Source organism: Triticum urartu, chromosome 4A (genome assembly GCF_056163025.1).
Source record: "Triticum urartu cultivar PI428250 chromosome 4A, HENAU_Tu73, whole genome shotgun sequence".
In the NCBI taxonomy this organism is placed as follows: domain Eukaryota; kingdom Viridiplantae; phylum Streptophyta; class Magnoliopsida; order Poales; family Poaceae; genus Triticum; species Triticum urartu.
Genome location: NC_141876.1, coordinates 382359851 through 382431939, shown reverse-complemented (window position 1 = coordinate 382431939; position 72089 = coordinate 382359851). Strand labels below are relative to the sequence as shown.

Below are 72089 nucleotides of genomic sequence, written 5' to 3'. Positions count from 1 at the left end.
TCTCATCGTTCTGAGCAACTTTCATGTACAAAGTTTTTCCATCCGAGTTACGGATTATTTTGTATTAAATTTTAAAGTTTTAATTCAATTTTAGAATTAGCATATTTTAATTAATTAGAAAAGGTAATTATTGGGTCAGCGTGACATCAGCATGATGTCAGCAGGTCTACAGGTTGACATCAGCACGTGGGGCCCGTTCGTCATAGTCTCAGGTTAATGAAACATGGTTAAATAGTTAACTAAATGATTAGGTTAATTCATTTCGGTTAGATTAGTGAAATAGGGTTAATTAACTTAATTAACTAATTAAGTTAGTTAAGTTAATTAATTACTAATTTATTTATTTTAATTCTATTTTTTTAAATTCGTTCTGGGGTGGGGCCTCCTAGTCAGTGGCTCTGGGGGAGGCTCACGGGCGCTGGGCATGCGGGTTTCGGGCATCGCCCGAACGAAGCAGGCGCACGGTGCTGGCCCCAGGCTCGAGCGCGCGGCCAGGCGGCAGCAGGGAGGCGGCGGCATGCAACGGTTGAGGTAGGGCGGCGCGGCAGTAGCGGCCAGAGGGAGCGGCGGGCACTGGCGGCAAGCTGCGCGGGGCCGACGAGGTAGGCGAGCAGCGGGGACGCGCTGGGCACAGTGCGCAGCTGCGGAAGGGCGAGGTCCGGCTGGCGAGCAGGGCAGCGGGCGCGGGGTCATGCGCGCACGGGCAGTGAACGATGCCGACAACAGAGATCGAGGGGGAAAGGCCGATGGCCTCACCAGCGTGGAAGAGAACCGGGGCGGCGAGGCTCGGGGGGCGACACGTGGGGAGGAGATGAGGAGGCCACGGCGAGGGCGATCCGGCGCAGGGCGGCGGTGGTGGGGCAGCGCAGGCGAGGCGGCGCCTGGCGCCGGCGATGACGACGGGCGGCGTCGGGCTTGGCGAGGCGTCGACGGGGGAGGGTTCTGGCGCGGGAGTGGTGACGGAGGTGGGTGCAGGGGAGGGAGAGGCGAGCTCAGGGGAGGAGCAGGCCGTGGCCGGCGGGAGGAGCCGCGGGGTCGAGCGGGAGTGCTCTCGCTCGTCGCTGGCGGCGCGAGGTGGGAAAGAGGGAGAGGTGGGGATCGTGGGGAGGGGGGAATGGGTGAGTGGGGGTGGGCTAGGGTTTTTGTGTGGACCGGTGGGGTGTAAGTAGGGGTGGCCTGGGCCGGCCTGGCGGTCCAGAGACCAGCTGGGCCGAGGCCCGGCCGTGGGGGGGGGAGTTGGTCTTTTGTTTTCTATTTTTATCATTTTATTTTTTGTTTTCTTTTCATATTATTTTAGTTTTATAAATATAATTGTAGCACCTAAATTAGTGATAGCAATTATATCACTGCCACAATTATTCTTTTAGTTATTAAAAGCAGTTTTCAATAATTTAACCATTTAAGTGACGTTTAAATAAATATTTCAGCTATTGTTTCTATTATTTAGTGCATATAAGCATTTTATAAAAATTTGGATTCACCACCATAATCATATATGATTTATTTGCTACACTTTGAACATTTTAGATTTGACTTTAGAAAACTTTTATCGTTTAACTTTATTTTAAATTAGAATTCGAAAGGGACGTGATTCACCGCAAGATTAACAACAGTAACCATGGTGACGTGGCATCATTAACGTGAGATTACTGTAGCCTAATTATCATTAACGTGAGATTACTGTAGCCCAATTACCAGGGCATCACACTTCCTCAGTTCAATTTCTTCAGTCTGTTTGTCTTTATTCTGTTTATCCTGTGTTTACGCTTTCTGTACTTTGTGCTTGTTTTCATTTCATCATGAAGACCATGCTCATGCTCTGTTACGTTTACTTCTGAGTACTTATTCCGCTGCAAGTTGTTCTTCTCTTAGGAATTTCCTCACCCTGAAATTCCTCAGTGAAGAATTCATAAAAATCGCCTATTCACCCCCTCTAGTCGACTTAACGCACTTTCACCGCCCCTGCTCTACGTTGCCCTCACCGCAGTCAACGCCCGGCTTCTTCGTCTCTCTCCCCCCCCCCCCTCCTCCACACCACCTCCGTCCCTTCCCCAACCACCGCACCACCTCCGTCCCCCCGGCCGTTTGCCGGATCCAGCCCCCTCCCCCACGATGTCTACTAGCTGTTGGATACGCCCGGTCGCCGTCCTCCCACACCTACCCTTCGTTTCGGATCCGCGCGACCCCGTCCCCACCAACCACCTCGTCTGCTCTACTTACCGCCGGAATCGGGCTGCCCTCTGCCACCCGCGGCCGGAGCTGAGAGCAAGGGGACGGAGCAGTGGGCGTACGCGCATGCGATGGCTGGGCGGAGATGCAGTGCACACCAGTCCAACCGCCCCAGGCCGGATCCGGGGTTCTCCTGCTTCCTCCGATGCCACCAGCCGGGGCCACCAGCCTCCCCATCTTGCAACTCTCTTTCTCTGCTCTGTGGCAGTCCCCCGTCGAGCAGCAGCTAGAAAACGGTGCCGGCATGCTGTTCGGTACCAAACGCCACTCAGTTTGGCCTCAAAACGTTGTGATTTGTGAAGATTGCACCGCCCGTGATGGTTCCTGCATCAGCTTGCAGTGCACATTGTGTAGGTGGCTTTTTTGGCGAACTAGCGTGTGCACGGGTAGTTCCCCTGTACTCTGCACACGCCGATGGTTTTTTATGAGGGGTTCGTTGTGTATGTTGCAGAGGTCCGGCGTCCACATATGCGCGTACAGTTGAGCACAGTGCCAGGTGAAGTTGAGCTCGTCCTGAGGCAAGCGTTAGTACAAGCGGCAGGCAGAGGCAGTACAGGGGTGGCCTGCTTGCTGATGGATGCGCATCCTCAACTACAAGTAGTTTCCAGATTCGCTATGACACGTTGTGGATTTTTGTTTTGTTTTCAGGCAGCCCATGATTACCACAGGCGCATATCTTCGGAATTTTATTTGCACCATTTGCAGTTCTCTCAATGTGTAGAAGAAAAAATGTTTCACATTTTTGAAGTTCGCTTTGTTCTTGGTTGTGGCACAAAAAGAAATAGATGATGCAGTTTGCCCAAAACACATGAGAAAAAAGTGAAAAGAAACAAAACTTAAAAAAATAGCTAAGAAAATTTTGTGCGATTTTGTTCATATCGTGTGGTGTTGTGGTTCATTATTTTCGACCATGCAGTGCACTTTGGTCTAAAAAAGGTCCACTGTGAAGGACTCTTCAGTACACTTCATTTTGAACAAAATGCATTAAAAACATGCAAATACAGTGCACTTTGGTCTTACAAAAAGTCCACTACTTTGATGCTAGTGCTGATTTTGTGTGTATGCACGTGTGTGTGGCTGTGTAAAACAATTGATGGATGTATGGTGCCCATGAACATCATCGGCAACCATAGACAGTGGCGCAAAACAGAAAATGTGCATGCAGTTTGGTTGGCTCGATCGTGCAATACTTCGTGTTTTTGTGCGGTTCACTTGTTCTTTAAAAAAAATCAAAACAATGTTGGTGGGAGGTAACATTATTTTGATGCAATGTAATTTGTAATGTAGCCCATTTGTCCCTTTCATGCAGCTCACTAAACATTGACCATGTAGTCCAGATGAGACTAAAAAAAATTCAACAGAAACCAAAACAACTCGAAGAAGTTCGCTTCTTATCAGATGTAGTTCACTCGCTCAGTCTCTGCGGTCCAGTAGTTAGAAAAAAGTCAATAGAAAACTAATTATTTTTTATAAAATGACGAAAGAAATCATGAAGCTCGCTTGACTGTCTGATGCAGTGCAGTTTCTGGTCTGAAGCAGTGCGTTCTTCTGTCTGATGAAGTGCACACGCCGATTTTAGTGCTTGTTTGGGAAAAAATCGTCTAAGAAAAGAAACCATGAAGTTCACTTGACCGTCTGATGCAGTGCGGTTTTCAATCTAAAAAGCAGTGCGGTTTCTGTCTGATGCGGTACATACGACGATTTGGTGTCGCGAAAAAACAGAATCTCCGCATTTCGTTAAAATGAAAATTGCTCTTAAACCACAAGGAATGGGAGAGAATGTTCTACATGAAAAAGTTGTGTCTCATCAATATCTTCCCAACGGCGTATAATTTGAATTATTTCGACAAGTGGTTTGTAAATAAATTGCGAAAAACGGCTGCTGCCTCTCGCCATCAGCCGCACAATTTTGAAAATTAACTAAAAACCGTAAGAAATCTCAAAACCATTTCAACATATGGAAGTTGCGCCTCGTCCGTAGCTTTCCAACGGTGTATCACACATCTCATTTCGACAAACAGTTCAAAAACTGAAGCGAAAACAATAAAAAAATTGTAAAATATTCAAAAAAAACAGAATTCCGTGATTTACTAAATTTAAAACTGCTCTTAAACCGTAACGAATTAGAGAAAATAAAAGATATGAAAAAGATGCGCCTCAACGATATCTTTCCAATGGTGTATCATTTGCTTCATTCCGACAGGGGGTTTAGAAAAAATCGTGAAAACACGCTCGCTGCCACTCGTCGTCCGCCACATCGTTTTTAAAACTGCTCTTAAACCGCGGGAAATCTAGAAAAGTGTTCAACATGGCGAAGTTGCGCCTAATCCATAGCTTTCCGAAGGTATATTATACGCCTTGTTTCGATAAACGGATAAAAAACTAGAGTGAAAACAGTACTGAAAAAACACTATGTGTAGTTTTTTCGACACGAAGTTCATTAATCTGTATTGCAGTACCCTTGCTAGAGAAAGTCCAATGCTCTCACGTTGAGCGTGCAGTGCGGAAGTGTTATCAGAATAACTATTCTGCTAATATTAGCAGAATAGACCGGCTGTATATATATATATATATATATATATATATAACACTATTCTGATCAAGGGGTTAGAATATTATTCTGATCACAACCTGAACTTCCCGAGTTACACGACTGAACTTCTCTCTGTACAAACCCGACCTTCGGGCTATCTTCGCAACCGAGTCTCCCCGCGCAAATTATTCTGGTTAGTCGTGTTCTATATGATGTAAATGTAATCTAGAAACAGTTTTTAGCAACTAAATGCCCGTTTTAAATAGGAACCTCGCTCGTTGGCGGAATTTGCTCTCGGGTCATGATGAACTTGCTTTTTATGCAATTTTACTGCCTGAGTTGTTCGACCTGAATTTCCCCATGTGCTAGGTTGAACTTCTGCCAACATTGCCCAAATGGGGCTTGCGATATACCATTGAAAAGCTATGGACACCATTATCATGACCCAAATTAAATTTTTGGCAAAATGTGAATGGTTTAAGAGCAGTTTTGAAAACCGTTTTTTCTTCATACAAAAAATGTGAATCGTATTTTCGATCGCATTTTTAAATCATTTATCGGAACGAGGCAAATAATATGGCATTGGAAAGCTGCTGGAAAACCACTCCTTCCACATGTTGAAAGTTTTCTCTAATTCCCTATGGTTAAAAAGTAATTTAGAAAATCGTAAAATTTCACAAACCAAACAGTCGAGTTCGTATTTTTGATGTCATTTCTAAAGGGCTAATCCAATTGAGGCAAGTGATATGGCGTTGGAAAGCTTATGAAAATGCGCTACTTTTTCATGTTAAATGTTTTTTTTTCTAATTTTGAACGGTTTAAGAGTAATTTACAAAATGGTACAAATTCCACCGAGTTCGTATTTTCAATCTATTTTTAACCGTATATCTGAATTGAGCAAATGATATGATATTAGAAAGCTTGAACAAATGCGGAACTTTTTGGTATATATTGGTTCTCCCAATTCATTATGGTTTTATTTCAATTTTGAAAATGGCTAAAAACATATTTTCGCCGTAATTTTTACAAACTTTATCGGAACGGGGCAAATAATATACCGTTGAAAAGCTACGGAAAATGCACTTTTTCATGTTGATGGTTTTTTCTGATTCCTGGCCGTTTTCAAGTAATTTCGAAAATGGTAGGATCATACGTTCTGACTTTATCGTGAAACAGATTCTTCAAAAATGCACCGTGTGAAGAACTTGAACTTCTTGGCGTGTGTACTTGAACTTCACTCTGTTTTTCACGGGCTTTCTTTGCTCGCAGCTCTCCATCCACTCACTAGAACACTGACCGGAGTTGAGTAAATTGTATACCGATGGAAAGCTGCTGTAAACACGCAACTTTCCTATGTTGATCATTTTTTTCATACTTGCGACGGTTTTAAAAGTTTTTCATCTGAAATTCATTTAGTGTAGTAGTTGAACTTCTGTGACATATTTTCATTTCTAATTTCTCATCCGTTCGTCAGTGTTACACAAATGATATTCCTTTTGGACAAACTTCTCTCACAATAATTTTTTTAACTTTCTCCGACCGAGGACTTGAACTTATGAAAACAAAAAAATTGGACCTTGTCTTTTAATTCATTTTTCTCATATTAAACACACACCATGTAGTACATAAACTTTTTCCATTTTTACAATTTGAATTTTTTATGTTCTTTTTGAAATCAAATTGCTCCCAAATAATAACTGAACTTCTTTGTGGATTGAGAGAATTATTTTAAAACACAAAAAATAATTTATTTTTTGTGTTTTTGAACAGGGAAATACAAGGTGAACCTCTCTCGCAAGAATTTTTGAACTTCCCCGGACAGAGCACTTGAACTTCTGTCAACAAACCTTTTAAGCTTTTATTTTTTTATATTTTTATTCTCACCTGAAATGCATTCCTTGCAGTACTTGAACTTCTCGTTGTTTTCACTATGAACTTCTGTCGCATTTTTGTGTATACATCGAATTACACACAATTGAAGGTCAGACGTTATGTTTTGCCATTCTAAAACATGTAATTGGAGGTCGGATGTCCTGCAATATAAATTCTGAACCGTGCAGGGTGGAGCACATGAACTTCTTGCAACAAACCTTTTAGGATTTTAGTTTTGTATTTTTTATTATCATCTGAAACACATTCCATTTAGTAGTCAAACTGCTCGTTGTTTTCATATTGAACTTGAGCCACATATTTTTTGTTTGTAATTCCTCACCCGTTCCTCAGAGTTCCATAAATGATAAATTATTAGAAAGTTTGTTGAAAAGACGCAACTTTTTTAATAGGGTTAAACTTTTCTTTTCAAACAACATATACCAATTTATTTTAACCATTTACTTTTCAAATAGAGCATACAATATACCCCTTGGAAAGTTGTTGAATAGAAAAGAACTTTTTTTATGTAGAGTATTTTTGTTCCAAACTTGTAATGGATTGAGAGAATTATTTTAAAACATGAGACACAACATCTTTTTTGTGTTTTTGAACATGTAAACGCACGCCGAACCTCTCTAACAAGAATTTTTGAACTTTCGGGGGAAGAGCACTTGAACTTCTAGGAAAAAAATTAGACTTCGCTTTTTTACTCTTTTTTCTCGTATGAAACACACACCATGCAGTACATGAACTTCTGGCTGTTATCACTTTGAACTTCTCACTGTTTCAATTTAGTAACGGAAAAAATCTGAGTTTTTTTATAAACATCGAGCCGCTCTAACTTTTTTATTTGAACTTCTTTTTGTGTTGTTTTAGAAATGTGAAAATTGGAGTTTTGTTATAAACATCGAACTTCTTTGTTATTTCCAATAGAACTTATTGGTCCTATTCTTTAGTAACCAGAAAAAACCGAGACCTCAAATAAATTTCAAACTGCTATGCTTTTTAAAATAGAATTCTTGGTTTTATTCTTCAGTAACGAGAAAAAAACTGAGTTTTTAATATGCATTGCACCGCTCCATTTTTTAAAATTGAACTCCTTGGTTCATCTTTAGTATGAGGAAAATCGAGGATTTTTTATAAACATAAGAATGAGTTAATTTTTTTAATTAGGACTTCTTGGTGTTTTTCATTAGTAAAGGGAAAATTCCTACTTATGTAATAAACATCAAACCGCTCACTTATTTTAATTTGAACTTCCAGACCTTAAAAAAACTGGGGCAAATCTATGTTTACAAAAATTTTAAACTGCTTGTTTTTTAATTTGACCTTCTTGGTTTTGGAATAAACATTTTGAAATTATATGTTATTTAAATTTTAACTTCTCCAATTTTTTATTAAAATGTAGAGACACCATTTTTTATAAACTTTTCGAAAATGCACAAAATGACATTGGTTTTTTTCACATGTAAATCCTAGGTTTTAATAAACTTCGAACTTATGTGCTATTTTAATTTTAACTTCATATTAAAAAAATTGATTATAGAGTTCTTTTTGATTTTTAAATAAACATCAAATTTGACTGGTTTTGTAATTTGAACTTCATGATTGATTCTTTAATAACAAGGGATATCTGAGTTTTCTAATAACGGTCAAATCATTGTTTTTTAATAAAAATCAAACCACTTCATTATTTTAGTTTGAACTTCTAGCTTTTCTAAAAGCATGGAAAATCTATTTTAAACGTTTTTAGTTGCTTCTTTATAATTTGATCTTTTTGTTTTATTCTTTAGTAACGAGCAAAAAATGTAAGTTTTTATATATTTCGAACACTCGTGAATATATTTTAGCATCAATATATTTTGAATAGAACCACACACGAATGAAAAAACGCACACATGAGCTCGCAACGCACACGACAACACACGAACAACCACACTATGAGCATGCACAAACATGAGACATCACAATCATCACGCACGCACCAAACACACTAATCTTTTTAGTAATATAAAATACTATGCTGTAACGCTCTTTCTTGAATTTGAATTTCATAGAGCTCTTCTTTTTGAACTTCTCAATATCTTCATATAACCTTCAGTTATCCACACTCTGAAGCCTGATGCCAGCAAGCACTTCATGTAGCAGTAGCAGGGAGGCAAAGCTTCATGGCCTGTTACAGGATTTGGCACACGATCGACATGGGGCTAAGTTGGAACAAAAACGGAGCGGGTACACAAACTAGACGGGGAGGGGGGGGACAGTACAGCCGAACTTCACACATCCAAATCAGTTATAGAACACAAAATATTAAATCAGTTAGTAGAACTTCCAGGTACTGCACACACTCGCACTAAGATTTTTTGACTGAACACAAAATATAAACTTGACGTAGACCCATGGTAGAACTTCTTGGTACTGCACACACTTGCACTGAGACATTTTCCATTTAGGCTCAGGAGGTGGTAGGTTTAGGATGAATGTTTGAAGGTCCACGCAAGTTAATTGAGAAACAAACTCCATAAGATTTCCTGCAGGACAAGAAAAGATCTTAGCATCATCTGATTATAGTTACTCAAGAAGTTCTGTTTGAGAGTTTAAATAAGAAAAAAATGCAGATGCTAGAGAAAGGTTGAAATGTATACTCCTTAATGATGATGGAATTCTGTTAGTGATAGTTCAGGATATTCTTGCTTGTCTGAATAATAACATTATTCCTGAATGCAGGTTTACCCGGGGCTCTGGCTATACAATTCACAAGAGGGTTACTTGGTTGCTTTATGTAAGTCATTCTCATTGAAGCTCTATTTTATTCACTAGGAAGTGGTGAATCATCATTGCTGGACATTGTGGCATATGTTGGGTATGATTTTGCTGGTACCTCACTTGCGATGTTTGTGTGCATCTTCTGGAGCTACTCATATAGTACTATTTTTAATTACATACATAGCCATGATTATGTGGTAAATTATTTGTCAGGATATGGCTGTACTTGATTAAGCCTATATTGTAGACAGAGTGTCCGCATTTACCAAGGTGTTAACTTTGTTATTCAAGAAGAGGTTGTCTAGAAGACAAAATCAGTTGGGAAACTCAAACAAGAAAGCTGAGATTTGCCTACAATAGAGTGAAAGATTTAACAACGAGAAGGCTGAGTTTGAGCAAGCTTCCTTCACAAAAGGTACAGTTCCTTGTCTCGACCTCTTTCTTTTGTGCCTGTCGCTAGCTAGCGATATATTTGGTTATGCAATTTTGTGTGAAGTTCACCCTTGCCATGGACAACATGTCATGGACCCTCTGTTCCTGGCCTCCACTACGTCGAGGAATGGATCGCCGTCACTTGCTGCTTATAGTTCAATTAATTTGTTGTTCCGTTGCAGTTTGTTGGTCTGCTGTGTATGCGGTTGCATTCCGTAGCTCGTTGTGGATGCCTTCTCATTGCTTTTTCTTCGATTCAATTTAAGTTGTTTGTTATTCAGTTTATTTGTTGTTTATAGGTTCTACAAGTTGTTTGCAGTTTAGTTCAGCCGAGACAGAGCTCCGCGTCGTGCAGTCCACCTCACACTACTGGCGCAATCTCCTTTTCCTTCTCTCCGTGATCTGCTATGCAGTCTGCATGGCCACGCTCCCTTGCATTTCACTAGTGTGGCTGTGGTGGAATGAGAGAAATAAAGCTAGTAAAGGTGACAAAATTAGATCCATATGGGAAGTTTCATCTTTAGCTGATTATCATCTTTTTAACTGTATGAAGGCCAAGACTCAAGGGAAAGAGAAGAGCACCAGGAAAAATGCAGAAATGGAAACCACCTCCAGTGGGGAACCTGAAGATTAATATTGATGGCGCTTTCATCGAGGCATCAAATATAGGCGGCTGGGGTTTCACGCTTAGAAATGATCAAGGAGTTTTGTGGGCTGTTGGTGCGGGTAAGCTGAAGCATGTGTCTGATCCAGTACACGCTGAAATGCTTGCCCTGCAACAGGCTACGAATATTTGCGATTGAAATGGGCTGCCAGCAGGTAATTTTTGAAATGGATTCCATGATGTTGAAACAAGCAATCACTAGTCCTGAGTATGATTTATCAAAGTTGGGATCCTTATTCCAAGATGTAAAATTTCAGATGCGCGTAGGCCTAATCGTTGTAAGCTTTCAACATTGTAATAGAGAGTGTAATAAAGTAGCACATGTTTTAGCTGTGCATGGTCTCTGTATGGAAAATGCTTGCTTTGAGACTTGGCTTGGAAACTTCCCAGATTTTGTACTAGATGTTGTTTTTGGCGATATGCCAAATGCTCTAATGTAATGGAATACAATGTGTTCCTTTCAAAAAAAGAGGTTTCATTTTTTTATCAGGGGCTGGTTGTATTTGTACACGGGGCTGATTGTACTTTTATGAGGGGGGTCAATTGCAAGGACATGACCATAAAATCATAGGGGGATGATTGTATTTTTACAAGAGGATATTATTAATTTTAGTAGTTCATCACGCCATCGTGTTACTATTGTTGAACTGATAAATTCGAGCGGTTGTACTAATGCTATCATTTCGTTGAGCTGATTGTTTTTATTAAAAGAGTAAATATGAGCTCCCTCCCGTCCTCTCCCCGTTCCGCCAGCCACTCTCCGTCGACCGAGCTGCTTGCGGTAGATCCCTCCACCCGCCCGCCTCCCTCCCAACAACCTAGGCCCCACCCTAGGCGCAACGTTAGGTGCCGGGGCACAGGCGATGACGGCGGCGCTCGCAGTGGCACTCGTACTGATCTCTGTGTGTTTTTGTACATAGGAGGTATTTTTCATAAGAGTAATTTTGAATGGTTCCGAAAAAAGTACTTGAACCGATGTCCATATGGCTTTTGTACCGAGCATGTTTTCGCAGACTAGATTTTACTCCCTTTTTTGGTACGGCTTTTCCTCGTAACTTTTCAATGGTTTACGGTTTTCATAGTCCTCAAACTTGCATGGTTTATATCATTGAATTGAATGATATTTTTTTGAAAAGAAAATGTTTTGTGTGTTTCTTTTTTTAAACCCAATTTTTTTGCAACGATGTTTTGGACTTCTCGCGTTTTATGACTTGAACTTTTACCATTTGAATTTTCATGGTTTTTCTTTTGTATGAGCTTTTTCCCAAACTTATCTGAGACGTCATGTTTGAACATACAACTTTTGTAGTTGTGAACTTGTGATTTTTTTTCATTTATTAAATTGCTTTTCCTTCGAACTTTTACTGCTACAATTCTTTTTTGCAAATTTATTGTCCCTTGAGTTAGAATTGATGCAATTTTTAATTTTTAATTTATGGTATTTAAGGTACTAGAGAGTTTGTACTTCTCAAAAAATAATCACTCGATGTTCTTTTGGTTTTAGTTTTTAATCTTCTTTCCCATCCTTATCCGTACTGACGGTGTCATCACCATCGTACCTTTATGGTTTATATAGTTGAATGGACTTACATTTTTACCATTTTCTTCTTTTAAAAACTTTTGTTTTTTTCTCCAAACTTCCTACCTGACAAGAATCAGAACTTATTTATTTTCTACATTTGTACTTCCAAGTGTCTTTAATGACATTTTCACTATTTTACTTTGTTTTACCTCATCAAACAGGCGCACACCACATTTGAAGAAACAAAATACGAATCTTTGAAGCACTAGGGGGATAACCATTGCGCATGACTTTCATGTGTGCCTTCATCGTAGAAAAATAGACCGAATATCACCAAGTTCAAAGACTGAATAAATGAATCATACAGAATATTGTCAAAACCCCGTATTTTTCTCACTAAAACAAAGTTATGTACTTGCATACAATCCTCTTTGAACTTGGACGGCACCTAGTGCTCAACTTGGACGATGACCAATGCTCAACTCGAACGGAGGAGCTTCCATTGCAGTGGAGAAGACATTGACATGCACTGGAGCTTGGCGTGCTGGAGTGATACACTTCACGCCTACTCAATGTCACGGTACCCTGCACACACACCAGCCAACAATTAACCATGTGGACTAAATTGGAGCTACAATATGAATTGAACTGGATGAAATTTAGAAATTGAACTAACAGAAGAAACTAGACACCACATGTACATCAAATAAAAAAGTGGAGTAGTTAGTACCAACTACTAAACTAATGTACTGGATATTGAACTTATAGATTGTATATTGGCGAACTTTTACACTTGCCGGGAGTAATCAACATGAACTTTTACACTTGACGGAAAGTTGTAAAATATCTGCAGAACTGAAGGATATGCTTTTTGTATTATCTCTGATCACAATGAACAAAGTATTTAGAACTGACGCATATATGATACTAGATCAATACTAAAATGGATAATATTTGTTTAAGTTTCTATGTATGAACCTACCAAATTTCTAAACATGAACTTCTCGCTAGGGTTATTCTTCGGTATTGAAAACTGTTTTCTGCATTAACAACAAGCACCTAAAGAGCATCATGTTTTCTACAAGTATATATGAACTTTTGAGAGGACACTTTATTTATTTCACTGCATTTTCTCCACAATTGGAGCGACAAATGCCATCTGTTTTTTTTTTGTAAAATGGAAGTACAAAAACATTTGTAACATGAATTTTTGCTAATGGACATGTACTGATAAAATACCGCAGTTATTTGTTGTCAAACTGTACTTAGTTTGGACAGGCAGCTCAGCCACTTTTGGCACATGTATTAACATATCTAGTTGACAAGTGGTACCAAATGTCTGAAACTAGAAAAAGTACAGAAGCTGAATCAACACAGTACAACTCTTTGCCCCATGCAGCAAAGTGTGAGAAGAGATGTAAACTAATGAATTCTCACCCAGCTGCGGTTGTTTCTTTTTGGAATCCATTGAACTGAAAAAACCCGACAATGTGTACTGAAAAACTAACTACAGTGTGAAATGAAAACAACATACAAGTGTAGATGGGGGCATTGATCTGGAGCTCGATCCGGCACGGGGAGATGGCGGAGTTGCCGGCTGGGTTGTGGGGTGACTGAAACTAATGAAGATCCAAACTAGTATATTTATCTATCATAAGAAGATAGAATTATGAACTGATGAAAACTTATATCATGAACTGATACACAAGTATAGATATATCTTTCTCTGGACAAGAAAAAAGAATTCTCCAGACAACCATCATATTGCAGAGACTAATTAAGCTCTATTTTTTGTGGCCATCCAGCAACAACATTCTTACAAACATGGTGCACACAAACTGTCATTGCGCAATAAGAAACTACAATTAATTAGCCTACGATGCTCTAGTTCAGCTACACTGCAACAATTCATTATTTTTATGTATACCACCATCAACCATGGCAGTGGCACTTATCATCTAAAAACACATAGTGGAATATTCAACAAACAACTAGTAAAACTGCGGGTAGAAGCAGGCATGTATGCATCAGCACTGCAGCATGGGCCTACGGATTACCGCTTTCCTAGATTTTTGAACGTATGCTTTTTATCTTCATGAAGTTACCCATGTTTTCTAAGCAAGATGTGCACTCCCCAAAACAGAGTGTACTTACTAGGCATCAGTAATCGAACTTCAAGCATTGTGTGTGTGTAAAATATACTTTTTTTTAACCCAAGTGAACCCTAGTTTGTAGGCGAACCTTTTCATGTTAGATGTACAGACATGAAAAGGCTATGATGACAGAAGTGTTGTATAAAGCTCCACAAAGAAGAAGAATCTTCTTTGCCAAATGAATCATACAAAATATTAACCAAAAATCATTAGTATACACATTATCCAGATATCTCATAAGCCATTTTGTGTACAACATCATTATCAAGCACAAGTGCTATAGGAAGAAGATTGAAACACTAAATAAATTGGACTTACCAATGGGAAGTCGATGAACCGAAAAGCATATAGAAGATGAATTTGTGAATCTGGCTTTTTTATGCATCCTGCAAGAAAATAAGAACTATAACAATAAAGCATTACCACACTGATTTACTTGTTTCACTATTAAAAATGGGTTTCAAACACAACTTCTAAGCAGACAGTGCTTACTTTTGCTCTCCCACTTGGACTGAACAGGCAAAAACAGAACGCATCACTTGCGCTAACAATGTAGAAATCCAATGAACACAAAAAATATAGAATTATTCCAATACCTCAGGCGAATGGCTCTGCATATGTCGCTTCAGATGAGTCGGTTGGACTGATTTCCTTCTCCCATCTAAACAAATAAATTGTAGAACTTGCACGTCGACGTCGCAAAACTCACACTTTGGACGGATCTCCTTCCATCTGGACTGACAGTTGCAGAACTTCCATCAGGCAACAAACGTAACAAGCACGAATACAGCGATATCAACGAGAAATCGTGAGGGGGAGGGGTGGTTGCAGCGGTGGCGGGCATGGGGAGGGTGGAGACGTGGTCGTGGCGGCAGTGGGTGCATGCGGAAGCGGGAGGGAAGGACAGGAGGCTGGCGGCGCTGGGGACGGGCTCATCGCATGAAATTGTATTTTTCTATGACACACATGAAACTGTATTTGTGCTTACTTCATGAACTGATGATAAATTACATCATGAACTCCTATGCATAGTGTTTGTTTCTTTTTTTGTACAGAGCATATGATTTGTGAGCTGCATAGGCGAGATAAATCATCCATTCTACACTTTCTGAACACTCAGATAGCAATACACAAACTTACCGGGAGAGATCACACTGAATTGATGGGGCTCTGAAATGTAGATGGCAAGTATGCACTCCGCCGCTCTACTGTGAGGGAGGTTTTCATTATCACTGACATCCTTGTCATACTGAGCAGGAGAGGTGTTGGTCATCTGGTCTGACCCTACGTTGGGTGGTGAGCCTTGGACTCTTTTTGGCACGTCAATTGATGTGAAAACTGCAATTGGAAAGGCTGAGCATCAAGTGATAATTAAGGAAGGCTAATAGGCTACCAAACAAACGAAAGTAGCATTTTTTACATGACGGGTAGTGGTGGGTATTGGTTCATTGCTTTTGCCACCCAGTATGGTGTCAACAAGGATGCGGTAGCTCTCGTCCTCGATGGGCGCCCAGTTATCGTCGAAGAGCTTGAGGAGGCGCTTCAGGACTGGCCAAACATGCTAATTGGAGAAGCCACGAGGCTTCATGGCCGATAGCTCCTTTCTAGTAGCATTAGCATTGTTGGAAACCATGGCCTTTAATGAAATGGTTCAGGGATCACTCCCATTCAATCCCATTGTTGTGCTGCAGAGAACATGAATATAAAGCAGATGGTGACTCATCGATTTTTCTTTACGGCATATCTAAACTTATAGAATTTTGAAACTTGCATTGACGATATTTAGGTGATATATCTAAACTTTACAGAATTTTGAAGAAACTCGCTGCAAATCATTGCATATTTAGGTGATATATCTAAAGTTACAGAATTTTGAAACTTGTACCGACGATATTTCTGCACACGCACCAACTATTCCGTGATTTTAGCAATGCCACTAAATTTACTTGTCCTTGACCTGTAAAATGAACTGAAAATGCATACGAAGGTGCACTGAAAAGGATGCTTTTTTTCATTTTTGTCCTAGAGACATATCAACTAACTTAAAAGCATATTCACGGCCCTATATAGGGATGTTACTAGTTTTGTTTGGTTCTTAAGAGACATAAACAAACACCTAGCAAGCACAAAGGTACTAATTTTTGTTTTCTGTTTGTCCTTGTTTTTTCTCATAGCAAATTCGTGTCATACAAATGCAAAATCAAGACAAAAATGGTTCTGTCAAGTAGCAATCAGCAAGTAGCATCTACACATGCACGTAATTTTGAGAGTGAAAGAACAGAGAACAAGAGTCAAAGCTGAAACAAAAACATTTTTACTAGTTCATAAGATCATTAGCTATCAGTTCAAGAGTCGAAATGGACAGAGTTCATCGAGTCTCAGCTATAAGTTCACACAAGCTACAAAGATGGAGATAACTTTTTTTTAGAATTGAACTGAATTGAAAAAACAAATTAGAACTGAGTGTGTCGATTTACCGGAGGTGGGGGCGGCCGGGTGCGTGCTCGGCGCAGCGTGCCTCGTGCGGGAGTAAGCAAGAGGAAGAGGCAGCCCGGGGCGTGCTCGGCGCGGCGCTAGGAGGTGGCAGGAGGAGAGAGGAGGCCGGGCACACCGCCCCGGAGGTGGCTGCAGGAGCACGGCGACGGGGTCGCGTGTCCGGAAGGTGGAGCGCGGGGTGACCTTCACGCAGCTCCTTGAGCGACCGAGCATGGAGCAAGCAGTTGGACTGCCAAGTTGGACGGCGCACAGTGGCCGCGGGATGCAGCGATGCGGATGTAGGGTGGTCGCGGTGATTGGTGGCACTAGGGTGGCTCCCGACTGCGGCGGCTGGATGCAGGGTGGCAATGGTGGCGCTTGGAAGCAGGGAGGCACGCCGATGGCGGGGGAAAGCGGGGAGTGAGGGCGGCGCCGGTGGCGGGTGGAAGAAGGGGCGATGCCGGGAGCGAGGGAGGAAGTGGGGGCGGGGTGGCGCCAGGATGCGGGGAGGAGGTGGGGGGCAGGCGGAGCCGGGAGCTGTGGGGAGGTGGGGGCGGGCGGCGCCGGAAGCCGGGGGCAGGTGGGTGGCAGACGGCGCCAAGAGCTAGGGAGGAGGTGGTGGGCGGGCTGGTCGGCAGGGTGGGTGGGATTTTTTTAGTTCAGTATCAGTTCGGGTTGATCAGCTGATGTAAAAAAATCAGATGCGGTCTACTCCCTTCGTTCGGAATTACTTGTCTCTGAAATAAATGTATCTAGAACTAAAATACGTTTAGATACATCCATTTCTGCGACAAATAATTTCAACCGGAGGAAGTACATAGGACGAGATGGTAACTTATTTCGATATATATATATATATATATATATATAGACTGGAATAAGTTATTTTTCACCTGAGGTAAAAAATCAGTTGATGTAAAAAATCAGATGCGGTCTATATATATAGTGCTACTATTCATCACCTAGGGTGCAGAATAAGTTATTTTTCACCCGAGTTAATCTTACAATCATTTTATAAATAAATTATATTTAAAATACAATAGTTACATTCATATTGATTTACTGCATAAAATTTGGCATAACAAAAATAATATAGGTCAAAAATTGTATTTTATGTATATTTTACACTATGTTTTTACATTTATAATTTTACGTAACATAAAAAAAATATTAGGATGGTTATAGGTTTTCTTACGTTCTTTTTTTATGTCTAAAATAAGACAAAATTTACAAAACGTAAAATTACGATGCATAGATGTTAATATACAGGTGGGTGAAGAATAACTATTCCTCACCCAGGATGACGAATAGTCTATATATATATATATATATAAATATATATATATATATATATATATATATGTTATTATTCATTATCTAGGGTGCAGAATAAGTTATTCTTCACCCGAGGTAATCTTACGATCGGTTCCTAAATAAATTACGTTTAGAATATAAATAGTTACATGCATATTGGTTCAATATTTAAAATTTGGTAAAAAAAATAGGTTATAAGACCAGAAAATTTATATATATATATATATATATATATATATATATATAACCCTAAACTAAGCGTGAGTGTAGAATAGCTTATTCTACACCCCAGCAAACGGTACATACAAAATATAGTAACATACTATGTTAAATATAGTAATTTTCGTAAAAATGTAGTAATTACAAATTTGGGTGATAAAAAAATATTTTTTGAATTACTACATTATGTACATCGTTTTACTAGATTTTGTATATATCATTACTAGAGGGTGTAGGATAAGTTATTCTACACTCACGCTTAGAATAGCGTTACCCTATATATGTATGTATGTATGTATGTATGTATGTATATCTACTCTTGTCGTGCAGATTGTGTATTTTCACATACATAAGAAACATTTTTCTTATATGCGTCAACATTTTTCAAATACAGTACATGAACATTTTTTCGATATGTCTTTTGATGTCTATTTTCTTTCATATAGATTTTATATCTTCGTATACATAAGAAACATGCATGTTTAACATTTTTTCATATATGTTTTTATGTCTATATTTTTATACATATCGTACATTTTATATACATATGAATATTTTTTATACACGTTTAACATTTCAAATACACGATGCATTTTTTCCTATACATTTTTCATACAAACCTAAACAGTTTTTAATACACATGAAACACTTTTAAATACATGATCAACACTTTTTGAATGGTAGGAATATTTTTCAAATACATGGTGTATATACATCGAGTTTCCAAATAAAATTTACCGTCTAATACATGATGAAAAATTATATACTTTTTTAGTTTAAGCTGAACAATTTCTAAAACACGGTGACCTTTTTTTGCAACTGATAATGTGCAATTATGTGATGAACATTTCTTAATACTGGATGAACAGTCTTGTGTATTTGTGAACACTCTTTTGAATTACATCAACAATTTTGACATATACGGTGAACAGTTGTCTAACAAACAATTTTTTTTGTAAAATACCAGTTGAACATTTGTAGGGTATAAAATACGGAGCACTTTTTTTAAATGTGTTTTCTATATATATATTTTAATGTCTGGGCAGTTTTTAAATAAATACATGAACCTTAAAGATAAATTAGGTTTTGATTTATTCTTGCTAGAAGTAAAAGACCAAAACCTAATTGAATGAAGCGAATGGAATGAAGGAAAGAAGAAAAGGCAAACGGAGGCTAAGCCTACCCAAACAAAACGATGCCATCGTACACGAATGGAAAGAAGCTAGGCTACACGAAGGAAAAGACAATGGAAAGAAGCGAACGGGAAAAAGGGAGATGCACTGGGTTGCTTCATTGGCGCTGATGGTAATTATACATGTAACCATGAAAAAAATGATGGCTTCTTTGGTCATCTGAATAATTAGGGTCACAAGTTGCATAAGGGGTAAAATCATCATTTCATGTGTCATTTAACACCATTACTAGTTAGAATGGATGAAAGTGTTACGAAAGGAATAAAATTTAGAGTTGGTGTTATATCACTACAAGAAATATGTCAACTAGTGACCTTCTGTCAGTGACCCTGAAAGAATTGGTCATAGATCTATGACCATTTGAGACCAATTGGTCAAAAGCTGCTCGGGGGGCTCCAAACCCTAAACCATTGAGACCATTTTGGTCAGAAAGGTCATAATTTCCTTACACGAAATGGTCATAAAGTAGACAACACTAGTCCGCTGCCTTATTTCTAGCTAATCATGACCAATATAGATGGTCACAACCTTGTAAATTGTGGTGGACTGGTATGACTTGGCGCCACCTCATCAGTTTTGCCTATGTGTCTTGTCCATGTGTCAATTTTTGCCCTAGGTTGTGAAGCAACCTATATTTCTGTCATTCCCAAAATTCCCAAAAAAATCTCATAAATTCTTTGGGTCATATCTTCATCAAATATGTAAAAATCCTTCCTTGCCTAGTTCAAAACTAATTCAACAATATTCATTTTCCTATTCTGTTCACAACAGCACTTTATGAAGGAAGTGCTATTTATATATTCTTGATTGCCCTTGGAATTTTTGGGCACTCTTTCCTATCCAAATCTTTACCGCATGACAAAATTCAGCTCCATTTGCCTAGCAAATCTTCCTCGCAAATTTCCAAAGTTTTTGTCCACCTAGAAGCATTGTGAAGGAAGTACCTTTTTTATATATCGAAATGACATGAAATTTATACAGTTCCTTCATATGCCTAAATTATCGCCCTCCTCCAAATTGCAGCTCAGTCAAATCATCTTTGTGAGCCCAGGTTTAATTTATATTTTATGGCCAAATTGGCACATTGCAAAGCAAGTGTTATCTAAACCCTCCTATTACCCTCAAACTTTTTGGGCACTCTTCCATACCCAAATCATTGCCACATGATAATATTCAGCTCAATTTTCCTAGTAAATATTTCTCAGGAAATTTCCAAAGTTTCTACCTCGAGAGAAGCTTTGTGAAGTAAGTACTAGCTAGGCTTACCCAACTGATCTGAAAATTTACCAGCACATGACCATACCTATGTAACTTACCTACACCAATTTTGAGCTCATTTCATTCCTACAATCTCTCTCACTAGTTTTCCCAAGTTTCTGTCCATAGAAGAGCATTGTGAAGGAAGTACTACTTTGGCACGTCCAAATGGTATCAATTTTCTACAATGCTTTCCTATGCCCAAATAACCATCCTCCACCAAATTTCAGCTCAATCCATTCATAATTTTGAGCCCAGCTTCAACATTCATATTTTTGTCCAGCGTGGTACTTTGCAAAGTAAGTACCACTTAGGATCCTCCTTTTGAGCTAAAATTTTGTGAAGACATTCTCCTTAGTATATGATCATCCTCAGCCAAAACTCACTCCCATTGGCCATGTGCATTTCCCGTACCGCTAATCAAACACTTGGCTGCTAATTCATCTTTGAGCATCCTCGTGAGATTCTTCTGTTGTAATTTTCTTCCTAGCACCTACGTAGGGAGTGCCCAACTCACTAGACATGCCTAGCCCTCCCAGAATGCATGTCAACGCCAATGTCACGCGGTGACCACGCGGCGGGCATGCGAGTTTACACGCTTTAGAGTTGGGGCCCTGGGCCACATCTAAACCTCGATGTATCGCCACCAAACCATGTATTTATGATTAAGTAGATACTTATGTAACTAGAAATGATTTTTGGAAAAAATAAAGAGCAAACAATAAGGTAGATGCAGTTCAAAATTGACCCGCTTCCTACTGAATCGACAGAAATTTGTCTTTTTCACAAGTGGTGGATCAAAACTTTTGACACCAAACCATTTTGTCAATTATGCATTAAATATGGCCTAATATTTTATAAAAATGATTTGGTCCAATTTTGCAACAAATATATGGTAGCTCCTTCACAAAAAAAACTCATTTTGGGCATTCAAAAAATGGAAAATGAATTTTCCGTGCAAAGAAAATGAAAACTCCCTTAGGCAACATTGTTTGGAATTCCAAGATGCACCCTTGTGATCAATATGAGATAATTTGAACAAACTATGCCATGAATGTGGCCATAAGTTTGATCATTTGGCTTGAAAGCCCCGAATCTTCACGCATGATAGCTCATTTTTGAGAACACTTTTTTAAAATAATTGTTGTATTACAAGTTTGTTAATTTTCCTCGAAACTTGGTCACATATAATGACACAATGCGAAGGTTTTCTAATTTTTTGATATTTTTTAAATTTTTTATGCCCGTTTCAAAATGCGATGAAAACGGCGGGTTTGACCGTTCCTAGCTAGTGGTTGAATCTTGGAAAAACTTTTGATGGTTCTCTGATTAAATAGATACTTATGTATCTAGAAATGATTTTTTGAAAAAATAAAGAGCAAACTATGAGGCAACTGCAGTTCAAATTTGACCCGCTTCCTACTGAATCAGCGGGAATTTGTCTTTTTCACCAGAGGTGGATCAAGGCTTTTGACACCCAACCATTTGGTCAATTTTGAATCAAATATGGCCTAGTATTTTAGAAAAATGTTTTGGTCCAATTTTGCAACAAATATATGGTAGGTCCTTCACAAAAAGAACTCAATTCGGGCACACGGAAAATGGAAAATCAATTTTCCGTGCAAAGAAAATAAAAAAGTCCCTTAGGCAACATTGTTTGGAATTCCAATATGCACCCTTGTGCACAATATGAGATCATTTGAACAAACTATGCCATGAATGTGGCCATAAGATTGATCATTTGGCTTAAAAGCCATGAATCTTCACGCATGATAGCTCATTTCTTAGAACACTTTTTTAAAAAACTTGCCGTATTACAAGTTTGTTATTTTTCCTGGAAACTTGGTCACATGTAATGACACAATGCGAAGGTTTTCGATTTTTTTTATTTTTTTTTATTTTTTATGCCCGTTTCAAAATGCTGTCAAAACAGCGGGAATGACCGTTCCTAGCTAGTGGTTGAATCTTGAATTTTTTTTGGTGTTTCTCTGATTAAATAGATACTTATGTACCTAGAAATGATTTTTGGAAAAAATAAATAGCAAACTATGAGGCAGCTGCAGTTCAAATTTGACCCGCTTCCAGCTGAATCGGTAGAAATTTGTCTTTTTCACGAGAGCTGGATCAAGGCTTTTCACACCCAACCATTTGGTCAATTGTGAATCAAATATGGCCTAGTATTTGAGAAAATGATTTGGTCCAATTTTGCAACAAATATATGGTAGCTCCTTCACAAAAAGAACTCAATCCGGGCACTCGGAAAATGGAAAATGAATTTCCGTGCAAAGAAAATAAAAAGTCCCTTAGGAAACATTGTTTGGAATTCCAATATGCACCCTTGTGCACAATATGAGATCATTTGAACAAACTATGCCATGAATGTGGCCATAAGATTGATCATTTGGCTTGAAAGCCATGAATCTTCACGCATGATAGCTCATTTCTCAGAACACTTTTTTAAAATAATTGTCGTATTATAAGTTTGTTATTTTTCCTAGAAACTTGGTACATGTAATGACACAATGCGAAGGTTTTCCAATTTTTTGATTTTTTTTGAATTTTTTATGCCCGTTTCAAAATGCGGTCAAAACGGCGGGAATGACCGTTCCTAGCTATTGGCTGAATCTTGAATTTTTTTTGGTATTTCTCTGATTAAATAGATACTTATGTACCTAGAAATGATTTTTGGAAAAAATAAATAGCAAACTATGAGGCAACTGCAGTTCAAATTTGACCCGCTTCCAGCTGAATCGGTAGAAATTTGTCTTTTTCACGAGAGGTGGATAAAAGCTTTTGACACCCAACCATTTGGTCAATTGTGCATTAAATATGACCTACTATTTTAGAAAATTGATTTGGTACAAATTTGCAACAAATATATGGTATGTCCTTCACAAAAAAACTCATTTTAGGCACTCGGAAAATGGAAAATGATTTTTTTGTTCAAAGAAAATGAAAACTCCCTTTATAAATATTGTTTGCAAATCCAAGATGTAAACTTGTGCAAAATATAATACCATTTGAACAAGTATTTGATAGGACATTCACAAAAAACTCATTTTAAGCACTGAAAAATGAAATGAAATTTTAATCTTGAATCGATCACGACCAATTTATATGGTCATAAAGTCATCAAATGATTTGCTGCGTTCTGATTTGTCCATGGGCATATCACGTGGATCATGCATCAACCGCCGTCGGATGTTTCCGGATCTAACGGCAGCCCTCACCCCCTCACCCAACCGCAGCCCAACTACCCAAACCCTAACTCAGACCCCCTCCTCTCTCCCCCGATCCACTCCCGCCGCCGCCTCTCCCCCACCCCCAAATCCACCCTCACGCCACCGCCGTCCCCCGCACCCCCGCCCCTCCCCAGAGTTTCTCGATCCAGCCCCGCCCCCTTCACGCCCTCGCCGCCACCACTGACAGCGCCCGACCCTCCCCTCGATCTCAGATCGCATCGAGCTCCCCCCTCTCCCTCCCACTTCTTGAAGCTCCCACGTCCCACCGTCGAACTCGGGCAGCCGAGCGGCAGGGGCGTCCCCAGCGCCGTCGATCTCGGCCATGGCCTGCAGCCAGTAGGCGCAAGTCCAGTGGCCCGACCGCCCGCCCCCACGCGCGAGCCTCGCGGAATCGACCCCCCTCCGTCCGTGACATGTTACGGTGGAGAGTTCCCCTTCCCCGTGGCGGCAGGTGCTGGTGGCGGTTGCGCCATGGCACTCGTCTCCCGGCCTGCTCCGACGCGGCGCAGGCCGCCGCAGACCTTGCCGGAGCCGCCGTGGGACGAGACGCCGAGCTCGAGCTCGGAAGCGTCAGAGCCACCGATTCCTGAAGACCCGAGGCTGCAGGAGATCCGATCGGAGCTGCTTGATTCCCCGACGATGCTGGAGCAGTTGGTGTTGTCCATCCCGGAGTCCTCCGCATTCGTGGTCCGCCTGCTCGTAGAGGGGGACGAGCACGACCACATACGCCAGAGCGTGCTCGGCGGGTTCGTGCACCCCGTGCGGGAGATCATGGGGAACAAGCAGGAGCATGCGGTGTTCCAAGCGCTGCTGCGCTTCTCCCAGTGGCGGCAGGAGGAGCTCAGCCGCATCGTGGACGCCGCCTGGAGCCCAACCTCGTCTTGAGGACCAATGACGGGTACGTTCACCGATCAATGAATCCCCTGCTATTTCAGTGCTCCCTCCGGGTTTGATCAGAAGTAATTTACCAATTACCATTGTGATTTGCATGTCCAAATTACTCTATAGTGTATTTGTGGAATTACTCTATGGTAGAATAAACTTTGGCATGCCATCAGACTTCAGACGTAGCTACAGTATTGGGGAGGGTGCTCTCCTTGTGTTCGGTGACCACTTAGTCAGACGATGCTTTTGATTTACCTCTGACTGTAATCCTGCTGTTAGATTCAGCTGCTCCTGTGCCCACCTGCGATTGGGTCTAATGCAAGCACACACAGCCTCAAGTTAAACAAGTACCAGTCGCCGGCATTCAATATCTACACTACATGCATAGTCGTATAGTGCTGAAACTTGTACATGACGCATAAATTTGATTACTTGTCTCTGTATATCCACTCTACAATTAATAGTACTAGTGTATAGTGCTAACAAACTCCTTCACTTGTCATTTGTTCAGTTGGAGTGACTTAATCGAGCGCTACGAGGGCATAAATCATGGTGAATATCAGGTTAATACACAAACACATCTACTCATAGTACTAGTTATTTTACACTCAGAGTTAACTGCATTCTGATTCATCTATATGATTCTTGCACACAGAAACTGTTGGCGGATATCGCAAGGTTGAGGCATGAGCGTGACCACCTGGAGGCCAGCGTGAGGAGGCAGACAAGAGAAGACCTGCCGTCCGGCGCAACCGCGGCAGAGCTCCGCAGTCTGGAGCACAAGCTAGAGTGCGCGCTAGGTAAAGTCCGTGAAACGAAGGTATGCGTGCTGTTACAACACCCTTCACTGCACAATATTCACCTCGGCTCACATGCCACTCTCAGTACAGGATAATCAATGGTTACTTGACTTTCTTATGTGCAGGATAAACTGATGGAGAAACAGCTGGATGAATCACACCACAGGGTAAGTAGCTGTAATCGTAAGGGAAATAGAATGATTTAAGATGCAGACAAGCAGTTGTGAACTTGTGATTGATCATGCATATGGCTCTATTGGCGTGTGATGCATGCAGGTGCACATCCTGGAGGAGCAGAACAGCTTCCTTGGCCACATGGTATGGTAGGAGTGATTTGCATCGCTGCGTCCCTGCGTGCCATAGAGTAATTAATATCTCTCTATGTGTATTGTGATTAGCATGTCCAAATTAATTACCATTGTGGTCAAGACTTAAGACAGCTAGAGTACCATAGAGTAATTCTACAAATACACTGTATATAAGTGAATACATTTCTGCTTGTAAGAGGGTGTTTGGTTAGACGGTAAACTTGTTGTGCAAATATTGGTATGAATCTGCGATGGTAAAACATGTTATCCTACTCCATGATGTTGTATCATTTGTATGATTTGCAAATACTCCTGGACATCAGCTCCCATGATGTTGCATTAGGTATAATCTGTAATGCTAAAAGAGGAGTATAAACTGGAGTAATTTTTTCAGCAATTATCTTTATTTTCTTTTGGGCTCCCATCATGTTGCATTAGCTATAGCTGAGTACTTCTCTTATGATGCCTGTAGGAGTATTTAAAACAGAGGAATTGACATGTTACTAATTTTTTCTTCTTCCCAAACAGATTTTGAAGGTATTGAAGCACAACCTTTGTACCCAACCTGCAAAATGCTAGTATAAGATTCTTAGATAAGGAGGGCTCCAGGCGCTCAAACAATTTCAACTACAAGCAGGTTCGCGGATCCTCCTGTGTCCCCCTTTTCTCTGGTTTATGATTCCCAACATTTCCTACCTCCCATTGGCGATGCCTGGCTATGCTCAGGTTCCTGGGAAGTTGTGCCAATTTGATGTCATGTGATGCTGCTGATAAGTCTGAAATTTTGCGTGCCCAAAATCTAGGCGTCCCAGTTTCGTTGTAGCTACGCTTCTGGTTGTTGCGGGAAAATGCTCGCTTCTGGGTGTGAGACAATGGTCTTGCGGTCTTAATTTTTTGATCCAGTCGATTAGGTTCAGATGTCATGCCATGTTGTGATGTTTGCTTATTAGGTCTATGTATTGATCTGTTCTTGCTAGATGTGCAACAATGAATTAAGAGATACGATATTGATTCCTTTCTTGTTCAATTTAAATTTATTACATAAACATGTAGGCATTGTAACTTTAGTAGAGTTGGTCATATGGTATTGATTCCTTTCTTGTTCAATGTAAATTTAGTATGAGGAGAGTTGGTGATAAACACTTATGAGTTCATGAATAACTAAGCAACTTGTCATGCTGAAAAACACTTCCTGCTGTAGATTATTAATCCATGAGTATATTACGACTCCATATACGGCAACCACATGCAGACTTGCTCTAGCTCTTCTTAATTTCCATGCATGTTTCTTTCCGGACTTAATCTTACTAAATAGCACCCCGTCACTTGCTGTTGTTGTTATTCACACTATATCCTCGTTGTTCTGTTTTTTTGTTGGCAGATATTTTGCCTAAATTCAAGACGAAAGAAGATGTTCAAAGAAGCGCCAAGACATTTTTGTATAGCAAGTTATGTAATAATAGTTGGGTTATCTGGGCATTGTGAACTCCAGAATTTCATATATCTTCTCTCTGTTTTGGAATGAAATGTTGTATGTTTTAGAATTACAATTTTTTGTTTCATATGAAATAGTAATTATGTATGTGATTTGAAAATGTGTGCAATGGAAACATGACTCAGGTGACCCACTTACAAAAATAATTTGAGCGCATTTGAAATTTTGATTATGATATTCGGGACCAATCTGACTAGTGGGGCCAGCACCAAAATAAAATGGTGAAAAATAAAAGATCATAGACTCTAAAAGGCTGCACCCAGAAAAAAGGCCGAATTGTTGGGCTAGGCCCATGTAGCAAGCAAAAATTAACAGAAAAATATATTAAAAAGGCCGAATTAATGGGCTCGGCCCATGTAGAACGTCGAATTGGACCGGGCTGAATCTTATCCACGTCAGCTTGACACGCTGGATGCCTACGTGGCCTGGGGAGGTTGCTAGTGACCAAAACAAAACAATAGGCATATTTTGGTCATAAATGTCCACGACCTTCTCACTCGTTAATTTCAGTTTACGACCGCCAGCTTTTGACCTTCTGTTTTTGGTCACAAAAAGGTCGTAAATGAAAAACAATGACCTTTCAGTGACCAATAGTCAAGGTCACAAATTAACATATTTCCTGTAGTGTATAAGGAAGAAAAAAAATTCAGTGTCAAATAGGGAACACAATTTTAAGGTAATGTTAAACAAGGAATTCTTTCAAAAAGCAAACGAAACAGACTCGAAACTATCCTATCGGCCCAAAATACACGGTTGTTGTAGGCGCGGTGAGCTTCCCCTCGCTACAAGCGAGATATAGAAGTGCCTCCAAAAAAGCTAGTTCCTACAATCCAAATTATTTGCAGCTTTAGTACTTTATCTCATGAAATCTGAGAGCAACTAATCGAAGGTTATCCTTTGCGGGGGCCTCTGAAGGGTCACTTTTGGTGGGCTGAGAGCACGCCCTCACGTGTCGCGTGCTGAACGGTCCCTCATGATTTTGTTTTTTTAATTTTCTCTGTAGTCTGTACACATTTTTTGGGTTTAGATGTTTTTTTAGTTTTTTCGGCTTTTTAATTTTTGACCGGTTTTACCTAGGATTTGGACACAATTTTTTGGTTTTTTGGGCATGAAAGAACATGTTTTTTTCTTTCGCGAGAGGCATAGATTTGATTCCTGTGGAGGCAATGGTTTGCTTCCGTGAGCTGTGTCTCTTGGAAAGAAAAAAAGCACGTTTCTTTTTTTCTTTCTTTTGCGAGAGGCGCAAATTTGCTGCTCGTGAATGTACAGATTTTCTTCCCACAAGAGGCACAACCGTGCCTTTCAGAAAAAGAAAAAGACATGTTTTTCTTTCTTTCACGAGAGGCATGGATTTGCTTTTCGTGGAGGCACAATTTTGCTTCCGTAAGAGGCACAATTATGCCTCTCGAAAAGGAAACAACGTGTTCTGTGCCTCACGAAAATGATTTTTTTCGCGTGAGGCACAAATTTTCTTTGCGTGAAGATATGGATTTGCTTCCGCGAGAGGCACGATTATGCCTCTCGAAAATGGGAATAAGTGGATACAAAAATCATGCTTCCGGTCCGGTTTTCTTCTTCCGTTTTTGGTGAAAAAAGTTCGTTGAAACCTATTAACATAGGATATATTTTCGAAGATCTCGACGCGAGAAATCCTACAGTGAAAACAACTCATGATTTGAAGGCACGCTTTAAAAGATACAACATCTTAAATAAACAAATCAACAAAAAAGAGAAAACTCCCTGGTTGCGACAATTAGTATAAATGTAATGCGCCACTTGTTGCAACCTGCGATGCGATGATGCAAGCAACCTTTACAAGAGGTATCTATTAATTACTGATTTCGGTGGAATCCTGGAAGACATGTCTCATCTCGTGTATACCTAGACCTAACATCCATCTTCTGCACGCTGATAGATTGATCGGTTACATCACCTCAGCCACCACATACAAGGATATTGCCGCCACGCTAATCCCGGGCCGCTATGTGCCTATGCCTCTGTGGATACTGCCGTGTGCTGCCAACTGTGGTGCCTCCGTGCTGGCAAATGCTATTGTCTTACTAATCTTGCCGTTCCACCATGCATTTGAGTCCACCACGGTGCCTCCGTGCTGGTGCTATTGTCTTGGTAATCTTGCCGATCCACCGTGCATTTGAGTCCACCTGTCATCGCGTTTATTTATCAAACACTCTCATTAGCGTTTGGTTCTCAAGCACTCCAATCTAAAGGTAACTGATGTACATACAAGTCTAATTTCATCTAGATAAGAATCTACTAACAATCTTGATTAATTGGTTTATTACCATGAGGTCTAATTAATCAGTATACTGCAATGTATAATTTTCAAACTACTTATATTTTGTTCTTATAATTCTATTCGATCTGGTTGGTACCATCGAGCCAAAATTAGCTAGTGAAAATATGGATATGTTTTCATTTGATGTCCCTGAATGCTTAGATACGGGTGCTAAATTGAGTTATTTTACCATTCTACGGTGCGATGGGACAAATGCCCGAGGTACATTTTTGCGATTATTGTATTCTTCGCCCCCTCATGCTCAAATCGAGCCTTCGCCCCTGCCAACACCTCCAACATCAAAATCATGCTCATCATCCCATACACCTTCAAGAGAAGGCATGTGTTGACGGGCGATGATCATCAATATCGGAACTATGATGTAACTCCTATATTGTTCAGATATGGTTTAAAACACTCTACTCCTGCAACATGACACGACAATTTATCCCGGATCGGGCCAACGTCGAGGTATAACACCCTACTCCTACTCTTGTGTTCTCTTGGTGCCTATTTATCTAGTTCAGTTTCAGCTAGTCTATTATAGCCTCCCCTCTTACAAGTGACCTCAGCCTCCTTTTATACCCAGATGACCCCAGCGACCCGAAGTAGGGATAGCCAGAAAAGAGGTCATACCGTGACGTGCACCACTATAGGCTCACCTGCCGTGTGAGACCTTCCATCTCGCGTCTTTGCACAAAGGCCAGGACACACATATATGTTTCCCACTCCAACATGCATCCCGACGTCGCTCCTTCCATGACATGGCCTTCTTTCGTCAGGTACTTCATTTGTCCTCGGGGGTGATTGGACGCGACCGACGATTCTTGCCCCCGAGGAGGGGAGAGTGCACGAAGATGTATCCCCTAAGCACCACTTCAAACTCCCTTGGGCCGGATCTTGGTTTTGGTGGAACCATGGTGGCTTCTTTGGGGAGGACAAGGGGGGACCTTGTCTTTGACCCCACTGACAGTAGCCCTTGGCCCAACCACCCAGACATGGCTGTCTGGACAGTGGTTGCTGTGAAATGGCAGATGTTGGAGAACGTTGTAGAAAACAAAAAAAATTCTCCCTATGAACACCCATGAACAATATGAAGATGCATATATGGTTTGGACCAACAATCCTTACCGACTCCGAAGTTGCAGTGGAAGATGATGAGTCGGTGTAGATCGTACTAGAAGTCCCTCAAACCGTTAACGACGATCCCGTGAATCATGAATGATCGCTTGAATAGAACACTGAAAACACGACCTCTCTACTTGGTTGCAAGTGAACGGTCTTCACGATACGACAGCGCTTCGCCATCAAGAGCAAATCGTCGGCAGAGAATTAGAGGGAGGAGATTAGAACCAGACTGGGATTCTAATTAGGAGTATTAGAGTAACTAGGTCTAGCTCTAGTTAGTCAACTAGGACCAACTAGAACTAGAACTAGATGAACTAGAGGAGGCTCCAAAACTTGTGTGTAGAAAAGTGAAGGAAATATGCCCTAGAGGCAATAATAAAGTTGTTATTTTATATTTCCTTATTTATGATAAATGTTTATTATTCATGCTAGAATTGTATTAACCGGAAACTTGATACATGTGTCGATACATAGACAAAACACCGTGTCCCTAGTAAGCCCCTACTAGACTACCTCGTTAATCAAAGATGGTTAAGTTTCCTAACCATAGACATGTGTTGTCATTTGATGAACGGGATCACATCATTAGGAGAATGATGTGATGGACATGACCCATCCATTAGCTTAGCATATTGATCATTCAGTTTTATTGCTATTGCTTTCTTCATGTCATATACATATTCCTTTGACTATGAGATTATGCAACTTCTAGACACCGGATGAATACCTTGTGTGCTATCAAACATCAAAACATAACTGGGTGATTATAAAGATGCTCAACAGGTATCTCCGAAGGTGTTTGTTGGGTTGGCATAGATCGAGATTAGGATTTGTCACTCCGAGTATCAGAGAGGTATCTCTGGGCCCTCTCGGCAATGCACATCATAAGAAGCGTTGCAAGCAAAGTGACTAATGAGTTGGTTACAATATGATGTATTATGAAATGAGTAAAGAGATTTGCCGGTAACGAGATTGAACTAGGTATGAAGATACCACGATCGAATCTCGGGCAAGTAACATACCGATGACAAAGGGAATAACGTATGTTGTCATTACGGTATGACCGATAAAGATCTTCGTAGAATATGTGGGAACCAATATGAGCATCCAGCTTCCATTGTTTTTTATTGACCTGAGAGGTGTCTCCGTCATGTCTACAAAGTTCTCGAACCCGTAGGGTCCGCACGCTTAACGTTCAATGACGATTTTGTATTATATGAGTTATGTGATTTGGTGACCGAATGTTGTTCGGAGTCCCGGATGAGATCACAGACATGATGAGGAGTCTCGAAATGGCCAAGAGGTAAATATTGATATATAGGACGATAGTATTCGGACACCAGAAGTATTTCGGAGGGTACCGGGTACATATCGGGTCATTGAAAGGGGTTCCGGGCACCCCCGGCAAAAGATATGGGCCTAATGGGACAAGAGGGGAAACGCAGCAGCCAGCAGGGGCCACTGCGCCCCCATATGGGCCGAACTAGAGGATAAGGAAAGAGGGGAAGAGAGAAGGAAGGGGAGGAATTCGGCCTCCCCCTTCCTTCCTCCTCCTTCCTCCCCCTTCGGAACTTATGGAAGGGGAGGCCAAATTGGGGAGAACCCCAAGTAGGATTCCTCCTACTTGGGGCGCCCCCTTGGCTGCCTCTCCTCCCCTCCAACCTATATATATGTGTGTGGGGGGCACCACTAGAACACACACCAACAATTGTTAGCCGTGTGCGGCGCCCCCATCCACAGTTTACGCCTCCGGTCATATCTTTGTAGTGCTTAGGCAAAGCCCTACATGGATCACTTCACCATCACCGTCACCACGCCATCGTGCTGACAGAACTCGTCTACTTCCTCGACACTTTGCTGGATCAAGAGTTTGAGGGACGTCATCGAGCTGAACGTGTGCAGAACTCGGAGGTGCCATACGTTTGTTACTCGATCGGTCGGAACGAGAAAAAGTTCGACTACATCAACCGCATTGTCAAACGCTTCCGCTTTCGGTCTACGAGGGTACGTAGACAAACTCCCCCCTCTCATTGCTATGCATCTCCTAGATAGATCTTGCATGAGCGTAGGAGAATTTTTGAAATTGCATGGTACGTTTCCCAACAGTGGTATCCGAGCCAGGTCTATGCGTAGATGATATGCACGAGTAGAACACAAAGAGTTGTGGGAGGTGATCGTCATACTTCTTACCACCAGCATCTTAATTTGATTCGGCGGTATTGTTGGATGAAGTAGCCCAGACAAACCTTACATGACCACGTTCATGAGACCGGTTCCACCGACAGACATGCAACTAATTTTGCATAAAGGTGGCTCGCGGGTGTCTATTTCTCCAACTTTAGTTGAATCGAATTTGACTATGACCGGTCCTTGTTGAAGGTTAAAACAACAAACTTGATAAATCACTGTTGTGATTTTGATGCGTAGGTAAGAACGGTTCTTGCTACAAGCACGTAGCAGCCATGTAAAACTTGCAACAACAAAGTAGAGGATGTCTAACTTGTTTTTGCAGGGCATGTTGTGATGTGATATGGTCAAGACATGATGTGATATACGTTATTGTATGAGATGATCATGTTTTGTAAAAGATACTAGCAATCGGCAGGAGCCTTATGGTTGTCTCTTTATTGTATGAAATGCAAACGCCATGTAATTGCTTTACTTTATCACTATGCGTTAGCGATAGTTGTAGAAGCAATAGTTGGCGAGATGACCACGACGCTACATTGGAGATCAAGGTGTCAAGCCAGTGACGATGGACATCATGACGATGCTTTGGAGATGAAGATCAAAAGCACAAGATGATGATGGCCATATCATGTCACATATTTTGATTGCATGTGATGTTTACCTTATGCATCTTATTTTGCTTAGTACGGTGGTAGCATTATAAGATGATCCCTTAACTAAAAATTTCAAGGTATAAGTATTCTCCCTAAGAATGCACCATTGCGACAGTTCATTGTGAGACACCACGTGATGATCGGGTATGATAGGCTCTACGCTCACATACAACGAGTGCAAGATAGTTTTGCACATGCGGAATACTCGGTGTAAGTGCATCTAGTGCCACCCCTAGTTGGTTTTGGAGTATTGACGACAAACTTGGTTGAGGGACTAATGTGTTTGTGAGAATTGCAGGATAACACAGGTAGTAGTCCCTCATTGATTCGGTTTACCTACCAGAGATGACCCCTAAAAATGTGTGAACACATTGAAGACAATAGTGGTCCATGAAGAGATTCACATTGAAGACTATGACATGAGAAGACATCGCATGAAGACTATGGATTGCAAAGACATAGCTGTTTCGTAGTTTCCTTTTCTTCTTTGTTGAGTCATAGGAACCACCATACTGTTAAGTGGGGTCCAAGTGAACAAAGTCAGTGTGACTGAAGTGATGCTCAACCAAATCCTATGTCTTCGAGTGAAGACAATGAGAGCAAATCTTATCCAGAGCTGGATGAGTCAGCTTTACTTGTAGCCCAAGTCAAGCTGTTGCGTGTGTTTGAAATCTGACCGTTGGACACGTGTCAGTTCCTTAGTGACCCAGGGTCATTTTGGACAAATCAGGCCGGGTTGCCTCCTAGATATAAATAGCCCACCCCATACACCATAAATTGGTGGCTGCTCAGAGTTAGTGCATGACTTTTGTCATTTGAGAGCAACCCACCTTCGAAGCGTTTGAGAGAGAAATCCTTGCGAGGACAAAGCCCTAAACACCCAGAGCCAAAGAGTGTTAGGCATCACTGAAGTCTTTCTATCTGCGTGATCTGAAGACTTGTTACACTTGAGGACTGTGAATCCTCCAGCCGGTTAGGCGTTGCATTCTGAGAATCCAAGAGTCATTGTGGATCGCCAGTGAACGAAGTCTGTGAAGGTTTGGAAGACTACCTTGAAGACTTACCAGAGTGATTGGGCAAGGACTGTGTGTCCTTAGCTCAAGGGGAATAAGGTGAAGACGCGATCTTCTGAGTTGAATCTCAGCCTCCCTAACCAGACGTATACTTGTCACAACAATTGGAACTGGTCCAACAAATCCTTGTCCTCACCAAGCAACCGGTTCTATCCTTTAACTCTCTTTATTTACTGTTGTCTTCGTGAAGTCATTATCTGCTTGCATGATCTGATTGACTTCACTATGTGAAGACTGTTGTTGTTTGGCTTCATACTATCTTCCATCCTGATCCATTCTACCTACCTGCTGATAGTCTTCATGCTTTCACTTCATTGCTTACTTGACTATGGCTTGTCTAGTGTAGTCTACCTTCCGCTACATATCAATAGGTTCATTTCTACTATTTGGTTTCAAAGCCCCATGCTTTGAAGACTTTCATAAAAATCGCCCACTCACCCCCTCTAGTCGATAACTAGCACTTTCAATTGGTATCAGAGCAAGGTGCTCCCTTGTTCTATGTGATTCAGTTTAACCACCTGGAGTTTAGCTATGTCGACTGCAGGGATAATCAAAGTCTTCGCTGCGTGCCTTGTCTTTTATGGCACCGATTACCCCTACTGGAAGAATAAGATGCGTATGCATCTTGAAGCCATTGATGTCGACCTCTGGTATGTCGTCAAGAACGACATTCCCAAGACCGGTGAAGGTGTCACCCTGCTAATGTCAAGAAGTTCATTCAACTGGATTCTACTACCAAGAACATCATCTGTGGTCATCTGACCAAAGGACAGTATGGCCGTCTGAGTGCTCTGGAAACTTTGAAGCTAGTCCGGGACTGGCTCTCCAAGGTCAATGAAGGCGTCTCAACCCAGAGAGACTCAAGGATCAGTGTTCTTCACAACCTCTTCAACCACTTCAAGAGAGATGAAAATGAGAATGTCCAACTTACATTTGATCACCTCACTGACATCACAAATGAGCTTCGCGCTCTCGGCGCCACTGAGATCACCAAGCATGAAATCGTCAAAACACTTCTAAGATCGCTTGACAGCTCATTTGACACCCTGGCCCTGATGATTCAAGAACGCCCTGACTTCAAGACTCTCGATCCATATGACATACTTGAGAGGCTCAAAACACATGAGTTCCAGCAATCTGAGAAAAGAGATATCTATGGTCCCAACTATGGCCAAACTCGCGCTTTGAAGGCAAAGGCTGTTTCCTCTTCTGAAGAAGAATCTGACTGCAGTTCTGAGGATCCTGAAGACATTGGAAAGGAACTTGCTATGCTTGTGAAGAAGTTCCAGAAGTTCACCAGGAAGAAAGGCTTCAGAAAGTCTTCAAGATCCAGCTCAAGAAATGTTGAAGCTTCTACTCATGACCACAAGAAGAGAACGTGCCACAAGTGCAAGAAACCTGGTCACTACATCTCCGAGTGTCCACAGTGGGACAATGAGAACAACAAGAACAACAACAAGAATAAGAACAAGGAATATTATTCCGATGACAAGAAGAATAAGAAATCCTCAAAGTCTTCTTCCAAGTCTTCATCATACAAGAAAAGCTCATTTGGCAAGGCTCGTGCTTTTTTTGGCAAGGGGATGGATTCAGAGGAGGAGTCTGCTTTTGAGGAGGCGGAGGTGGAGTCTGATGAGGAGTCTGACTCAGGCGTGGCAAGCCTGGCTCTAGCTTCAGCGTATGTTGCCAAGTCCATCTTCAACACTAAAGACAATGGCCTCGTCACCAACACTGATGCTAAGGATGAGGATGACTCTGCTCCCACCTACTGCTTCATGGCACGTGGTGCCAAGGTAAACTCACGCGATGCTTACTTTCAAACATCAAGTGAAGATGACTCTGATTGTGAATCCAAACCTAGCTACAAAACACTTGCTAAAATTGCAACTAAACAACATAAAGCTATGGAACATATTCAAAAATTGCTAGACAAAAGCGATGACCAATTGGACGCAGAAATGACCCGATCCCAGTCCTTAACTGAAGACATTAAAAATCTTCATGTTAAGTATGAGGAACTTGAAATTCGTCATGAAACGCTCTCAACAACTCATGAACAGCTTTCCTGCGATTATCTTCAAAGGAAGCAAGAACTTGAGAGCGGCTCATGAAGATCTTCAAAAAGAGAATGAGTCACTCCGTGCTCAACAGATCAGTTCCGCTCAGGAAGGATTTGAACCACCATGTCTAAAATTCCTTGAGCGTGATAATGCTACTTCTGTTGCTGAATGTTCTACTGCTGCTACTGTTGCAATATCTTCAACTGCTGATGTGGTAACTAACCCCTCTACTGAGGATGCCACTACTATTGCTGATGAGAATGCTAGGTTGAAGACATTGCTTGAGACAGGAGTGTACAAAAGTCTCAAAGGGCATCAAACACTATGTGATGTCCTCAAGAAATAGATTTTGAACCGAAACCCTAGGAAAGATGGTGTAGGGTTCGAGAGGAAAATGAATGCTGATGGTTCTTACTGGAAGCCTGAGCAGTACCCCAAAACCACATGGGTTGCTGCAAAGGGACCTTCAGTGGATCCATCTACCTTATCTAGCTTCACTTGTGCTAACCCGATTATCATTGATGAATCCTTTGATGCAAACTATAAACTGTTTAAGAATCAGAATGGTGAAGTGTTTGCCAGGTATATTGGTACTAACTATAGGAATGGACCACCTTTGAAGAAGATCTGGATGCCCAAGAGTTGTATTGAGAATCTTCAGGTGAATGTCATCATGACACCACCTGGGAAGAAGACAAACCCCAGACCAAAGGCTTCGTATGGTCCAAAGGCTTCACACAGACTGAGGACTCAACAGAGTCACCCTAACGCCAATGTTTTGCAGGGAAATTATACTCAGACCTATGAATATGAGCGTGTTTCGTCAAATCGCTATGTTCATAAGACCAAGAACTATTCTGCTTATTCATATGAGTATTATTCACCTCCTGCAAGGCTATTTGCTAGGGCTCCAAAGCCATAGTTCTCAGATGCTGCACTTAGACTCATTGCTTCGAAGCCACCCCTGAAAATGTGGGTGGTTAAGAAAACTTAACTCTCTTTTGCAAGAAAAGGTCTCCAGCCAGAAATCAAAGGCGTCTGATGCTATTGCTGGGGACCTAAAACATCTTGTGGGCGGAAGATAAAATGCCCAAATGGTCTTACTATGTATTTTGTTCCTAAATCGCTTGCCAATCATCCTATTAGTCCTAACCTGGATCTAAGCTTTCATAATCCACTCATTCATCAAATGTTTATGCTTCACAGTACCCTTGGTGAAGCCTATCCCCCTAACTGCACTGTAGGGTATGACACCAAAGGCTTCAGAATGGATTATGGACAGTGGATGCACTAACCACATGACTGGTGATCGAAGTCTTCTCATGGACTCAACCTTACGTCCATCTGACAAGAGTCACATCGCATTTGCTGACACTGGTAAAAGGAAGGTATTGGGTCTAGGTAGAGTTGCAATCTCAAAGGATCATCACATGGATAAAGTGATGCTTGTTGAATCCCTTGGTTTCAACTTAATGTCTATCTCAATGCTTTGTGACTTGAACATGATTGTGATTTTTGGCAAATATCATTGCCTTGTGCTTATGGAGTCTGACAAATCTCTAGTCTTTGAAGGATATCGAAAGGACGATTTGTACATGGTAGATTTTTTAGCAGGACCACAGTTGGCCGTATGTCTTCTGGCAAAAGCTTCAGAATGCTGGCTCTGGCATCGGAGGCTAGGGCATGCTGGCATGAGGAACTTGTACACTCTCGCGAAGAAGAAGCATGTCGTAGGCATCGAGGGCGTCAAGTTCAAAAAGGATCATCTGTGTGGTTCCTGCGAAGCTAGGAAGATGACTAGGGCCAAGCATCCCTCGAAGACAATCATGACGACATCACGTCAATTCGAGCTGCTTCACATGGACCTATTCAGCCCTACTCATTACTCCACTCTTACTACCACTGCTTGTCTCTATGGTTTCGTTATTGTTGATGATTACTCTAGATATACCTGGGTGCATATAATTCTCTACAAGACTGAAGTGCAGGATGTCTTCAGCCGATTTGCCAATCGTGCCATGACAAACTATGGCATCAAGATCAAGCACATTAGAAGTGACAACGGCACAGAGTTCAAGAACACCGGCCTCGACACCTATCGTTGGGCATCACTCATGAGTTCTCAGCTCCATACAACCTGAGCAGAATGGCATCTTGGAGCGCAAGAACAGAACCCTCATTGAGATGGCTCGGACGATGCTTGATGAGTACAAGACTCCAAGGAAGTTCTGGCCTAAAGCCATTGATACTGCATGCCATGTCATCAACCGTGTCTTTCTTCACAACCTTCTAAAGAATACATCATATGAGCTACTAACTGGTAAGAAGCCAAACATAAGCTACTTCAGAGTATTTGGGGCTAGGTGCTGGATCAAGGATCCACATCACACTTCAAAATTTGCACTGAAAGCACATGACGGTTTTATGCTCGGTTACGGAAAGGATTCACACACCTATAGAGTCTTCAACCTCTTTCACTATAAAGTGGTTGAAACTGTGGATGTGCGGTTCGATGAGACTAACGGCTCACAAAGAGAGCACCTGCCAAATGTGCTAGATGAAGTCCCTCCTCGTGAATCGATTAAGCTTATGGGAACTGGAGAAATCATACCTTCAGAGGCACAAGCTGAAGAAGAACCCATCATTTCCGCACCTAATCAACTCGAAGACACTGCTCAGCCCGAAGTCAATACTGATGATGAAGACAATGATCAGCCAGAGCAAAGTCTTCGACCATTACATCCTCGTGTTGCAAATGAAGTACAAATTGAGAAGATAATTGATAGCATTAATGCACCTGGTCTACTCACTCGTTCAAGAGCAACACAGCTAGAAAATTTCTGTGGGCACTTTGCATTTGTCTCTATATCTGAACCCAAAAAAGTTGCTGAAGCCTTCATGGAACCTGAATGGATTCAATCGATGCAAGAAGAGCATCAACAGTTCGAGCTGAACAATGTGTGGGAATTGGTTAAGCATCCTGACCCACAAAAGCATAATATCATAGGCACCAAATGGATCTATTGCAACAAATAAGACGAGCATGGTCAAGTTGTCAGAAACAAGGCTCGTATCCTTGCTCAAGGATACACTCAAGTTGAAGGGATTGACTTCGATGAAACATTTGCTCCGGTGGCTAGGCTTGAAGCCATTCGCATACTGCTAGCCTATGCCAACCATCACAACATCGTTCTGTATCAAATGGATGTAAAGAGTGCCTTTCTCAACGGTAAGATTGACGAAGTGTATGTTGCACAACCACCTGGCTTTGAAGATCCAAAACATCCTGATATGGTATACAAGCTCAACAAGGCACTGTATGGCCTCAAACAAGCCCCTCGTGCTTGGTATGACACACTCAAAGACTTCCTGAAGAGCAAAGGCTTCAAACCCGGTTCCCTAGATCCCACTCTCTTCATGAAGACATACAATGGTGAACTGTTTGTGTGCCAGATCTATGTGGATGACATTATCTTCGACAACACTGACAAAAGATACAGTGATGAGTTTGGACACATGATGCAAGAGCAATATCAGATGTCCATGATGGGTGAGCTAAAGTTCTTCCTTGGTCTTCAAATTCGTCAGCAGAGCAACGACTTCTTCATTTCTCAAGAGAAGTACCTCAAAGATTGCCTAAAGAAGTTTGGAATGCAAGACTGCAAAGGTTACTCAACGCCAATGCCAACCAAAAGTCATCTGTGCCCCGACGACAACGGTAAAGAGTTCAATCAAAAGGTATACTGCTCCATGATTGGTTCTTTACTCTATTTATGTGCATCTAGGCCAGATATCATGCTTAGAGTTTGTATGTGTGCCCGATTCCAAGCGGCACCAATGGAATCACATCACTTAGCTATGAAGCGAATTCTTCGATATTTGGCTTACACCCCAACACTAGGATTATGGTATCCAAAGGGCTCAGAGTTTGATCTAGTTGGATTCTCAGATGCTGATTATGCTGGTGACAAGGTTGATCACAAGTCCCCATCAGGAACATGTCACTTTCTTGGACGATCTCTTGTCTGTTGGTCTTCAAAGAAGCAGAACTGTGTGTCTCTCTCCACTGCTGAATCTGAATACATTCCTGCTGGATCTTGCTGCGCTCAGCTTCTTTGGATGAAGCAAACTCTCAAGGACTATGACATTCATCTGAAGCAAGTGCCACTATACTGCAAAAATGAAAGCGCCATCAAGAATGCCAACAACCCAGTTCAACACTCGAAGACAAAGCACATATAATTCGTCATCACTTTCCCGGAGACCATGTCATTCACGTCAACACTGAAGAGAAATTGGCAGATATCTTCACAAAGCCCTTGTGTGACGCCCCCGATTTGACCATACACTAATCATACACGCAAACGTATACGATCAAGATCAGGGACTCATGGGAAGATATCACAACACAACTGTACAAATAAAATAAGTCATACAAGCATCATATTACAAGCCAGGGGCCTCGAAGGCTCGAATACAAGATCTCGATCATAGACGAGTCAGCGGAAACAACAATATCTGAGTACAAACATAAGTTAAACAAGTTTGCCTTAAGAAGGCTAGCACAAACTGGGATATAGATCGAAAGAGGCGTAGGCCTCCTGCCTGGGATCCTCCTAAACTACTCTTGGTCATCGTCAGCGGCCTGCACGTGGTAGTAGGCACCTCCAGTGTAGTATAGTCGTCAACGACAGTAGCGTTTGGCTCCAGGACGCCATCATATGGTCACAGCAATCGAGTATAGAAAGGGGGAAAAGGGGGAGCAAGGCAACCGTGAGTACTCATCCAAAGTACTCGCAAGCAAGGAGCTACACTACATATGTATGCATTGGTATCAAATGGAAAAGGGGGTATCATATGTGGAACGAACTGCTGAATGCCGGAATAAGAGCGGGATAGCTAGTCCTTTCGAAGACTACGCTTCTGGTAACCTCCATCTTGCAGCAGAAGAAGAGAGTAGATGGTAAGTTCACCAAGTAACATCGCATAGCGTAACCCTACCCGGTGATCCTCCCCTCCTTGCCCTGTGAGAGAGCGGTCACCGATTGTATCTTGCACTTAGAAGGGTGTGTTTTATTAAGTATCCGGTTCTAGTTGTCATAAGCTCAAGTTACAACTCCGGGTCGTCCTTTTACCGAGGGACACGACTATTCGAATAGACAAACTTCCCTGCAGGGGTGCACCACATTTCCCAACACACTCGATCCCCTTTGGCCGGACACACTTTCCTGGGTCATACCCGGCCTCAGAAGATCAACACGTCGCAGCCCTACCTAGGCACAACAGAGAGGTCAACACACCGGTCTAAATCCTATGGCGCAAGGGTCTGGGCCCATCGCCCATTGCACACCTGCACGTTGCGTACGCGACCGGTGAGCAGACCTAGCCTCCCTTATACAAGAGCAAGCATTCCAGTCCAACCCAGCACGCGCCGCTCAGTCGCTGACGTCACGAAGGCTTCGGCTGATACCACAACGTCGAGTGCCCATAACTGTCCCCGCGTAGTTGGTTAGTGCGTATATGCCAGTAGCCAGACTCAGATCAAATACCCAGATCTCGTTAAGCGTGTTATTTTGAAGTAACCGCGAACGCCGACCAGGGCCAGACCCACCTCTCACCTAGGTGGTCTCCGCCTGCCCTGTCGCTTCACCACAAAGTAACAGTCGGGGGCCGTCGGGAACCCAGGCCCACCACTACCTGGGTGGAACCACCTGCCCCTTCAGCCCCCACATCAGAATCACTTGCGGGTACTGTACGAGCCGACCCGACTTTAGTCACAACATGTATAGTATGTATGTATAGTATATACCCGTGATCAACACCCGACGTGATCACGGCACGATAGTATAGCATGGAAGACTGACAAGAATGTAGGGCCACTGATGATAATCTAGCATCCTATACTAAGCATTTAGGATTGCAGGTAAGGTATCAACAGTTGTAGCAACAATGACAGGCTATGCATCAAAATAGGATTAATGGAAAGCAGTAACATGCTACACTACTCTAATGCAAGCAGTTGAAAGAGAATAGGCGATATCTGGTGATCAAGGGGGGGACTTGCCTGGTTGCTCTGGCAAGAGAGGGGTCGTCAACACCGTAGTCGTACTGGGTAGCAGCGGTGTCAGTCTCGGTGTCTAGAGAGAGAAGAGGGGAAGAAACAATAAATATTAAGCAAACAGATGCATAGCGATGCATGGCATGATAAGTAGCGGTGCTAGGGGTGCCCTAACGCGGTATGAGGTGGTACCGGTGAAGGGGGAAAACATCCGGGAAAGTATCCCCAATGTTTCGCGTTTTCGGACAGATGAATCGGAGGGGGAAAGTTGTGTGTTCGCTATGCTAGGGATGCGTGGCGGACGAACGGGCTGCGTATCCGGATTCGTCTCGTCGTTCTGAGCAACTTTCATGTACAAAGTTTTTCCATCCGAGCTACGGTTTATTTTATATCAATTTTAAAAGATTAAATTCATTTTTAGGATTTATTTAATTATTTAAATCAACATTATCCAGAATAGTGTTTGCTGACATCATCCTGATGTCAGCAGTCAACAGGGCGTTGACTAGGTCAAATTGACGTGTGGGTCCGGCATGTCATTGACTGTTTAGTTAATTAAGTTAATTAGCTAATTAGGTTAATTAAAAAGGATTAATTAAGTTAATTAAGTTAATTAATTAATTATTAATATTTTAATTATTTTCTCTCTTTTTTAAACATTCTATGGGGTGGGCCCCTCATGTTTGTGACCAGGGGAGGCCACAGGGCGGGTTACCGGGCGCAACTGCTCGGGACCGAAACCACACGAGGGGGAGCGAGGCGAAGGCCGGCCGCCTGAGGACAGCGGCGAGGCCATGGCGATGAGGACGGTCGTCGGAGGGGGATGGGTGACGCGCGGTGAGCAAGGGCGGTGGATGCGGGCGCCAGCTGCGGGCGCCAACACCTGGACACAGGGGCGCGCGAGCGGGCCGGCGGCCACGGCACACAGGAGGGGCGGGGAGGCAACGACGGGCGATGGGGAGCGGGCATGGCGATGGCGTGTGTGAGCGGGTGAGCGCGAATCCGCGGATGGACGCGATGAGCGGAGTGCAGCAAGCAGGGTCGGCCGGGCGCAGCCCTCGGCAGAGCGGCAAGGCTTGGGCGGACTTGGGCACGGATGGGAAGGCGGGGGGGGGGGGGCACCGGAACATGTGCTGGGCGCGGTGACGATGTGAGGTCAGAGGCAGGGCATGCGGGGGCGGTGCCTGGATGCGCCGAAGTGCGCGTAGGGGGCGAGGAGGCACCGGGAGCAGCGACATGCGGCACATGCATCCCGTAGGCGCTTGCGGACGGCGAGACGGCATCATAGCAGAGTGGGACTAGACAGAGCGGCAGCGGAGGGTGAGGCCATGCCCAGGCGCGTGCGGGCGCGTCGCGCGCGCGGCGAGGCAACGCGGGGAGGGTGAGCACGACGTGGTGAGCAGGGTGAGGTGTGGTGTAGCGGGGAGAGGGGAGGAGAAGGGGATGCCTCACGGGCGATGCAGGGGGAGGCAGTGGGCTCGGGAAGGTGGCCGCAGTGTCACCAGCGATGGGGGCGGCGGAGGGCGGCGTCGTGCGGGAAGGTGCGGTGTGGGGGCCGAGCGGCGGAGGGCTCGGGGCGGTTCCAACGGGGAGGAGGTGACGATGACGGCGGTCCGACGAGGAAGAGGCGCCGGCGAGGTAGAATCTAGGCGACGGGGGTCGCCTGCCCTCGGGTCCGAGAGAAGGGGCGCGAGGAGAGAGTGCGGGGGGGGGGGGGGGGGGAGTGGGAGCGAGTGGGGATGGGTGTTAGGGTTTCGGGGGGTTAATGGGTGTGTGGGGGTTGGGCCAGGCTGGGACGGTGGGCTGGTTGGCTGGGCCGTTTGGCCCAGTTGGCCAGGGGGTCTCCCTCATTTGTTGTTTTTTCTTTCTCTTTTTATTTATTTTTCTTTTCTGTTTTTGCTTATTTTAAATATATAGGCCTTATATAAAAACATGGTTTCTACATGACAAATAGTTAGGGAATATTTTCAACACATCGAACATTTTAGTTTTGACTTTTGAAAACTTTAATAGTTTTAACTTTAATTCAAATTTTGAATTTGAATCCGTTTCAATCTAACGCGAGATTATCAGCAGTAACCGAGGTGACGAGACATCATTAACGCGGGATTACTGTAGCCTAATTATCCGGGCATCACACCTTGGATGAGAAAAGGTTTTGCAAGTTGCGGTGTGAGCTAAATATCCTAGAATCCTTAAATGTCCTGTGATTGGACACACATCCTAACGCTTATGCAGGTTGATGACTTAGATGTGCAACACACGAAGTAAAGTATATCTTCAATAAATGAAGACATCATTAACGCGGGCGTAATTCTCCAACTGTCTTGTTTGATCTTTATGAAAATTCTTACACTATGGACTTAGAGGATTTTACCACTACTTGCAAACTTCTACAATGGGGTAGTATCAGGGATCCTCACAAATCTGAATTTAGAGATTTTCTTGCTAGTATAACTGTGGGAGAATCTAGAGATATAACACAAGCTACCATAGGGAGCATTCACTTTCCTACTATACATTATTTTGCTCTCTTCATAGGTAGATGCATTAATGGTAAAGATGAGGCATGTCACATGTGTGTCCCTGACCTCAGTATTCTTAGGAGTGTGGTGTTAGGAGACAAATCTTATAATTTGGGAGCCATTGTTGCACGTAGGTTGCATCTTAATAGATTTAATGGAGATTTCTTTGGTGGAATGTATACAACCCGCATAGCTAATTTTCTTGGTGTAGCCATACGCGAAGATGATATTGAGTTGCTCACTGCTTACCTGGACTTTAATGCTATGGTTCACCACCAGTTTGTCGAGAGGAATGAATCACCTCTCCAGTATCGTTTAATATTTGGCAGACGCCGTGCTGTCCATATTACTCTCCCTGCTCCTGGCTTCTTTGATTATCAGGCAAAAGGAAGATATGTTATTACCAGAGAGGAGGCAGATGAGTACGAGAGGAGGGTGGAGGCCGCTCGTCGCCACACTGCAGCTCAGGAGGCGATAGCCGCTGCATCTCAGTACGACCCCAACTTTTACTATGGATATCCGCCAGGCCAGCCGTGGCCATAGACCAACTTAGGCCAAAAGCCTAAGCTTGGGGGAGTACGTATTTCTCACCGACAGTACATTTATGTTCACACACTCATTGCCAGATGTCGGTGCTCATACTTTTTCATTGTATCATCCATGCTAGTTTATTTCCCTTTTTATGCTTTCTTCTTGTGTGTTTGATAAACCTTAAGAAAAACCAAAAAAATTAGTTGTAGCTTTTAATTAGTTTACTTTCCATGCTTGTAGTAGTAATTAAAAATAAAACCCAAAAAATTTCCTGTTCTTCTTTTACTTGTTGGGAGCTCTCCCATGTAAATAATTTTATTTCTTTTCTTTTCTTTAGGGGTCGATAGGAGAAGACCATAATTAAATTGTTGAAGTAGCTCTTATATGCATTATTGTTGATCTGACAAAAGAGCCCATATTGCCTTGTCTTCTCCTGTTTATTGAATGCTTGCAGATTCCAGCTTAGTTCAATGCAGGTGCACTATTATTATTATCCACATCGTTCGGTCGTGCAAGTGAAAGACAATAATGATGATTATATGATGAACTTATTGAGATGAGAAAAGCTGGTATGAACTCGACCTCTCTTGTTTTTGTAAATATGATTAGTTCATCGTTCCTGATTCAGCCTATCATGAATAAACATGTTTGCAATGACAACTAGAGATCATAGTTCTTGTGCCATGCTTGATTAGCTAGGAGCTTATAATGGTTTACCTTGCGTGCCAACATGCTATTAAAATGGTTGTGATGTGGTATGATAGGGTGGTATCCTCTGAATGATTTAAGTGACTTGACTTGGCGCATGTTCACACATGTAGTTGAAACAAAATCAACATAGCCTTCACGATATTTATGTTCATGGTGGATTATATCCTACTCATGCTTGCATTCGGTGTTGATTAATTTTAATGCATGTTCATGATTGTTGTCGCTCTCTAGCTGGTCGCTTCCCAGTCTCTTGCTAGCCTTCACCTGTACTAAGCGGGAATACTGCTTGTGGATCCAACTCCATAAACCCCAAAGTTATTCCATATGAGTCCACCATACCTACCTATATACGGTATCTACCTGCCGTTCCAAGTAAATTTGTATGTGCCAAACTCTAAACCTTCAAATAAATATCCTATTTTGTATGCTCGAATAGCTCATGTATCAACTAGGGCTGTCTATATCTTCCATGTTAGGCGGGTTATTCTCAAGAGGAGTGGACTCCGCTCCTCACTCACGAGAAAGTGGCTGGTCACCGGGATGCCCAGTCCCATGCTTTATGCAAATCAAATCAAAATAATTGCAAACAAAACTCCCCCTGGGACTCTTGTTAGTTGGATGCACTCGTTGTTTTGAGCAAGCCATGGATTGATGCTTTTTGGTGGAAGGGGGAGTATAAACTTTACCATTCTGTTTGGAAACCGCCTATAATATGTGTAGCATGGAAGATATCGCCATCTCTTGGTTTTTATGTTGACAATGAAATCATACCGCTCAAAATATTATTCACCTCTATTTCAAAACCGAGCTATGGCACCTCTATAAATCCCTGCTTCCCTCTGCGAAGGGCCTATCTATTTACTTTCATGCTGAGTCATCATCCTCTTATTAAAAAGCACCAGCTGGAGAACACCGATGTCATTTGCATTCATTACTGTTAGTTTACATTGAGTATGACTTGACTGGATCTCTTTTACCATGAATTACAATGTCTAGTCAGTCCTTGATCTTTAAAGGTGCTCTACATTAATGTTTTGCGGTCTCAGAAAGGGCTAGCGAGATACCATCTTGTTATATCATATTATGATTGTTTTGAGAAAGTGTTGTCATCCGAGATTTATTATTATAGCTCGCTAGTTGATTATGCTATTGATATGAGTAAACTTGAGATCTAAGCATTATTGTGAATATGGTTAGTCATAATCTTTGCTAAAAACTTGAATGCTGGCTTTACATATTTACAACAACAAGAGCAAATAGAGTTTGTAAAAGTTTTTCTTTATCACTTTCAGTTTATCAAATGAATTGCTTGAGGACAAGCAAAGGTTTAAGCTTGGGGGAGTTGATACGTCTCCGTCGTATCTACTTTTCCAAACACTTTTGCCCTTGTTTTGGACTCTAACTTGCATGATTTGAATGGAACTAACCCGGACTGACGCTGTTTTCAGCATAATTACCATGGTGTTATTTATGTGCAGAAACAAAAGTTCTCGGAATGAACTGAAACTTCATGGAACAACTTTTCGGAAATAATAAAAAATCCTTGCAAAAGATGAAGGCCATGGGGCCCACCACCTGTCCACGAGGGTGGGGGGCGCGCCTGCCCCCCTAGGGTTTGCCCCCCTACCTTGTGGGCCCCCTGGAGCTCCTCCGACCTCAACTCCAACTCTATATATTTGGTTTCGGAGAGAAAAAATCAGACAGAAGAAATCATCACGTTTTACGATACGGAGCCGCCGCCAAGCCCTAAAACCTCTCGGGAGGGCTGATCTGGAGTCCGTTCGGGGCTCCGGAGAGGGGAATCCATCACCATCGTCATCATCAACCATCCTCCATCACCAATTTCATGATGCTCACCGCCGTGCGTGAGTAATTCCATCGTAGGCTTGCTGGACGGTGATGGGTTGGATGAGATATATCATGTAATCGAGTTAGTTTTGTTAGGGTTTGATCCCTAGTGAGGGAGTCCTGGATTAGGGGGTATCCAGACAGCCGAATTATATCCTTTGGCCGGACTGTTGGACTATGAAGATACAAGATTGAAGACTTCGTCCTGTGTCCGGATGGGACTCTCCTTGGCGTGGAAGGCAAGCTTGGCAATACGGATATGTAGATCTACTTCCTTGTAACCGACTCTGTGTAACCCTAGCCCCCTCCGGTGTCTATATAAACCAAAGGGTTTAGTCCGTAGGACAACATAAAATCATACCATAGGCTAGCTTCTAGGGTTTAGCCTCTCTGATCTCGTGGTAGATCAACTCTTGTACTACTCATATTATCAAGAATAATCAAGTAGGACATAGGGTTTTACCTCCATCAAGAGGGCCCGAACCTGGGTAAAACATCATGTCCCCTGCCTCCTGTTACTATCGGCCTTAGACGCACAGTTCGGGACCCCCTACCCGGGATCCGCTGGTTTTGACACCGACATTGGTGCTTTCATTGAGAGTTCCTCTGTGTCGTCACCGTTAGGCTTGATGGCTCCTTCGATCATCAATAGCGATGCAGTCCAGGGTGAGACTTTTCTCCCCGGACATATCTTTGTATTCGGCGGCTTCGCACTTTGGGCCAACTCGCTTGGTCATCTGGAGCAGATCGAGAGTTATGCCCCTGGCCACCAGGTCAGGTTTGGAAGCTTAAACTACATGGCCGACATCCGCGGAGACTTGATCTTCGACGGATTTGAGCCCCTGTCAAGTGCGCCGCATGGTCACGATGAGCATGATTTAGCTCTACCATCGGAGAGTGTTCAGGAGACCGCACCGGCAACCGCTTCGACCCTCAATTCGGAGCCAATTGCGCCATTCATGGACGGGTGGATAGACCCCGCCACGGAGGCCGTATTCTCAGCGGCGATCGAGCCGAGTATCGACCTTACCCTTCACGGGAGCTGTGACACCGAACTGCCGGATTCTTCCCCGGCCACGGACTCCGAACCGCCTGCACCCGTGCCTATCGAAACCGACTGGGCGCCGATCATGGAGTTCACCTCCGTGGATATCTTTCAGCATTCGCCCTTCGGTGACATACTGAACTCATTAAGGTCTCTCTCCCTGTCAGGAGAGTCCTAGCCGAACTATGTTAGGCAGGATTGGGATGCGGATGACGAAAAAATTCACCGCCCACCCGCCACCCATTTAGTAGCCACTGTCGACAATTTGACTGACATGGTCGACTTCGACTCCGAAGACATCGACGGTATGGACGACGATGCGGGAGACGAAGAGGAACCACTGCCCACAGGGCACTGGACAACCACCTCATCATATGATATATACATGATGGACACACCCAAAGAAGGCAATGGCGACGAGACAGCGGAGGATGACCCCTCCAAGAAGCAACCCAAGCGCCAACGTCAGCGGCGCCACTCTAAGTCTCGCCAAAGCAAAAGCGGTGACACCGGCACATGAGATAATAGCACTCCGGACAGTGCCGAAGACGACAACAATCCCCTTCAGCAAGATTTAGAGCGGGAGGATGGAGAAGCCAGCCCTCCCGAGAGAGCGGCAGATGGAGAGGCAGAGGATGATAATTACATGCCTCCCTCCGAAGACGAGGCAAGCCTCGACGACGACAAATTTGTCATGCCGAAGGATCCCATCGAACAAGAGCGCTTCAAGCGCCGGCTTATAGCCACGACAAATAGCCTTAAGAAAAAGCAGCAGTAGCTTCAAGCTGATCAAGATTTGCTAGCTGACAGATGGACTGAAGTCCTTGCGGCCGAGGAATATGGACTCGAACGCCCCTCCAAGAGTTACCCAAAGCGCAGGTTGCTACCCCGACTAGAGGAGGAAGCATTAAAACCTACATATCCAGCATATGACGCAGCTGATCGGCCACCTCGTGGCCGCGACAGAGAGGCATTTCAGCCAAAAACTCAGCCCGCACCACGACGCCACTCAAATAAAAATGACAAGGCACGGGAAACATGCTAGACCTGCGAGACATATTGGAGGACAAAGCAAAACACGCAAGATCAATCTATGGATCACGAGGGAGCGCCACTACGCGAGACGATAACCGTCACGCCAGATACAGTAAAAGTAAATCCGGCCGGGCCGAACACAGCGGACAAAACTCATTCGAGCTGCGTCGCGACATAGCCCACTACAGAGGCACCGCACACCCCATATGCTTCATAGACGAAGTAATGGATCACCAAATCCCAGAGGGTTTCAAACCCATAAATATCGAATCATATGACAGCACAACAGATCCTGCAGTACGGATCGAGGACTTCCTCCTGCACATCCACATGGCCCACGGTGACGATCTACACGCCATCAAATACCTCCCACTCAAGCTCAAAGGACCAGCTCAGCATTGGCTCAACAGCCTGCCAGCAGAGTCCATTGACTGTTGGGAAGATCTGGAAGGTCAATGAAGGCGTCTCAACCCAGAGAGACTCAAGGATCAGTGTTCTTCACAACCTCTTCAACCACTTCAAGAGAGATGACAATGAGAATGTCCAACTTACATTTGATCACCTCACTAACATCAAAAATGAGCTTCGCGCTCTCGGCGCCACTGAGATCACCAAGCATGAAATCGTCAAAACACTTCTAAGATCGCTTGACAGCTCATTTGACACCCTGGCCCTGATGATTCAAGAACGCCCTTACTTCAAGACTCTCAATCCGTATGACATACTTGAGAGGCTCAAAACACATGAGTTCCAGCAATCTGAGAAAACAGATATCTATGGTCCCAACTATGGCCAAACTCGCGCTTTGAAGGCAAAGGCTGTTTCCTCTTCTGAAGAAGAATCTGACTACAGTTCTGAGGATCCTGAAGACATTGGAAAGGAACTTGCTATGCTTGTGAAGAAGTTCCTGAAGTTCACCAAGAAGAAAGGCTTCAGAAAGTCTTCAAGATCCAGCTCAAGAAATGTTGAAGCTTCTACTCATGACCACAAGAAGAGAACGTGCCACAAGTGCAAGAAACCCGGTCACTACATCTCCGAGTGTCCACAGTGGGACAATGAGAACAACAAGAACAACAACAAGAAGAAGAACAAGGAATATTATTCTGATGAGAAGAAGAATAAGAAATCCTCAAAGTCTTCTTCCAAGTCTTCATCATACAAGAAAAGCTCATTTGGCAAGGCTCGTGGTTTTTTGGCAAGGAGATGGATTCATAGGAGGAGTCTGCTTTTGAGGAGGCGGAGGTGGAGTCTGAGGAGGAGTCTGACTCAGGCGTGGCAAGCCTGGCTCTAGCTTCAGCGTATGTTGCCAAGTCCATCTTCAACACTGAAGACAATGGCCTCGTCACCAACACTGATGCTAAGGATGAGGATGACTCTGCTCCCACCTAATGCTTCATGGCACGTGGTGCCAAGGTAAACTCACGCGATGCTTACTTTCAAACATCAAGTGAAGATGACTCTGATTGTGAATCCAAACCTAGCTACAAAACACTTGCTAAAATTGCAACTAAACAACATAAAGCTATGGAACATATTCAAAAATTGCTAGACAAAAGCGATGACCTGTTGGACGCAGAAATGACCCGATCCCAGTCCTTAACTGAAGACATTAAAAATCTTCATGTTAAGTATGAGGAACTTGAAATTCGTCATGAAACGCTCTCAACAACTCATGAACAGCTTTCCTGCGATTATCTTCAAAGGAAGCAAGAACTTGAGAACTTGAGAGCGGCTCATGAAGATCTTCAAAAAGAGAATGAGTCACTCCGTGCTCAACAGATCAGTTCTGCTCAGGAAGGATTTGAACCACCATGTCTAAAATTCCTTGAGCGTGATAATGCTACTTCCGTTGCTGAATGTTCTACTGCTGCTACTGTTGCAATATCTTCAACTGCTGATGTGGTAACTAACCCCTCTACTGAGGATGCCACTACTATTGCTGATGAGAATGCTAGGTTGAAGACATTGCTTGAGACAGGAGTGTACAAAAGTCTCAAAGGGCATCAAACACTATGTGATGTCCTCAAGAAACAGATTTTGAACCGAAACCCTAGGAAAGATGGTGTAGGGTTCGAGAGGAAAATGAATGTTGATGGTTCTTACTGGAAGCCTGAGCAGTACCCCAAAACCACGTGGGTTGCTGCAAAGGGACCTTCAGTGGATCCATCTACCTTATCTAGCTTCACTTGTGCTAACCCGATTATCATTGATGAATCCTTTGATGCAAACTATAAACTGTTTAAGAATCAGAATGGTGAAGTGTTTGCCAGGTATATTGGTACTAACTACAGGAATGGACCACCTTTGAAGAAGATCTGGATGCCCAAGAGTTGTATTGAGAATCTTCAGGTGAATGTCATCATGACACCACCTGGGAAGAAGACAAACCCCAGACCAAAGGCTTCGTATGGTCCAAAGGCTTCACACAGACTGAGGACTCAACAGAGTCACCCTAATGCCAATGTTTTGCAGGGAAATTATACTCAGACCTATGAATATGAGCGTGTTTCGTCAAATCGCTATGTTCATAAGACCAAGAACTATTCTGCTTATTCATATGAGTATTATTCACCTCCTGCAAGGCTATTTGCTAGGGCTCCAAAGCCAAAGTTCTCAGATGCTGCACTTAGACTCACTGCTTCAAAGCCACCCCTGAAAATGTGGGTGGTTAAGAAAACTTAACTCTCTTTTGCAAGAAAAGGTCTCCAGCCAGAAATCAAAGGCGTCTGATGCTATTGCTGGGGACCTAAAACATCTTGTGGGCGGAAGATAAAATGCCCAAATGGTCTTACTATGTATTTTGTTCCTAAATCGCTTGCCAATCATCCTATTAGTCCTAACCTGGATCTAAGCTTTCATAATCCACTCGTTCATCAAATGTTTATGCTTCATAGTACCCTTGGTGAAGCCTATCCCCCCTAACTGCACTGTAGGGTATGACACCAAAGGCTTCAGAATGGATTATGGACAGTGGATGCACTAACCACATGACTGGTGATCGAAGTCTTCTCATGGACTCAACCTTACGTCCATATGATAAGAGTCACATCGCATTTGCTGACACTGGTAAAAGGAAGGTATTGGGTCTAGGCAGAGTTGCAATCTCAAAGGATCATCACATGGATAAAGTGATGCTTGTTGAATCCCTTGGTTTCAACTTAATGTCTGTCTCAATGCTTTGTGACTTGAACATGATTGTGATTTTTGGCAAATATCGTTGCCTTGTGCTTATGGAGTCTCACAAATCCCTAGTCTTTGAAGGATATCGAAAGGACGATTTGTACATGGTAGATTTCTTAGCAGGACCACAGTTGGCCGTATGTCTTCTGGCAAAAGCTTCAGAATGCTGGCTCTGGCATCGGAGGCTAGGGCATGCTGGCATGAGGAACTTGTACACTCTCGCGAAGAAGAAGCATGTCGTAGGCATCGAGGGCGTCAAGTTCAAAAAGGATCATCTGTGTGGTTCCTGCGAAGCTGGGAAGATGACTAGGGCCAAGCATCCCTCGAAGACAATCATGACGACATCACGTCCATTCGAGCTGCTTCACATGGACCTATTCGGCCCTACTCATTACTCCACTCTTACTACCACCGCTTGTCTCTATGGTTTCGTTATTGTTGATGATTACTCTAGATATACCTGGGTGCATATAATTCTCTACAAGACTGAAGTGCAGGATGTCTTCAGCCGATTTGCCAATCGTGCCATGACAAACTATGGCGTCAAGATCAAGCACATTAGAAGTGACAACGGCACAAAGTTCAAGAACACCGGCCTCGACACCTATCGTTGGGCATCACTCATGAGTTCTCAGCTCCATACAACCTGAGCAGAATGGCATCTTGGAGCGCAAGAACAGAACCCTCATTGAGATGGCTCGGACGATGCTTGATGAGTACAAGACTCCAAGGAAGTTCTGGCCTAAAGCCATTGATACTGCATGCCATGTCATCAACCGTGTATGTCTTCACAACCTTCTAAAGAATACATCATATGAGCTACTAACTGGTAAGAAGCCAAACATAAGCTACTTCAGAGTATTTGGTGCTAGGTGCTGGATCAAGGATCCGCATCACACTTCAAAATTTGCACTGAAAGCAAATGAAGGTTTTATGCTCGGTTACGGAAAGGATTCGCACACCTATAGAGTCTTCAAACTCTTTCACTATAAAGTGGTTGAAACTGTGGATGTGCGGTTCGATGAGACTAACGGCTCACAAAGAGAGCACCTGCCAAATGTGCTAGATGAAGTCCCTCCTCATGAATCGATTAAGCTTATGGGAACTGGAGAAATCATACCTTCAGAGGCACAAGTTGAAGAAGAACTCATCATTTTCGCACCTAATCAACCCGAAGACACTGCTCAGCCCGAAGTCAATACTGATGATGAAGACAATGATCAGCCAGAGCAAAGTCTTCGACCATTACATCCTCGTGTTGCAAATGAAGTACAAATTGAGAAGATAATTGATAGCATTAATGCACCTGGTCTACTCACTCGTTCAAGAGCAACACAGCTAGCAAATTTCTGTGGGCACTTTGCATTTGTCTCTATATCTGAACCCAAGAAAGTTGCTGAAGCCTTCATGGAACCTGAATGGATTCAATCGATGCAACAAGAGCTTCAACAGTTCGAGCTGAACAATGTGTGGGAATTGGTTAAGCATCCTGACCCACAAAAGCATAATATCATAGGCACCAAATGGATCTATTGCAACAAATAAGACGAGCATGGTCAAGTTGTCAGAAACAAGGCTCGTATCCTTGCTCAAGGATACACTCAAGTTGAAGGGATTGACTTCGATGAAACATTTGCTCCGGTGGCTAGGCTTGAAGCCATTCGCATACTGCTAGCCTATGCCAACCATCACAACATCCTTCTGTATCAAATGGATGTAAAGAGTGCCTTTCTCAACGGTAAGATTGAAGAAGTATATGTTGCACAACCACCTGGCTTTGAAGATCCAAAACATCCTGATACGGTATACAAGCTCAACAAGGCACTGTATGGCCTCAAACAAGCCCCTCGTGCTTGGTATGACACACTCAAAGACTTCCTGAAGAGCAAAGGCTTCAAACCTGGTTCCCTAGATCCCACTCTCTTCACGAAGACATACGATGGTGAACTGTTTGTGTGCCAGATCTATGTGGATGACATTATCTTCGACAACACTGACAAAAGATACAGTGATGAGTTTGGACACATGATGCAAGAGCAATATCAGATGTCCATGATGGGTGAGCTAAAGTTCTTCCTTGGTCTTCAAATTCGTCAGCAGAGCAACGACTTCTTCATTTCTCAAGAGAAGTACCACAAAGATTGCCTAAAGAAGTTTGGAATGCAAGACTGCAAAGGTTACTCAACGCCAATGCCAACCAAAAGTCATCTGTGCCCCGACGACAATGGTAAAGAGTTCAATCAAAAGGTATGCTGCTCCATGATTGGTTCTTTACTCTATTTATGTGCATCTAGGCCAGATATCATGCTTAGAGTTTGTATGTGTGCCCGATTCCAAGCGGCACCAATGGAATCACATCACTTAGCTATGAAGCGAATTCTTCGATATTTGGCTTACACCCCAACACTAGGATTATGGTATCCAAAGGGCTCAGAGTTTGATCTAGTTGGATTCTCAGATGCTGATTATGCTGGTGACAAGGTTGATCGCAAGTCCCCATCAGGCACATATCACTTTCTTAGATGATCTCTTGTCTGTTGGTCTTCAAAGAAGCAGAACTGTGTGTCTCTCTCTACTGCTGAATCTGAATACATTCCTGCTGGATCTTGCTGCGCTCAGCTTCTTTGGATGAAGCAAACTCTCAAGGACTATGACATTCATCTGAAGCAAGTGCCACTATACTGCAACAATGAGAGCTCCATCAAGATTGCCAACAACCCAGTTCAACACTCGAAGACAAAGCACATTTAAATTCGTCATCACTTTCCCGGAGACCATGTCATGAAGGAAGATATTGATATCATTCACGTCAACACTGAAGAGAAATTGGCAGATATCTTCACAAAGCCCTTGTGTGACGCCCCCGATTTGACCGTACACTAATCATACACGCAAACGTATACGATCAAGATCAGGGACTCACGGGAAGATATCACAACACAACTGTACAAATAAAATAAGTCATACAAGCATCATATTACAAGCCATGGGCCTCGAAGGCTCGAATACAAGATCTCGATCATAGACGAGTCAGCGGAAACAACAATATCTGAGTACAAACATAAGTTAAACAAGTTTGCCTTAAGAAGGCTAGCACAAACTGGGATATAGATCGAAAGAGGCGTAGGCCTCCTGCCTGGGATCCTCCAAAACTACTCCTGGTCATCGTCAGCGGCCTGCACGTAGTAGTAGGCACCTCCATTGTAGTATAGTCATCAACGACAGTAGCGTCTGGCTCCAGGACGCCATCATCTGGTCGCAGCAATCGAGTATAGAAAGGGGGAAAAGGGGGAGCAAGGCAACCGTGAGTACTCATCCAAAGTACTCGCAAGCAAGGAGCTACACTACATATGTATGGATTGGTATCAAATGGAAAAGAGGGTATCATATGTGGACTGAACTGCAGAATGCCGGAATAAGAGCGGGATAGTTAGTACTTTCGAAGACTACGCTTCTGGTAACCTCCATCTTGCAGCAGAAGAAGAGAGTAGATGGTAAGTTCACCAAGTAACATCGCATAGCGTAACCCTACCCGGTGATCCTCCCCTCGTTGCCCTGTGAGAGAGCGATCACCGGTTGTATCTGGCACTTAGAAGGGTGTGTTTTATTAAGTATCCGGTTCTAGTTGTCATAAGGTCAAGGTACAACTCCGGGTCATCCTTTTACCGAGGGACACGACTATTCGAATAGACAAACTTCCCTGCAGGGGTGCACCACATTTCCCAACACGCTCGATCCCCTTTGGCCGGACACACTTTCCTGGGTCATACCCAGCCTCAGAAGATCAACACGTCGCAACCCTACCTAGGCACAACAGAGAGGTCAACACACCGGTCTAAATCCTATGGCGCAAGGGTCTGGGCCCATCGCCCATTGCACACCTGCACGTTGCGTACGCGGCCGGTGAGCAGACCTAGCCTCCCTTATACAAGAGCAGGCGTTCCAGTCCAACCCAGCACGCGCCGCTCAGTTGCTGACGTCACGAAGGCTTCGGCTGATACCACGACGTCGAGTGCCCATAACTGTCCCCGCGTAGTTGGTTAGTGCGTATATGCCAGTAGCCAGACTCAGATCAAATACCCAGATCTCGTTAAGCGTGTTATTTTGAAGTAACCGCGAACGCCGACCAGGGCCAGACCCACCTCTCACCTAGGTGGTCTCCGCCTGCCCTATCGCTTCGCCACAAAGTAACAGTTGGGGGCCGTCGGGAACCCAGGCCCACCACTACCTGGGTGGAACCACCTGCCCCTTCAGCCCCCACATCGGAATCACTCGTGGGTACTCTACGAGCCGACCCGACTTTAGTCACAACATGTATAGTATGTATGTATAGTATATACCCGTGATCAACACCCGACGTGATCACGGCACGATAGTATAGCATGGAAGACTGACAAGAATGTAGGGCCACTGATGATAATCTAGCATCCTATACTAAGCATTTAGGATTGCAGGTAAGGTATCAACAGTTGTAGCAACAATGACAGGCTATGCATCAAAATAGGATAAACAGAAAGCAGTAACATGCTACACTACTCTAATGCAAGCAGTTGAAAGAGAATAGGTGATATCTGGTGATCAAGGGGGGGACTTGCCTGGTTGCTCTAGCAAGAGAGAGGGGTCGTCAACACCGTAGTCGTACTGGGTAGCAGCGGTGTCGGTCTCGGTGTCTAGCGAGAGAAGAGGGGGAAGAAACAATAAATATTAAGCAAACAGATGCATAGCGATGCATGGCATGACAAGTAGCGGTGCTAGGGGTGCCCTAACGCGGTATGAGGTGGTACCGGTGAAGGGGGAAAACATCCGGGAAAGTATCCCCAATGTTTCGCGTTTTCAGACAGATGAATCGGTGAGGGAAAGTTGTGTGTTCGCTATGCTAGGGATGCGTGGCGGACGAACGGGCTGCGTATTCGGATTCGTCTCGTCGTTCTGAGCAACTTTCATGTAGAAAGTTTTTCCATCCGAGCTACGGTTTATTTTATATTAATTTTAAAAGATTTAAATCATTTTTAGGATTTATTTAATTATTTAAATCACCATTATCCAGAAACAGTGTTTGCTGACGTCATCATGACGTCAGCAGTCAACAGAGCGTTGACTAGGTCAAACTGACGTGTGCGTCCCGCATGTCATTGACTGTTTAGTTCATTAAGGATAGTTAATTAAGTTAATTAGCTAATTAGGTTAATTATATAGGATTAATTAATTAATTAATTAATTACTTAAATTTATTATTATTATTTTAATTATTTTCTCTCTTCTTTTTAACGTTCTGTGGGGTGGGGCCCCGTGTCTGTGACCAGGGGAGGCCACGGGGCGGGTTAGCGGGCGCAACTGCTCGGGACCGAAACCGCCCGAGGGGGAGCGAGGCGAAGGCCGGCCGCCTGAGGACAGGGGCGAGGCCATGGCGATGAGGACGGTTGTTGGGGGGGGGGATGGGTGAGGTGCGGTGAGGAAGGGCGGTGGATGCGGGCGCCAGCCGCGGGCGCCGACGCCTGGACACAGGGGCGCGCGAGCGGGCCGGCGGCCACGGCGCACAGGAGGGGCGGGGAGGCAGCGACGGGCGATGGGGAGCGGGCATGGCGGTGGCGTGTGTGAGCGGGTGAGAGCGAATCCGCGGACAAACGCGGCGAGAGGAGCGCAGCCAGCAGTGTCGGCCGGGCGCAGCCCTCAGCAGAGCGGCAAGGCTTGGGCGGACTTGGGCGCGGATGGGAAGGTGGGGGGCGCGCGGAACGTGCGCTGGGCGCGGTGACGATGTGAGGTCAGAGGCAGGGTGTGCGGGGCCGGTGCCTGGATGCGCCGAAACGCGCGTAGGGGGCGAGGAGGCGCCGAGGGCAGCGACAGGCGGCGTAGGCGTGCCCGTAGGCGCTTGCGGACGGCGAGCCGGCGTCGCAGCAGAGCGGGACTAGACAGAGCAGCATCGGAGGGTGAGGCCATGCCCGTGCACGCGCGGGGAGCACGGCGCCGACGCGTGGGCGTGCCATGCGCGCGGCGATGCAACGCGGGGAGGGCGAGCACGACGTGGTGAGAAGGGTGAGGTGTGGTGTAACAGGGAGAGGGGAGGACAAGGGGAGGCCTCACGAGCGATGCAAGGGGAGGCAATGGGTTCGGGGAGGTGGCCGCAGTGTCGCCGACGATGGGGGCGGCGGAGGGCGGCATCATGCGGGAAGGTGCGGTGTCGGGGCCGAGCGGCGGAGGGCTCGGGGCGGTTCCAGCGGGGAGGAGGTGACGACGATGGCGGTCCGACGAGGAAGCGGCGCCGGCGAGGAAGAATGGGTGACGCGCGGTGAGGAAGGGCGGTGGATGCGGGCGCCAGGCGCGGGCGCCGACGCCTGGACACAGGGGCGCGCGAGTAGGCCGGCGGCCACGGCGCACAGGAGGGGCGGGGAGGCAGCGACGGGCGATGGGGAGCGGGCATGGCGGTGGCGTGTGTGAGCGGGTGAGAACGAATCCGCGGACAGACGCGACGAGAGGAGCGCAGCCAGCAGGGTCGGCCGGGCGTAGCCCTCAGCAGAGCGGCAAGGATTGGGCGGACTTGGGCGTGGATGGGAAGGTGGGGGGCGCGCGGAACATGCGCTGGGCGCGGTGACGATGTGAGGTCAGAGGCAGGGCGTGCGGGGTCGGTGCCTGGATGCGCCGAAGCGCGCGTAGGGGGCAAGGGGGCGCCGGGAGCAGCTACAGGCGACGCAGGCATGCCCGTACGCGCTTGCGGACGGCGAGCCGGCGTCATAGCAGAGCAGGACTAGACAGAGCGGCATCGGAGGGTGAGGCCATGCCCGAGCGCGCGCGGGGAGCACGGAGCCGGCACGCGGGCGTGTCGTGCGCGCGACGAGGCAACGCGGGGAGGGCGAGCACGACGTGGTGAGAAGGGTGAGGTGTGGTGCAACGAGGAGAGGGAAGGAGAAGGGGAGGCCTCACGGGCGATGCAGGGGGAGGCAGTGGGCTCAGGGAGGTGGCCGCAGTGTCGCCGATGACGGGGGCGGCGGAGGGCGGCGTCATGCGGGAAGGTGCGGTGTCGGGGCCGAGCAGCGGAGGGCTCGGGGCCGTTCCAGCGGGGAGGAGGTGACGACGACGGCGGTCTGATGAGGAAGCGGCGCCGACGAGGTAGAAGCGGGGCGATGGGGGTCGCCTGCCCCCGATCCAGATCGGGTCCGAGAGAAGGGGGCGCGAGGAGAGAGTGGGGGGGAGTGGAGCGAGTGGGGATGGGCGTTAGGGTTTCGGGGGGTTAATGGGTGCATGGGGGTTGGGCCAGGCTGGGACGGTGGGCTGGCTGGCTGGGCTGTTTGGCCCAGTTGGCCAGGGGGTCTCCCTCATTTGTTGTTTTGTTTGTTTTGTTTTGTTTTGTTTTTCTTTCTCTTTTTATTTATTTTTCTTTTCTGTTTTTGCTCATTTTAAATATATAGGCCTTATATAAAAACATGGTTTGTATATGACAAATAGTTAGGGAATATTTTCAACACATCGAACATTTTAGTTTTGACTTTTGAAAACTTCAATTGTTCTAACTTTAATTCAAATTTTGAATTTGAATCCGTTTCGAACTAACGTGAGATTATCAGCAGTAACCGAGGTGACGAGACATCATTAACGTGGGATTACTGTAGCCTAATTATCCGGGCGTCACAAATCTCCTCCACTACAAGAAATCTCGTCCCGGGATTTAGGAGCGGGAGTAAGGGTGATTGGATTTGGTTACGAAATTTTGACGAGTGTCCTCGGTCTTGGTTGCTCTTCTCGAAGAGGTCGATCCATTATGTTGATGTCTTCATGTCTCTGCTTCAGGTCATCATGATGAAGTCGGCATCCTTTCTTCGGGAACTGCATTGTACTTACGAAAGGACAAGGGGTAACTTCGGAATTACGGGCCTTACAAGGTTGACTATCTGGCGGATAACTCAGGGAATGTGGTAGAAGTAACTCTCGAATAGATAGTTAAGAAAATATCGAGAGTAAAGTAAGAAGGTACCATGAGAAGTTTCCAATGGGCAGGCAATCGTTGGATGGCCTAATCAGAAGGTGAAGAGGGTTCAGAGTAACGAGAATAAGTATTGTGTCTGATACCAGAATAGATCACTTGGCAGGTGGCCCGTGAATTACACAAGAAGTCAAGCGCGAGGAATAACTTTGACAACATGGTGTACAGGAGAGTCAGGTTTCGATCCTGGGACCTGTGGGATATGGGCCCACCATGTGGGTTAAAAGTAGGAAGAGCGGTGACATCTTGCATGGTCAGGATAGCAAGGCATGTAAGAGGGTAGCCTGTCAGTTATGTCCGCAACAACGTCGGTACCAAGGGCGAGGGACGAAGAGAACCATTTTCCTGCTCGTTGAACGAGGCGGACCAATAGGCAAAGTTCTCGTCCATCGGTGGCTACCAGAATGTCATCAACAATAGTAACATGGTCTTGCTGACAGAATTGTACACCGAGGTGTCTACATAAGCAAGAGAATATTACTGCTTAGATCATATAGATCACTACAAAGGTTAAACCAAACAATGGCAAGGAAAATATGATTATTAATTTAAACAAAAGAATGGAAAGGAAAATGTGTTTACACATATTTCAGGGGTATATCCTTCCCAAGGACAAGTAGAGCATGATATCCATGACAGGATAGAAAGTAGAAACCATTTAGGTAAGGGAAAGGAATTTGATGACAATACCCATACAACAGTGTTTTTGATAATTGATAAAGAAAAGATAGCATTGCACTTTCAATGCTTTTGTTGATGTTTGAGTACCACAGTCATGCTTCGGGATAGCATTGACATGGTTTTCAAGTAAAGGTCAAAGCTTGGATACTCAAAGGATTCATCAGGAACAACTTATAGAATAAGTCAATTTTCTCATGGAAGAATGGTTGCTAAAAAGGAAGCGGTAACAATAGGTCCTCCGGCCAGGTGTGCTAGGAATGACGTCACCTTACCGGGTGTTATAAAGACCAATGTTATGACTCTTGAAAAATGTTCGAACCATCATATCTGACTGAGATTCAAATGTGATTGGTGTCAGGATACCTTAGACTCAGGATGCCTGAGAAAGAAAAGGTGCAACGCAATTGACGAGATGACATTATAAGATTCTCGGGCAATGAACTATGGAAGCAAGTTCTGAAACAAGAGTTCATCATTAAACCAAGAAGAGGATGAAGAGGTGGCTGATGGAGTTGGCGACAACTCATCGAGATTACTAAAAAGATGGATTCCGACAATTATGTGAACAAAGGGATAACATTTGTCAGATCAAGTGATATAATGATGTATGCTCGAGGAAAGCATACACAACCGATCATTGATTGAAAAGTGCACCCGAAATATGGGCTTAGGTAGTATGATCAATGTTAGAATGGTGATTCGATATCCAATACACAAAGAATGTAACTATCATTAATTAACTTACAAGCAATAGGGTTGCTAGAAGTTTTGACTTCACACATCATAGTTAAATGGCTGATATCCCGGTTAGAAACAACACGGGGACCAAGATAAGAACGGAGATGGCGAGAAGTATAACTATATCAAGAATTCTTGAGAGGTGGTGAAATTCTCATGGCATTCTTGACATAAAAGATGGTAATACTCCAAGGTAAGAAGAACAATTGAAGGATAGCAAGGAACTCAAGGTATAACACAAAACACGAACAAGTTTGTGTTGGTGGGAAGGCAATAAAGTGGTTGATGAGAATACAAATCATCGAGGGCAAGGATGGTATTTCTCATCACGAATTCAATTGATATCCTAGAAGACCTCAGAATGCTGATGATGATCATGGCACATTTGTCGAGAGGTTTCAAGAAGATGTAACCGATCGGCGATGACATCAAGTCAATGGAATGATGAAGCGAAAAGTTCTTGAAACCATGGGCACGACACAAACTCGAAATCAAGCTTGTTGTTCAAGGACAATTGATATGACGAGGAAGATCGACGTAAGATTAGCTCACCGTCGAAATTTTTGCTCCGGGAAGAAGGACCGGGTAACACAGTTAAAATCAGCATGACAAAGACATAGCCAAGTAGGCTAGTGTAACGCCCCGGTAGTTAAGCTACAGTAACCCTCCGGAAATGATGCCACATCAGCTTAGTTAGTGTTGATAATCTCACGTTAGTTCAAAACCGGTTCGAATTCAAATTCAAAATCAAACAAACAATAAAAGTTTTTAAATATTAAAACTAAAAATGTTCGGAGTGAGCCAAATAATGCATAAGTAATTATGGTGGTGAAACCACACTTTTATAAAAGTGTTTAAGTGCACTATAGTAAATAAAACAGTAGCAAAACGATTCTTTAAATGACATTTAAATATTGAACAATTACAAAACTATTTTTTTAGTTTGGGTAGAAAAATAATGTGACAGTGGCATTGTTGGTAACATCCATTTAGGTGTCACTTTGGTATGTAATGAAACTATTATAAATAGGAACTAAAAGGAAAATAAAAGAAATAAGATAAGGGAAATAAAAGTAAAAGGAAAAAAACAAAACAAAACAAAGGAAGCCAAAAAAAAAAAGAACAGGACCCCCCCCCCCCCGACCCAACTGGGCCACGGCCCAGCTAGCCGGCCCACCCCTCCTACCTTAACCCCACTCCCCTGAAACCCTAGCGTCGCACACCCCCACTCCTCCCGCACGAACTCCACTCCTCCCGACCAAGACCCCCACTCCCTCTCGTTCTCCAGCGACGCTGAGCCCCCCCCCCCCCGCGCCCGATCCCTTTGCCGCACCGGAGCCCCAGCACGCCGGTGCGCCCGCGCCCAAGGACCGCCGCCTCCGCCTTGCCGTCCTCGCGCCCACCGCCTCCTGGGAACTCCTCCCATGGCCGTCACCGTTCGGTTCTCCGCGTCCATGTCGCGCCAAGCCGCCTCGTCGCCGGAGATGGACGGATCCCGGAGGCACTATCGCGGATCCGGCCTCCCCCGAGCTCACAGACCTCCCCGGCCGCTTCGATGTGAGCTTCCCCCCCCCCCGAATCCCCCTTATCCCCCTCGATTCATTCGCCGCGACCGCCTGCTCCTGTTGAGGCCGCCATGACCGGACCTCCGTGCTCACCCGCACGCTATGCTTGCGCCCGCGCGCATGGTCCCTCCCCTGCTTGCCGCGCCCTTGCGCTCGTGCCCGCATCCCGTGCTCCACCGCCCCTGTTCCCCCACGCCCATGGCTGCCCTGCGCGCCCGCCCGCACGTCCCTGCCCGCGCCAGGCCGCGCTCCTGCTGGCCGGCTGCGCCCTGTGCTCGCCCCCCCCGCATGGTTGCGGCCCCGCCACGCCCGTCGTCGCCCGCGTCCGCTTCGGGCGGCACCTCTGTGCCCGCACCCGCGCCTTGTTGCGGTCGGCTGCCGCTGTCATTGCTCTACCGCCGCCCGCTGCTGGGCGCAGCCCCAGCCGGCCGGCTCGCCATGCTCGCTGGCCGCAGCCGGGTTCGCCCCGGGCGGCGCCCGGAACCAGGCCAGCCGACGCCCGCCTGACCATGCCTGTTAGCCCGGTTCGCCATTTGGCCTATAACAACGGGCCCCTACCCAAGAACATTTTAGAAAAAGAAATAAAGAAATAAAAACAATATTAATTAATTAATTAAAGACTTAATTAACTGAATTAATCATGGTTAGTTCAACCTGATCTCTAATTAAACTAATTAACATGTTTAGTTAATCTCAGACTATGACGAATGGGACCCACGCTTAGATGACTGGTCAACGGTCAACTTTGACCGCTGACGTCACGTTGATGTCACAATGACACAGTAATTCTTTTTTGAATTAATTAGATAATAATAATCCCAGAAAATGATTAAATCCTTTAAAATTAATATAAAATAAACCATAGCCCGGATGAAAAAACTTTGTACATGGAAGTTGCTCAGAACGACGAGACGAATTCGAATACGCAGCCCGTTCATCCGCCACGCATCCGTAGCATAGCGAACACGCAACTTTCCCCTTCCGGTTCGTCTGTCCGAAAACGCGAAACACGGGGATAATTTCCCGGATGTTTCCCCCCTTCACCGGTACCACCTCGTACCGCGTTAGGGCACACCTAGCATCACGCTTTGTCATGTCATGCATCGTCATGCATTTGTTTGCATTATATTTATTGCTTCTTCCCCCTCTTCTCTCGCTAGACACCGAGACCGACGCCGCTGCTACCCAGTACGACTACGGTGTTGACGACCACTCTCTCTTGCCGAAGCAACCAGGCAAGCCCCCCCTTTGATCACCAGATATCGCCTACTCTTCTCTATACTGCTTGCATTAGAGTAGTGTAGCATGTTACTGCTTCCCGTTAATCCTATACTGATGCATAGCCTGTCCTTGCTACTACTGTTGTTACCTTACCTGCAATCCTAATGCTTAGTATAGGATGCTAGTTTTTCATCAGTGGCCCTACATCCTTGTCCGTCTGCCATGCTATACTATCGGGCCGTGATCACTCGGGAGTTGATCACGGGTATATACTATATACTTTATACATGATACATGTGGTGACTAAAGACGGGTCGGCTTGAGGCGCACCCGCGAGTGGATCTTTGAGGCGGAGCGACAGGGCAGGTTCAGACCACCTAGGAGAGAGGTGGGCCTGGCCCTGGTCGGCGTTCACGGATACTTAACACGCTTAACGAGATCTGGGTATTTGATCTAAGTCTGGCCATTTGGTCTATACGCACTAACCATCTACGCGGGAGTAGTTATGGGTATCCCGGCGTCGTGGTATCAGCCGAAGCCTTCGTGACGTCAGCGACTGAGTGGCGCGCGCCGGATTGGAACGTAAGCCTGCTCTTGTATTAAGGGGGCTAGTTCTGCTTCCGGCCGCGTACGCAACGTGCAGGTGTGCTAAGGGCGATGGGCCCAGACCCCTGTGCGCTTAGGTTTAGACCGGCGTGCTGACCTCTCTGTTGGTCTAGGTGGGGCTGCGACGTGTTGATCTTCCGAGGCCGGGCATGACCCAGGAAAGTGTGTCCGGCCAAATGGGATCGAGCGTGTTGGGGTATGTGGTGCACCCCTGCAGGGAAGTTAATCTATTCGAATAGCCGTGATCTTCGGTAACAGGACGACTTGGAGTTGTACTTTGACCTTATGACAACTAGAACCGGATACTTAATAAAACACACCCTTCCAAGTGCCAGATACAACCGGTGGTCGCTCTCTCACAGGGCGACGAGGGGAGGATCATCGGTTAGGATTATGCTATGCGATGCTACTTGGAGGACTTTAGTCTACTCTCTTCTACATGTTGCAAGACGGAGGCTGCCAGAAGCGTAGTCTTCGAAAGGATTAGTTATCCCCCTCTTATTCTGGCATTCTGCAGTTCAGTCCACATATGATACCCTTACTCCATTTGATACCCATGCATATGTAGTGTAGCTCCTTGCTTGCGAGTACTTTGGATGAGTACTCACGGTTGCTTTCTCCCCCTTTTCCCCCTTTCCTTTCATTCTGGTTGTCGCAACCAGATGCTGGAGTCCAGGAGCCAGACGCCACCGTCGACGACGACTCCTACTACACCGGAGGTGCCTACTACTACGTGCTGCCCGCTGATGACGACCAGGAGTAGTTAGGAGGATCCCAGGCAGGAGGCCTGCGCCTCTTTCGATCTGTATCCCAGTTTGTGCTAGCCTTCTTAAGGCAAACTTGTTTAACTTATGTCTGTACTCAGATATTGTTGCTTCCGCTGACTCGTCTATGATCGAGCTCTTGTATTCGAGCCTTCGAGGCCCCTGGCTTGTAATATGATGCTTGTATGACTTATTTTATTTGTAGAGTTGTGTTGTGATATCTTCCCGTGAGTCCCTCATCTTGATCGTACACGTTTGCGTGTATGATTACTGTACGGTCAAATCGGGGGCGTCACAAGTTGGTATCAGAGCCGACTGCCTGTAGGAATTCCCCCTTCCACACTCCTTGGCCGAAGTCGAGTCTAGACATTGCAAAACTTTTACTAACATGGCTGTGTGCCTTATGGGTCCACGTCGCCATCTGGGTGGTATTAGGATCTTTTACTCCTCGATCCTTACTCTGGGACTCTGAGCTCTCTTCTACTCCGGTTAAATGAATTTTACTAAATCTAACATTAGGATCTCGTTATCACTTTCACCCGGAGAGCCCCATATTACTGATGATCGTCTGCTACACGTGAAGACCCTGAAGATACTCTCCGCTGTTAACCCGAGAACTTGTGTTCATCGCGTTTGCAATTCCCCTTCCACCATCAACCCTTATGGATAACTACTTGCAGCTGTTATTCTTACATTCATCCCCAGTTGTCTTGTTATTACAAGATACCCCGAAATACTCGTCGATGTTTCGATAATCCTTTAAGCTCACTGCCTTGCAGTTATTTGTCACCTGAATACCCCTATGGAAAATTCTCACATTTATCGAGTATCCGCTCATCCCCAGATATTCATGCAGTTCACAAAATTCTTCGAAATACCATTCGATCTTCTGAAATTCTTGCTTGCTTGCATTATGGTTAATCCCATAAGTATAGTAATCTTATTGGCAACCTTTGTCAATATCATCGGCACAATGTGAGCATCGGCACACAATCAGAAGAAGAAACAATGCAAAGGCAATGGAGTATAGAAACAACTGACTAACTCAAAGCTCAAATGCAAAGGAATTATCATTCCAAAATCAAGGGATCGGAAGCAATCGTTCTGATCGAAAATGAATAAGTTCAATAGACTTAGAAGCACAACCGATCAAGGCATTGATTGGTCAAGAACCAGCTCATATCCAAATGACGTCTGAGCCGGAAGGATAATCCTAGGATTCGACTGATGATTGTGAACATTCACAACTTATTGAATCAAGGGACTCAAAAATGATAGTGACAATGATGCAATAAGATTAGTATACTTATGGGATTAACCACAATGCAAGCAAGCAAAAATTTCAAGAATAACAGGTTGTTGAGGATTTTCTAAAGACCAAATAGTATCTCAAAGACTTTGGTGAAACACATGAACAACTAGGGAAAAACAAACCCTCGGTGTGTGTGCGAGGATTAATTTGTAGGTGTATTCAGGTGACAATGAACTGCATGGCAGTAAGCTCAAAGGATTCTCGGAACAATGGAGAGCAGTTCGAGGCATCTTGTAATAACAAGATCGATGGGGTTGAATGTAAGAATGGCAGGTGTATGCAATTATCCATAAGGATATAACAATGGTAGAGAATTTTCAAAGGCGGTGGACACAAGTGTCTCGGAAGAACATCTTAGAGTATCTTCAAAATCTTTTGGTGCAGTAGGTGATCATCTGTAATAAGAGGCTCTCCGGGAGGAAGTAGTTACGAGAACCTAGTGTCAGAGTTAGTAAAATGTTTTAACCCTGAATAGAAGAGAGATCAGAATCCCGGAGTAAGTATCGAGGAGTAAAAGATCCTAATACCACCCAAATGGCGACGTGGGCCCGTAAGGCACACAACCATGTTAGTAAAAAGTTCTATAATGTCTAGACTCGACTTTGGCCAAGGAGTGTGGAAGGTGGATTCCTACAGGCAGTCGGCTCTGATACCAACTTGTGACACCCTCGATTTGACCGTACACTAATCATACACGCAAACGTGTACGATCAAAATCAGGGACTCACGGGAAGATATCACTACACAACTCTACAAATAAAATAAGTCATACAAGCATCATATTACAAGCCAGGGGCCTCGAAGGCTCAAATACAAGAGCTCGATCATAGACGAGTCAGCAGAAACAACAATATCTGAGTACAGACATAAGTTAAACAAGTTTTCCTTAAGAAGGCTAGCACAAACTGGGATATAGATCGAAAGAGGCGCAGGCCTCCTGCCTGGGATCCTCCTAAACTAATCCTGGTCATTGTCAGGGGCTTGCACGTAGTAGTAGGCACCTCCAGTGTACTAGTAGTCATCAACGACAGTAGTGTCTGGCTCCTGGACGCCATCATCTGGTCGCATCAATCGAGTATAGAAAGGGGGAAAATGGGGAGCAAGGCAACTGTGAGTACTCATCCAAAGTACTCGCAAGAAAGGAGCTACACTACATATGTATGCATTGGTATCAAATGGAAAAGGGGGTATCATATGTGGACTGAACTGCAGAATGCCGGAATAAGAGGGGGATATCTAGTCCTTTCTAAGACTACGCTTCTGGTAACCTCCATCTTGCAGCAGAAGAAGAGAGTAGATGGTAAGTTCACCAAGTAACATCGCATAGCGTAACCCTACCCGGTGATCCTCCCCTCGTCGCCCTATGAGAGAGCGGTCACCGATTGTATCTTGCACTTAGAAGGGTGTGTTTTATTAAGTATCCGGTTCTAGTTGTCATAAGCTCAAGTTACAACTCCGGGTCGTCCTTTTACCGAGGGACACGGCTATTCGAATAGATAAACTTCCCTGCAGGGGTGCACCACATTTCCCAACACACTCGATCCCCTTTGGCCGGACACACTTTCCTGGGTCATACCCAGCCTCGAAAGATCAACACGTCGCAGCCCTACCTAGGCACAACAGAGAGGTCAACATGCCGGTCTAAATCCTATGGCGCAGGGGTCTGGGCCCATCGCCCATTGCACACTTGCATGTTGCATACGCAGCCGGTGAGCAGACCTAGCCTCCCTTATACAAGAGTAGGTGTTCCAGTCCAACCCGGCGCGCGCCGCTCAGTCGCTGACGTCACGAAGGCTTCGGCTGATACCACGACGTCGAGTGCCCATAACTGTCCCCGCGTAGTTGGTTAGTGCATATAGGCTAGTAGCCAGACTCAGATCAAATACCCAGATCTCGTTAAGCATGTTATTTGGAAGTAACCGCGAACGCCGACCAGGGACAGGCCCACCTCTCACCTAGGTGGTCTCCGCCTGCCCTGTTGCTTCGCCACAAAGTAACAGTCGGGGGGCCGTCGGGAACCCAGGCCCACCACTACCTGGGTGGAACCACCTGCCCCTTCAGCCCCCACATCGGAATCACTTGCGGGTACTCTACGAGCCGACCCGACTTTAGTCACAACATGTATAGTATGTATGTATAGTATATACCCGTGATCAACACTCGACGTGATCATGGCCCGATAGTATAGCATGGCAGACTGACAAGAATGTAGGGCCACTGATGATAATCTAGCATCCTATACTAAGCATTTAGGATTGCAGGTAAGGTATCAACAGTTGTAGCAACAATGACATGCTATGCATCAAAATAAGATTAACGGAAAGCAGTAACATGCTACACTACTCTAATGCAAGTAGTAGAAAGAGAATAGGCGATATCTGGTGATCAAGGGGGGGACTTGCCTGGTTGCTCTGGCAAGAGAGAGGGGTCGTGTGATCGTCACAAAATTATAACAACATACGTAGTTATGGCTCGACCCACTCCCCGACGATCGCCACCACCTCCGGTGATCTCCTCCCCTAGCCACCAAAATTCCTCTTCTCTCCACTAGATCTCTCCGGCACACTGAGATCTAACTTCTAATACCCATCTCCATGGGTTCCGATGTTGGATCCACTCTTGGCTTGGATTTCTCCAAGGGCTTGGTTTTTGCGGATAAGGTTTTTCAATCTACTGGTTTTATGGTACATCCCATGGATGACACGGGCTTCTTCACCATGGTAATCTCTTTTGGGCGGCATGTTTTTCGTTTGCATGAAGATTCAGTGGTAGCAGCAATTGAGGCGGCCATTGGGGGTTCTGCAATTGAGTTTATGGTTTTTCCGCTCAAGGATAAGGTTTTTGGCTTTCAAGTTTCCTGTAAGGCTGTGGCTATGATCGTTCTTCAGCTCCGTTCTTATTCTTGTGATCATTTTAAATGTTACTTCCATCTTTGGGGTAATGGGGGCCCAAATTGGGGCCGTGAGTTCAAGCTTTGGAAGTTGGAATGTGATGCAGAATGGATACTTGTTAGTCCTTCCAAACGTCGAGCTGCCCTTGGCATGCTAGCCATGCATTCCAAGCCCCAAAAGTCCTCGGTAAGATCTACTCATGCCCAAGCCAAGAAGCTTTCTTTTTCAACGTTCCAGAGTTATCCTGCTTGCCGTGGTTATCGTTATCCAGCCACACATGACTGTATTCAAACTATTGAAGATGCGGGGTATACTCTCCCGGATCATGAAAGGGTGGTCATCCATCCCCCGCCGCTGGCTGAACTCCGGTGGACGTCAACCTCTCCATCCATATATTTTGGTACGGTTGGGAACCTCCCTCCTAATGCGACTCGGACGCCGTCTATCTCGGGCGGGAATTATGATTCTTCGAATGTGGACGTGTCCTCCCATGTTGGGCCGTCATCTACACGTGCCACGGATCAAGTTGGGCTGGTGTTACCTTCTGGGCCTTCCACTATTCCTTCCTCTCAACAAGATGCAGTTGAGTTTGATAATTTGGTTTCAGATACGGTGGATGAAATCTTAACGTGTCAAAAATGTTT

General features: G+C 44.4%; 1 protein-coding gene and 1 long non-coding RNA gene across 5 annotated transcripts; one reads left to right on the top strand and one right to left on the bottom strand.

Annotated features, from left to right (window-relative positions):
* Window positions 1–12314: 12314 nt before the first annotated feature.
* LOC125551681 (uncharacterized) lies at window positions 12315–17193 on the bottom strand. Of its 4 annotated transcripts, XR_007303022.2 has the most exons (7): window positions 16649–17193; window positions 15592–15856; window positions 15312–15509; window positions 14768–14903; window positions 14490–14557; window positions 13553–13666; window positions 12315–12603 (listed from the first exon to the last, which is right to left on the bottom strand). It is a non-coding gene; the product is annotated as an uncharacterized LOC125551681 (long non-coding RNA). The 4 variants fall into 4 exon arrangements; XR_015601200.1 differs by having other exon boundaries at window positions 12315–13666; window positions 14664–14903; XR_015601199.1 differs by having other exon boundaries at window positions 12315–13666; window positions 16649–17191.
* A 7307-nt stretch (window positions 17194–24500) lies between these two features.
* Window positions 24501–27451, top strand: LOC125551682 (uncharacterized; the record flags this gene model as incomplete). Its single annotated transcript, XM_087520645.1, has 7 exons — window positions 24501–24769; window positions 25268–25319; window positions 25412–25576; window positions 25682–25723; window positions 25833–25874; window positions 26393–26501; window positions 27246–27451. Coding segments are annotated over 6 exons (621 nt in total), but the record flags the coding sequence as incomplete, so codon positions are not given.
* Between the last annotated feature and the right edge of the window lie 44638 nt (window positions 27452–72089).